This window comes from Scylla paramamosain, chromosome 47, assembly GCF_035594125.1.
Source record: "Scylla paramamosain isolate STU-SP2022 chromosome 47, ASM3559412v1, whole genome shotgun sequence".
Taxonomy (NCBI): domain Eukaryota; kingdom Metazoa; phylum Arthropoda; class Malacostraca; order Decapoda; family Portunidae; genus Scylla; species Scylla paramamosain.
Genome location: NC_087197.1, coordinates 8,705,289 through 8,777,377, shown reverse-complemented (window position 1 = coordinate 8,777,377; position 72,089 = coordinate 8,705,289).

Below are 72,089 nucleotides of genomic sequence, written 5' to 3'. Positions count from 1 at the left end.
ACACTGAAAAGACACGTTTTCAGTAATTTTGTTTTGGATTCCCATATTGAGTGACTTCCATGTTATTATCTTTCTGGTGCCTAACATACTGAAAAACACTCAAAAGTAAGGTTTCTCGTAAAGTCGTTTAATTTCCTCATGTAGGTGGCTTTGCATTCACTTAAGAGTTTGGTACATAACATTCCGAAAAAAAAAGCTAAAATTAACTTTTTTGATAATATTTTTTTATCACATAATTGACCAGAATTTTCCCAGAATTTTGGCCTATAAAGATGAATAACAAAAAAAAAATTGCCTTTTTTTATATATTTATTTATTTCTTCTTTATAAAGAGTGTTATTTGTGGGTTTTAGTTTTTTGGTTCTTAAGGAACTTAAAAACACTCATAATACACGTTTCTCGTAATGTCCTTTCGTTTCCCAAACATAGGATTCTTTGCATGTATTTTCGCGTTTTTATAGGTAGCATGATCAAAAACACTCAAAATACATGTTTTTGGTAATGTTATTCTAATTCTCCATAAAGGGTGTTTTGCATTCGTTTTAGCGTTTTGGTATGTAAGGAGCTCAAAAAAAAATTAAAGGCAAGTTCTTGGTAAAAGTTGGTTTCATTCTCATGTAATGTTATTGCCCTGCTTTTTAGTGCTTTATTGCCTAACACGCTCAAAAACACTCAAAGTCACTCCTCTGGTAATGTCATTTCTTGCCAACATAAAGCTAGTTTTACATGCAATTTGGGGTTTTGCTAAATAAGAATGTGAAAAACACTCAAAATACACGCATTTCGTAAGGTTATTATGTTTCTCATTTAAGAGTGTTATTCATGAGTACCAGCATTTTGGTAACTAAGAAACTTCTCCATATACACGAGTTTTTGCGTTTTTTGCCTTTTGGTTCTTCTGAAACTATAAAACACTCATTATTCACGTTTCTCGTAATGTCCTTTTGTTTCCCGATATAAAGTGCTTTGCATTCTTTTTCGCGTTTTTTGTAGGTAACAAGATTAAAAACACTCAAAATATTCGTTTTTGGGGATGTTTTTCTATTTCTTCGTATTGGTAGGTTTGCATCCGTTTTAGCGTTTTTCTACGTAAAACACTGAGAAGACATGTTTTCAGTAATTTTGTTTTGGATTCCAATATTGAGTTACTTCAATGGTACGATTTATCGTTTTGTTGCCTAATATGCTAAAAAAAACACTCAAAAGACAGGTTTCTAGTAAAGTCGTTTAATTTCCATATATAGGTGGCTTTGCATGCACTTTAGAGTTTGGTACATAAGTCCGATAAAAATCTAGAATTAACTTTTTTGATAATGTTCTTTTTTCCACATAATTTCCCTGAATTTTGCCAGAATTTTGGCATCTTGGTACCTATGAAGATGAATAACAAAAAAAAAAAATTGCTATTTTTTTATTTATTTTTTTTTCTCTATAAAGAGTGTTATTTGTGGGTTTTAGCTTTTTGGTACTTAAGGAACTTAAAAACACTCATAATGCACGTTTCTCATAATGTCCTTTCGTTTCCCAAATATAGGGTTCTTTGCATGTATTTAAGCGTTTTTATAGGTAACATGATCAAAAACACTCAAAATACATGTTTTTTTTGTAATGTTTTTCTGTTTCTCCATAAAGGGTGTTTTGCATGCGTTTTAGCGTTTCAATATGTAAGGAGCTCAAAAACACTTAAAAAGCAAGTTCTTGGTAAAATTTGGTTTTATTTCCATGTAATGTGATTGCCCTGCTTTATAGTGCTTTATTGCCTAACACGCTCAAAAACACTCAAAAGACACTCTTCTGGTAATGTCATTTTTTTTTTCACATAAAGCTAGTTTCGCATGCAATTTCGGGTTTTGGTAACTAAGAATGTGAAAAACACTCAAAATACACGCATTTGGTAAGGTTGTTCTGTATCTCAATTAAGAGTGTTATTCATGAGTTTCAGCGTTTTGGTACCTAAGAATCTCAAAAACACTCATAATGCATGTTTCTCGTAATGTCGCTCGTTTTCTTCATATAGGGTGCTATGTATGCATTTTGGCATTTTTTTCACGTAATAGCAAAAAAACACTGAAAATACACGCTTTTGGTAATAAGAACATAAGAACATAAGAAATAAGTAAATCTGCAAGAAGAATCTGCTATTATTGACTCCATTATTTTACATTCAACAGAAGTTAAGCTGACAGGTTAGACGTTAAAGTTTTATCTCCTTTCTTAAAGGTAGGTACTATATTCGCCTGCCTTCAAATTACCGATACCTCACATGACTAAAGTGATTTCCTAAGGACAGAAACTAACAGATTACTTATAACCTTTTTCCTTTCCTTAAATACTGTGGAATATATTTCATCTGGTCCTGGTGACTTGAACTTTTCAACTTATCTATTTCCTGTTCCACTATCTCTTTTAGTTATGGTAATATCTGTCAGCTTCTCATCCTCTTCTACTCTAAATATCTTCTCACTATTCGGCAAATCCTGCATGTTTTCCTGGGCAAAGACAATTAAAAAATACTCGCTCACAGTTTTACTAATCTCTTCCCAACAACTAAGCAGGTCCCATTCTGCTGTCTTTAAGGAACTATTGTTTCTCTATTCTTCGTCTTATATGCCTGATAAAATCCCTTGGGGTCCATCATCGCTTGGCTGGCTACCTTTAATTCATAACTATTTTTAGCTTTCCTTGTTAAACTCCTGACTTTTCTAATTCATTATATTGTGGCCTTAAAACCACTTCCCCTGTCTTTAATCTCATATATACTTCTCTTTCGCCCTATGTAATATTTTAACCTCAGTCATCCATTTAGGATCATTCTTTTGCGATCTTATTCTTCTGTAAGGGATGTTCCCTAACTGTCCTGAATGTAATTTATCAACGAAATATTTATTTTGCTTCTCCATAAAGGGTGTTTTGCTTGGGTTTTAGCGTTTCTGTACAGAAGAACCTATAAAACACGTTTTTAGTAATGTTGTTTTGTATTCCTTTATAGAGTGCTTTCCATGCTTTTTTTTTTAGCGTTCTGGTGTCTAACACGTTGAAAAACACTCAAAAGACACGTTGATGATAATGTCGTTTCGTTTCCCGATAAAGGGGGCTTCCAATGCATTTTGTCTTTTGGTACTTAACAATATGAAAAAGAGTTTAAGTAAAAGTTTTCGGTAGAGTTGTTTTTCCATATAAAGTGCTAATCATGTGTTTTTGAGTCTTGGTACCTAAAAAGCTCAAAATCTCTCATAATACACTTTTCTCGTAATGTCCTTTGTTTTCTCCATGTAGGATGCTTTGCGTGTAATTTGGCATTTTTGTACTTAACAAGCACAAAAACAATCATAATACATGTTTTTGGTAATGTTATTCTGTTTCTCCATAAAGGTTGTTTTGCATGCGTTTCAGCGATTTTGGACGTAAGAAGGTCAAAAACACTCTAAAGATACTTTCTTGGTAATGTTATTTTATATTGCCAAATAGGGTGCTTTCAATGCTTTTTAGCATTTTGATTCCTAACACTCAAGTAAACACTCAAAAGACACGTTTCCTGTAATATAGTTTTGCTTCTTCATATAGGGATCTGCATGCATTATGATGTTTTGCTACATAATATGAGAAACGCTCAAAATAAAGGTTTCAGGTAATGTTGTTCTTTTTCTCTATATGGGGTGCTATTTATGCGTTTTAGCGTTTTGGTACTTAGGAAGCTCAAAAACACTAACGTTTTTGGTAAGGTTTTTCTATTTGGTAGGGTTATTCGTGTTTGTTGCACGTGGTTTAGCGTTTTGAAACGTAAAAAGTTTAAAACACTTAAAAGACATGCTTTTAGTAATGTTATTTTGCATTTCTATATAAAGTGCTTTCTATGCTATTTAGCGTTTTCGTGCATAACACGCTGAAAAACACATAAAAAACATTTTTTACATTGTTGTTTAATTTTCTCGTATAGCGAGCAAACATTATGGTGTTTTGCTACCTGACAATGTGAAAAAAAACATTCAAATTACACGATTTTGGTAATATTTTTCTCTTTCTCCATACAGTGTGCTTCTCATTTATTTTAGCGTTTTGGTACCTGAGAAGCTGAAAAAAAAACTCATAATACACGTTTTTTGTCATGTCCTTTCATTTCCTCATATAGGCTCTTTTTGGTGCTTTGGTACCTAACAGGGTGTTTGCATGTATTTTGACATTTTATTTCGTACGAACCTAAAAAAACACTCTAAAGAGACGTTTTAGTAGTTTTGTATTCCCCTATAGGGTGATTTCGTTGCTTCTTACTGATTTGGTGCCTAACACGCTCAAAAAATAACAAAAGACAAGTTTCTAGTGATTTCGTTTCATTTCTTCATATAGGTTGCTTTATATGCATGTTGGCAATTTGGTAATTATCAATGTAAAAAAATACACGTTTTTGGTAAGGTTGTTCTTTTTCTTCAGAGCACTATTGAAGCTTTTTACTGATTTGGTACTTAAGAGAGTAAAAAAAAAAAAACAAACAACAAACGTTTCTCGTAATGTCCTTTCATTTCCATATGCAGGGTGTTTTGTTTGATGATAGGCAATTTTGTACATAATAAGCTCAAAGACACTCAAAATACACGTTTTTGGTAAATGTATTCTGTTTCTCCATATAGGGTATTTTCATGCGTTTTTGATGTTTCATATATCTATATATGGGTCTTTGCATGCATTTTGGCTTTTTGGTAACTAACAATGTCATAACACTCAAAATACTCGTTTTTTTTTTTTTGGCAATATTGTTCTTTTTCTCCATATAGAACGTTATTCATGCGTTTTACCCTTTTGATACTAAGAAGGTCAAAAACACTCATAATACACGTTTCTCGTAATGTCTTTTGATTTTTCCCATATAGGGTATTTTCGATTCATTTAGGCATTTTTTTATGTAACAATCTTATAAAACATAAAAAAAAAATACTTGTTTTTGGTAATGTTATTCTGTTTCTCCATAAAGGATGTTTTCTATGTTTTTTTATCGTTTTGGTACGTAGGACACTCAAAAGAAACGTTTTCTTATTGTTGTTTTATATTCCCATATCAGGTGATTTGTATGCTTTTTAGCATTTTTGTGCCTAACACGCTGAAGAACATATTTTAAACACGTTTCTGAAATCTCGTTTCCTTTCCCCAAATAGGGGGCTTTACATGCATTATGGCGTTTTCATTCATAACAATGTGAAAACACTGAAAATATACGTTTTTGGTAATGTTATGTATATGTAATGTATGTATATTCATGCATTTTAGCGACTTCGTACCTAATAAGTTAAAAAAAAAAAAAAACAATAGTACACATTTTAGTAACGTCTTTTCATTTTCCCAGTTAAGATACTATATATGCATTTTGGCGTTTTTCTACTTAACTAACTCAAAAACATTCGAAATATTTGTTTCTGATAATATTATTTCTCTGTGTTTTTTTTTTTTTTTTTTTCATGCGATTTAGCGTTTCGGTAGGTAAGAAACTCAAAAACACTGAAAACAGACGTTTTTGGTTAAGTTGTTTTGTTTTCCTTTATAGGGTGCTTTCCATACTTTTTAGCGTTTTGGTGCCTAGCATGCCAATAAACATTCAAAAGGCACTTTTCTGGAAATCGCGTTTCCTTTCCTCATTTAGGGTACAAAAACATGTATTAGTAGTGTTTTCGAAAACGCCGAAGTGCATGCAAAGTAAGCTATACTGGAGAAACAAACAAAAACGTGTCTTTTGAGTGTTTTCAGCTTTTTACGTACCAAAACACTATAATGCATAGAAAAGAAACTTCATGGAGAAACAGAATAATATTGCCAAAAACGTGTATTTTGAATGTTTTTCAGCTTATTACGTACCAATACGCAAAAATTCATCCATTTCACCCTCTATAGGGTAAAGAGACGACATTCCCAGAAAAAATGTTATTTCGGGGCTTTTCAGCGTTAGGCACCAAAACTCTAAAGAGCATGGAAGACACTCTTTATAAAAATCAAAACAACATTATCAAAATGGTGTCTTTTGAGTGTTTTTGAGCTTCTTACGTTCCAAAATGCTAAAACGCGTGCACAATAGCCTTTATCGGGAGACATTACCAAAAACGTATGATTTAAGCGTTTTCCAGCTTTTTAGAAACCAAAACGCCTAAATGGATGTGCTAATCACGTGTTTCAGTATTTTATTACCTAAGAAGCTCAAAAACACTTATAATATACGTTTTTGGTAATGTTCTGTTTTTTATATATGGTATTCTGTATAGATTGTCGTACCTAACATGAGGAAAAAACCCATTTGTTTGGTTAATGCTTTTTTCTCCATATAGAGTGATATTCACGTGTTTTAGTGTTTTCGTACATAAGATGTTGAAAAACACTCATAATAATATTTTTTCTTAATAACTTTTCGTTTCTCAATGTCCGTTAATTTGTGTGCATTTTGGCGTTTTCGTACCGAACAAGGTCAAAAACACTCAAAACACACCTTTTTGGTAAGTTCTATTTCACCATAAAGGATGTTTTGCACGCTTTTTAGAAATTCGGTACGTAAGAAGCTCAAAAACATTCAAAAGACACGTTTTCGATGTTATATTTTTTTTTGCTCTATAGAGTGTTTTCCATGTTCTTTTTTTGTTTTGTTTTTTTGTGGGGTTGGTTTCTAATATGGTCAAAACACTCAAATGACACGTTTCCGGTAATATAATTTCTTTACATCAAATAGTGTGCTGTCTGCATTTTGGCGTTTTGGTAGCTAATGATCGGGAAAACTCTCAAAACACGCGTTTATAGTAATGTTGTCCTCTTTCTCCATAAAGGGTGTTTTTCATGCGTTTTAGAGTTTTAGTACGTAAGAAACTGAAAAACACTCAAAAGACAAGTTTTTGTTAATATTGATTGCTTTTCCTATACAGGTTGTCTTGCATGCACTTTGGTGTTTTTGTATCTAACAAGCTCAAAAACACTCAGCAAACAAGTTTTTCGTAATGTTGGTCTGTTTTTTTTTTTTTTTTTTTTTTAATGTATGGTGTTCACTATGCTTTTAGGCGTTTTGGTACCTATCATGGAAAAAAAAAAAACTCATAAAGTACGCTTTTGGTAATGTTTTGTTTCTGCAAATATAGTATTATTCACGTGTTTTAGACTTTTGGTATATATGAAGCTGAAAAAGACATAATACACCTTTATGTTAATATCGTTTCTTTTACCTATATAGGGTAATTTGCATACATTTTGGAGTTTTGTTACCTAACAAGCTAAAAAAATTCTCAGAACATACGTTTTTGCTAATATTGTTTTGGACGCCTTTCATCGTTTTGGTACGTAAAAAGCTCAAAAACACTAGATTTTGTTAATGTTATCTTGTTTTCCCATATAGGGTGTTTTCCTTGCATTTTTTTTTGGCGTTTTGCTGCCTAATACGCTCAAAACACCTAAATGACAAGTTTCTGGTGGTTTTGCTACTGGTTTTGTGAATGTTTTTTTTTTTTTCTCTCTCTCTCTCTCATATAGAGTAATATTCACGTGTTTTAGCGTTTTGGTACATAAAAAAATAAAAATAAAAACACTCATAATACACGTTCCTGTTAATATCGTTTCGTTTCCTTAAATAGGGTTCTTTGCATGCAATATCGGGTCTAGTACCTAACAAGTTAAAAGACACTGAAATAAGAATTTTTTGCTAAAGTTTCCCATAAATGTTTCTTTGCTCACATTTTAGCGTTTTGTACGCTCAAAAACACTAAAAAGAAACGTTTTCGACAATGTTGTTTTATTTTCTCATATAGAGCTATTTCCATGCTTCTTAGCTTTGAGTGTTTTTGAGCTTCATAAGTACCAAAATGCCAAAATACATGCAAAGAACCCTCGTTGCAGTAACGGAACGATATTACCAGAAAATTGTCATATGGGTTGTTTTAGGGTATATTAAGCACCATATCGCTGAAATTTTTTTTTTTTTTTTAGTTTCTTGCGTACCAAAAAACTCAAACACGTGGAAAATAACTTTTTAAGGAGAAACAACATTTGTGTTGAATGTTTTTCAGCTTTTTTAGATCGCAAAACACCAAACTGCATGCACATTACCCGATATTAGGAAAGAAACGATATTAACAGAGAAGTGCATTATGAGATTTTGTCCAAAACTCAAAAATATATGAATAACACTCTATATAAAGAAACAGAAAAATATTACGAAAAACGTGTATTACAAGTTTTTTTTTTCGCAATGTTAGATAATAAAACTCCAAAATGCATACAAATCACCCTATCGAAGAAACAGAACATTACTAAACACGTGTATTATGAGTGTTTTTCCCTGTGTTAGGTACTAAAACGCCAAAATGCATACAAAGTAGCCAATATGAAGAAACAGAACAAATTTATTAGAAAAAAAATATATAATGAGTGTTTTTGTGCTTGTTAGGTACCAAAACGCTTAAGTGCATGCAAAGCACGTATGGGAAAAATAAAGAACATTCTTTTGATTGTTTTTTTTTTCTGCTTACGTACTAAAACGTTAAAATGCATGCAAAACGCCATTCATGGGCAAGTAGAACAACATTACGAACTTGTGTGTTTTAAGCGTTTTCCATCTTGTTAGGTACAAAGACGACAAAATGCATGCAAAATATCCTATTTGGGGTAATAAAACGATTTTACCAGAAACGTGTCATTTGGGTGTTTTTTTTTTTTTACATCAAAACGCTGATAAGAATGGAAAACACTATACATGGGAAAATAAAACATTATCAAAAACGTGTTTTTGCGTGTATTTGAGCTTATTACGTACCAAATCGCTAAAACACTCCAAAACAATCTTTATGGAGGAATAGAACATTACCCGAAACGGGTGTTTTGAGTGTTTTTGAACTTGAAAAGTACCAAAACGCAAAAATGCATGCAAATTACCCGATATTTTGAAATAAAACGATATTAACAGAAAAGTCTATTAAGAGTGTTTTTTTTTAGCTTGTTATGTACCAAAACGATAATGTGCATGCAAAGCACCCTATTTGAGAAAAGCAAACAACATTGCAAAAAAAAAACTTGTCTTGTAACAACGCGTGCAAAACACCTCTTATTGAGAAACCTATCAACATTACTGAAAACGTGTGTGTTTAATATTTTCCAGCTGGTTAGATATTAGTACGACATTAACAGAAAACGTGCCATTTGGATGTTTTTGAGCATATTAAGCACCAAAACTCTAAAACACATGAAAAATACTTTACATGGGAAGGCAAAATAACATTATCATCGTGTGTATTTTGAGGGTTTATCTTCTTATGTACCAAAACGCTAAAACGCGCGAATATTTGTATACCAAAAAGATATATTTTTGGTTGTCTTGTTCTTTCATATAGGTAGCTTTCCATGCTTTTTATAACTTTGGTACCTACCACGTTCATCAACACTTAAAAGACATGTTTCTGGAAATGTCGTTTCATTTTCCCATAGATGGTGCTCTGGAGGCATTTTGACGTTTTGGTACATAAAATTGTGAAAAACACTCAAAAGAAACGTTTTTGGTAATGTTCTGTATGTACCAAAACGCTAAAATGCGTGCAAAACAACCATCATAAAGTAACGTGTATTTCATAAATAAAAAAAAAAATAAAATAAAAAAACGACTATTTCTAGTGTTTTTTCAGCTTCTTACGTACAAAAAGACCAAAATGCATCCAAAGCACCCTATATGATGAAGCAAAACGACATTACAAAAACACGTATTATGAGTGTTTTTGAGTTTCTTAGGTACCAAAACGCTACTAAGCGTGAACAGCACTCTTAATGGAGAAAAAGAATATTTTATTTTTTATTTTCATTTATTTATTTTTTTTTTTTGTGTGTGTGTGTGTATGTGTGTGTCTGTGTGTGTATTTTTAACCATCTCAGGTACCGAAACGACAAAATGCATGCAAAAGCATCCTATATGGGGAAACGAAAAGATATTACGAGAAACGTGTATTATGAGTGATTTTGCGCTTCTTAGGCTCGAAAACGCTAAAACGCATGAGTAGCACACTGTTTGGAGAAACAGTACATAATTACGAAAAAAAAAAAACGTGTAATCTGAGTGTTTTTCACATTGTTAGGTTATAAAATGCCAAAGTGCTTGCAAATTCCTCCACAGGGGTAAATGAAACGACATGACAAGAAAAATGTCTTTTGTATTTTTTCAACACATCCTAATTAGCATGGAAAGTATCCTATATGAGAATACAACATAACCACCAAAAACGTGTCTTTTAAGTGTTTGCTTCTTACATTCCAAAATGCTAAAACACATCCAAAACACCTTTTATGGAGGAACAGAATAACATCACCAAAAACGTGTATTTTGAGTGTTTTGAGCTTGTTACATACAAAAACACCAAAAAACATGCAAAGGGGAAACAAAAAGGAAAGGAAATTACGAAATTACGAAATTACGAAAGGAAATTACGAGAAACGTGTATTATGAGTGTCTGAGTTTCTTAAAGTACAAAACATTAAATCAACTGAATAGCACTCTTAATGGAGAAACATAATAACATTACCAAAAACGTGTTTTTTGAGTGTTTTCACCATGTTATGTAACGAAACACTAAAAATGCATGCATAGCATCCTATATGGCGAAACCAAAGGATATTACGAAAAATGTGTATTATAAGTGTTTTAGAGCTTCTTAGGTACCAAAACGCTAATACGCATAAATAGCGTTCTATGGAGAAAAATTACATTACCAAAAACGTGTAATTAAAATATTCTTTACAGTGTTAGGTACCAAAACGCCAAAATGGATGCAAAATTCCCTATATAGGGAAATGAAACTATAATTCCAGAAACGTCTTTTGCGTGATTTTCAACAAAACGCTAAATAGCATTCAAAACACCGGATATGGGAATACAAAACAACATCACCAAAAACGTGTCTTTTGAATATTTTCAAAATCCTTAAAACGCATGTAAAACACCCTTTATAGAGAAAAGAATAACATCACAAAAAAAAAAAAAAAATTTTTTCTTTTCCTTACAAAAACGCCAGAATGCATGAAAAGCACTCTATATGGAGAAACAAAAGGACATTACGAGACACATGTATTATTATAGGACCAAAGGCTCCTATGTGCGGAAACGAAAGGACATTACGAGAAAGGATGTGTTTTGAATGTTTTTGAGAGTGGTAGGCACCAAACCGCCAGATAGCAGGGGAATAACCCTATATGGGAATAAAAACATTACTCTTTTGAGTGTTTTTGAGCTTCTTACGTACCAAAACGTTAAAACCCATACAAAATTTGTGCAGAAACACAATAACGTGAATTTTGAGTCTTTTTAGCTTGTTATCTAAAAAAAACGCTAAAATGATTGCAAAGCACCATATATGGAAAAAAAAAAAAGTATATTTTGAGAAATGTGCATTGTTTTTTTTGTTTTTGTTTTTTTAATTTCTTAGGTACCAAAACGCTAATGCTTGTGAATAGCACTCTTCATGGAGAAACAGAACAACATTATCAAAAACATGTTTTTAAGCGTTTTTAACATTGTTAAAGGAACGTATCTTTTCAGTGTTTATGAACGTGTTGAGCACCAAAAGACTAAAAGAATGCAAAGCACCAAATATGGAAAAAACAAAACGACTTAACCAAAAACGTGTATTTTGAGTGTTTTTTGAGCTAGTTATGTATCAAAACGCTAAAACACATGTAAAATACCCTTTATGGGGAACAGAACAACCTTATCAATAAACGTGTGTTTAGAGTTTTTGAGCTTGTTACATAGAAAAACGTCAAAATGGATGCAAAGTATCCTATATAATGAACCGAAAAGATATTACGAGAAACGAGTAATTTGAGTGTTTTAGAGCTTCTTAGGTACCTAAATACGAATAGCACTCTATATGAATAAAAAGATCAAAATTACCAAAAAAGTGTATTTTGAGTTTTTTTTTTTTTCCACAATGTTATGTACTAAAACGCTAAAATGTATGTGAAGCACCATGTACTGGGCAACGAAACGACATTTCCAGTAACATGTCTTTTGAATGTTTATAGCCATGGCACGAAAACGCGAAAAACCATCGAAAGCTCACTGTATAGGAAATGAAACCATGTAACTTTTGAGTGTTTTTGAGCTACTTACCTACTAAGACCCTAAAACACATGCAAAACACGCTTGACAGAGAAACAGAAAAAAAAATTGTATTTTAAATGTTTTTGAGCCTGTTACGTAGAAAAAAAATAAAAATGCATGGAAAGCACTATTAGGAAACGAAAAAAAAAAACATTACAAGAACCATGTATTATGAGAGTTTTAGAGCTTTTTAGATACCAAAACGCTAAAAAGGATGAGAGATGATAAAATTAACAAAAATGTGCTCTTTGAGTGTTTTTTTTTTCACATTATGTACCAAAACACTAAAATGTTTGAAAATCACCCCATATGGAGAAAAGAAAGGAATTTATGAGAAACGTATATTATGTATGTTTTGAGTTTCTTTGGTACCAAAACGCTAAAACGTGTGAATACCTGCTATGTGGAAAAACCGAACACCATTTCCAAAAACATGTTTGTTTTCGCGTGCTTTCTGCGCATTTTAGTTTTTTGGTGCATAATATGTTCAAAACACCCAGATGACATGTTCCTTGTTATATCGTTTCATTACCGTTAAATAGAGTGCTTTGCATGCATTTTTTGCGTTTTAGTACCTAACAATCTTAAAAAAAATTCAAAACACATGTTTTTGACAATGCTGTTCTATTTCTCCATGAAGGGCGTTTTGCATGCGTTTTAACGTTTTAATATGTAATATGCTGAAAAAAAAACAAAGAAAAGATACCTTTTTTTAGTATTGAGTTTTCTTTTCCTATAAAGGGAATTTTTGCATACACCGGTGATTATGTACCAAACAAGCTTAAAAAAAAGAAAAAAAAAAAAAAAACTGAAAAGACACGTTTTTGGTAACGTTGTTTTCTTTTACCATTAAATGTGTCGTGCATGGAATTTGGCCTTTAAATACATTCAATATACACGTTTTTTTTTTCTTTTATGTTGTTTTGCTTATCCATATAGAATGCCATAAACTTGTCTTAGCCTTTTCTCATCTAAAAATCCGAAAAAAAATAATCCTAATACACGTTTCTGTTAATATCGTTTCGTTTCCCCATATCGGTTCCTTTGCTTGCATTTTTTTGCGTTTTGTTAACTAACAAGCTAAAAAAAAAAGAAAAAAAACATTTTTCCAGGGTTTTTTTTCCCAATAAAAGGTGTTTTGGACGCGATTTAGCGTTTTGGTACGTAAGAAACTAAAAAAAAGAAAAAAAACACTCAAAAGACACGTTTTTCATAATATTCTGTTTTCAAATATAGATTGTTTTCCATGCTCTTTATCGTTTGTTGCCTAATATGCTCAAAAACACGCATGTAACATGTTTCTGGTGGTGTCGTTTCCTTAACCCAAATAAGTTGCTTTGCATGCATTTTGGAGTTTTGCTTACTAGCTGTAAAACACTTATAACACAGGTTTGGTAATCTTGTTCTGTTTCTCCATAAAGGATGTTTTGCATGCATTTTAGCGTTTGGATACGTAAGAAGAAAAACACTCAAACGACACGTTTTTTAAAATGTTGTTTGTTTTCCCCAAATAGGGTGATTTGCATCCATTTTAGCGTTTTGGTAAAAATAAGCTAGAAAATACTCAGGTTTCCTGTAATGTCATTTCGTTACCCCAAATAGAGTGCTTTACGTGCATTTTGGCGTTTTAGTACCTAAAAAGCTGGATAACGCTCAAAATACACATTTTTGGTAATGTTCTATTTCTCCATAAAAAAAAAAAAAAAAAAAGCGCTTTGCATGCGTTATAGCGATTTGGTACGCAAGAAGTCGTAAAACACTCAATAGACAAGTTTTAGTAATGTTCTTTTCTTTTCCCATAAAGGATGTTTTGCATGCACATTGGCGCTTTTGTACCTAACAAGCTCAAAAATCTTTTAATACACGTTTTTGGTTAATGTTGTTAATTTTTTCTTCATGTATGTATTTTGGCGTTTTCGTACCTAACATGAGGAAAAACACTCATAGTACACGTACATTACATAGTACATTACATCATAGGTAATGTTGGTTCTTTAAATGCATTTTCGAGTTTTAGTATCTAATATGTAAAAAAAACCCTCATAATACAAGTTTTTTATAATGTTACTCCGTTTCTCCATATAGAGTGTTATTCATGTATTTTAGAATTTTATTGCATAAGAAGTTGAAAAGACATAACATTTCTGTTAAAATCGTTACTTTTCCCAATATCTGGTAATTTGCATGCATTTTGGTGTTTTGGTACCTAACAAGCTCAAAAACACTCGAAATATTTTTTGCTGATGTTTTTGTTTCTCCATAAATGGTGTTTTGGATGCGTTTTAGCAGTTTGGTGCGTAGGAAGCACTCAAATGACACGTTTTTAATCAAGCATTTTTATTTTTCCATATAGAGTGTTTTCTACGATTTTTTTTTTTTTAGCATTTGATGCCTTATATGATAATAATAATAATAATAAAAAAGCACGTTTCTGGTAATGTTATTTCCTTACCCCAAATAAAGTGATTTGCATGCATTTTCGGGTTTTGCTTCTTAACTTTGTAGGAAAAATAAAAAAAAACTCATGATTTTGTTAATGTTGTTCTGTTTTTCCATAAGTGGTGTTTTCCACGCGTTGTAACGTTTTGGTACATAAGAAGCAGAAAACACACAAAAGAAGTTTTTTTATAATGTTGTTTGATTGTCCCAAATACGGTTCTTTGCATGCACTTTAGTGTTTTGTTAAGTAACAAGCACAAAAATAATAATATCTTTTCATTTCCCAATATCATTTAATTTGCATGCATTTTGGCGTTTTAGTACCTAACAAGTTCAAAAACACTCAAAATACTAGTTTTTGGTAATGATATTCTGTTTTCCCATTGAGTTTTTGAGCGTTTTAGCGATTTGGTACGTAATAAGTTTGAAACACTCAAAAGACACTTTTTTGATAATGTTGGTTTCTTTTCTTTTCCGGTAATATAAGTTTTATATTCCTTTTACCCTTTTGGTGTCTAATATGCAAAAAAAAAAAAAAAAGAAAAACTCAAATGGGGCGTTTCAGGTAATGTCATTTCATTACACAAAGTAGGGTGTTTTGCATGTATTTTGTCGTTTTGGTACCTAAAAAGCTGAAAAACACTCAAGACACACGTTATTTGTCAATAAAGACGTTTTGCATTCGTTTTAGAGTTTTCGTACGTAAGAAAATTAGTAAAAAAAAACATTCATAAGAATTTTCGGTAAAGATCTTTTCTTTTTCAATACAGATTCTTTTGCATGCAGTTTGGCGTTTTGATATCTGACAACCTTAAAAAGAATACATGTTTTTTGGTAATATTTTTTTTGTTTTTTGGTAATATTCTTCTGTTTCTTCATATAAGGTACTTTGTATGTATTTTGGAGTTTTAATATTTAACATCGGGAAAAAAAAAATCTCATAATAAACGTTTTTGGTAATGTTGTGTTTCTCGATATTGACTGCTGTTCATGTATTTTAGGATTTTGGTAAAAAAGAAGATTGGCAATGTTGTTCTGTTTCTCAATGCAGACTGGTATTCACAAGTTTTAGCCTTTTGGCACATAAGAAGCTGAAAAAACCTCATAATACTTGTTTTCGTTAATATCGTTTAATTTCTAAATATCATGTGATTTGCATGCATTTTTGCATGCATACTCAAAACACCCGTTATTGGTTATGCTATTCTGTTTCTCCATAAAGGGTATTTTGCAAACGTTTTATGGTTTTGGTGCATTAGAAGCTCAAAAAAAAAAAAAATCGACATATTTTGATAATGTTTTGTTTTCCCATGTATAGTGTTTTCTATGCTTTTTTTTTTAGCGTTTTTATGCCTAATATGGTCAAAAACACCCATATGACACGTTTTTGGTAATATCGTCTCGTTGTCCAAATTAGCGTGCTTTGCAAGCATTTTAGCGTTTTGATCCTAACATGCTGGGAAACACTCGAAGCATACGTAAGGTAAGGCTGTTCTGTTTCTCCATGATGGATGTTTTACATACGTTTTTGTACCTAAGAAGCTGAAAGCATTAAAAACACACGTTTTAGGTAATGTTTTATTTCTTTTCCCATATAGGATGCTTTGCATGCACTTTGACGTTTTGGTACCTAAGAAATTCGAAAACACTTATAATATATGTTTTTGGTAAGGTTGTTGTAATTCTTTTTATAGGGTGCATTGTTTGCATTTTGGCGTTTTGGAATAACTGGAAAAACTCTCATAATACACGTTTTATGTAATGCATTCTCTTTATGGAGAAAAAGAACATTACCAAAAACATGCATTTTTAGAGTTTCTAAGCTCCTTAGGTAACAAAACACCAATAAGCATGCAAAACACCCTCAATCGGGTAACGGAATGACTTTAACAGAAACGTGTCATTTGGGAGTTTTGAGCATATTAAATTAAATCCTTGGAGAACACTCCATTTGGGAAAAGAAAAGAACATTATTAAAAATGTGTCTTTTGAAACTTTTTTGAGTTTCTTACGTACCAAACGTGCTAAAACGCATGGATAACACCATTTATGAAGAAACAGAACAGCATTACCAAAAACGGGTGTATTGAAAGTTTTGAGCTTGTTAGGTACGAGAACGCCAGAATAAATGCAATACATACTGAGAAACGAAACGATATTACATAAATATGTATTATAAGTGTTTTTGAACTTCATAGGTAAGAAAATGCTAAAACACGTGAATAGCACAATAAATGGAAAAACAGAACAATATCACCAATAACGTGTATTATGAATATTTTTGAGTTTGTAAGGTACCAAAACGGTAAAGTTCATGCAAAGCACCCTATATGAAGAAATAAAACAACATTACCAAAAATGTGTATTAACAATAATTTTGAGCTTGTTAGGTATCAAAATGCTAAAGTGCCTGCAGAGCATCCTGTATGGGAAAAGCAAACAATACCAAAAATTTGTGTTTTGAGTATCTCTCAGCTTCTTACTTACCAAAACATTGAAACGCATACAAAACACTCTTCATGGAGAAACAGAAAAACATTAGCAAAAAAGTGTACTTTGAGATTTTTTAGAGCATGTTAGGTAACAAAACACCAAAATGCATGAAAATCACCGGACATTGGGAAACAAAACGATATTAACAGAAACTTCCATTATGAGCGTTTTTCAGCTTTTTATGTACCAACACGCTTAAACACGTGAATAGCACTCTATATAGAGAAATAGAACATTACCAAAACTTTTATTATGAGAGTTTTTCCTCATATTAGGTACCAAAATGCAAAAATGCATACAAAGCACCCTATATGAAGAAACAAAGCAACATTACCAAAAATGTGTATTGAGTATTTTTGAGGTTGTTAGGTACCAAAACGCTAAAGGGCATTATTATAAAAGTGTCTTTTAAGTGTCTTTTGAGGTATTTTGCACGCGTTTTAACTTTTTGGTACGTAAGAGGCTTTTTGAGCCTCTTACGTACCAAAGAGTTAAAACGCGTGCAAAATACCCTGTATGAGGAAAAAGAATTACATTACTAAAAACGGAAGTTTTGAAAGTTTTGAGCTTGTTAGGTGACACAACGCCAAAATGCATGCAAATTAACTGATATTGGGAAGCGAAACGATATTAACACAAAAGTGTTTTATGATTGTTTTACAGCTTATGTAGCAAAACGCTAGAACGCTAGAAGCTTTATTCAGCTTATTATGTGCCAAAAGGCTAAAACTTGTGAATATCAGTCTATATGGGGAAACCGAATAACAATACCAAAAACGTTTATTATGAGTTTTCCCACATATTGCTTACCAAAACGACGAAATACATGCAAAGAACTCTATGAAAAAAAAAAAAAAAATTACCAAATACGTGTATCATGAATGTTTTTGATCTTGTTAGGTACCACAAATTCCAAAGTGCATGCAAAGCACCCGATATGGGAAAAGAAGAGAACATTGCCAAAAACGTATCTTATCAGTGTTTTTTTTTTTTTTCCTTTTTAGCTTCTTACGTACCAAAACGCTAAAACGCATGGAAAACACCCTTTATGGAGAATCAGAACAACATAACCAAAAACATGTGTTTCGAGTTTTTTCTTGCTTGGTATTTACCAAAGTTCCAAAATGCTTCCAAAACACCCTATTTGGGGTAACGAAAGGACTTTACCAGAAACGTGTCATTTGGGTGTTTTTGAGCGTATTAGGCAACAAAACGCAGAATAGTATATAAAACACTGTTTGGGAAAAAGAAAACATTAAAATAAACGTGACTTTTGAGTATTTTTCAGCTTCTTACGAGTACGTACCAAAACAATAAAACGCGGGCAAAATATCCTTTATGGGGAAACTTTACCCATAACATAAGTGTTTTCCAGCTTAATAGTTACCAAAACGCAAAAATGCATGCAAATGTCCCGATATGGGGAAACGAAACGATATTAACAGAATTTTGTTTTATGAGTATTTTCCACCTTCTTAGGTAACAAACCGATAAAACATATGAATAGTAATCTATAGGGAGAAACAGAAAAACACTACGAAAAACGTGTTATTTTCTTAGGTACGAAAAAGCAACTGTTCATGCATGGCATTTTATATGTTAAAAGAGAACAGTATTACTAAAAAGGTGTCTTTTCAGTATATAGGATACTTTGCATCCATTTTGACGTTTTTCTATGTAACAAGCTCAAAAACTCTAAACACACGTTTATTGATAAGGTTGTTCTGTTCCCCATAAAGGGTATTTTACATGTGTTTTAGCGTTTTGATACATAACTAGCTCAAAAAACACTCAAAATACACGTTTTTGGTTAAGTCGTTTTGTTTTTTCCATATTTGGTGCTTTGCATTCTTTTAGTCTTTTGGTGCTCAACACGTTCATAAACACTGAAAAGATACGTTCCTTTAACAATGTTAAAAACGCTTAAAAACATGTTTTTGATAATGTTGTTCTGTTTCTCCATGAAGAGTGCTATTCACAAGCATTAGCGTTTTGGTACCTAAGAAATTAAAAAAACAAAAACAAAAAAAACAAACAATGCACATTTCTCAAAATATACTTTTTTTTTTCCATATATGGTGCTTTGCAATCATTTTAGCGCTTTTTTTAGATAACAAGCTAAAAAGACTCAAAATTCACGTTATTGTGTTTCTGCACAAATTTTGTATGGGTTTTAACGTTTTGGTACGTAAGAAGCTCAAAAACACTCAAAAGAGTAATGTTTTTATTCCCATATAGGGTTATTCCCCTGCTATCTGGCGGTTTGGTGCCTACCACTCTCAAAAACATTCAAAACACATCCTTTCTCGTAATGTCCTTTCGTTTCCGCACATAGGAGCCTTTGGTCCTATAATAATACATGTGTCTCGTAATGTCCTTTTGTTTCTCCATATAGAGTGCTTTTCATGCATTCTGGCGTTTTTGTAAGGAAAAGAAATTTTTTTTTTTTTTGTGATGTTATTCTTTTCTCTATAAAGGGTGTTTTACATGCGTTTTAAGGATTTTGAAAATATTCAAAAGACACGTTTTTGGTGATGTTCTTTTGTATTCCCATATCCGGTGTTTTGAATGCTATTTAGCGTTTTGTTGAAAATCACGCAAAAGACGTTTCTGGAATTATAGTTTCATTTCCCTATATAGGGAATTTTGCATCCATTTTGGCGTTTTGGTACCTAACACTGTAAAGAATATTTTAATTACACGTTTTTGGTAATGTAATTTTTCTCCATAGAACGCTATTTATGCGTATTAGCGTTTTGGTACCTAAGAAGCTCTAAAACACTTATAATACACATTTTTCGTAATATCCTTTGGTTTCGCCATATAGGATGCTATGCATGCATTTTTAGTGTTTCGTTACATAACATGGTGAAAACACTCAAAAAACACGTTTTTGGTAATGTTATTATGTTTCTCCATTAAGAGTGCTATTCAGTTGATTTAATGTTTTGTACTTTAAGAAACTCAGACACTCATAATACACGTTTCTCGTAATTTCCTTTCGTAATTTCGTAATTTCGTAATTTCCTTTCCTTTTTGTTTCCCCTTTGCATGTTTTTTGGTGTTTTTGTATGTAACAAGCTCAAAACACTCAAAATACACGTTTTTGGTGATGTTATTCTGTTCCTCCATAAAAGGTGTTTTGGATGTGTTTTAGCATTTTGGAATGTAAGAAGCAAACACTTAAAAGACACGTTTTTGGTGGTTATGTTGTATTCTCATATAGGATACTTTCCATGCTAATTAGGATGTGTTGAAAAAATACAAAAGACATTTTTCTTGTCATGTCGTTTCATTTACCCCTGTGGAGGAATTTGCAAGCACTTTGGCATTTTATAACCTAACAATGTGAAAAACACTCAGATTACACGTTTTTTTTTTTCGTAATTATGTACTGTTTCTCCAAACAGTGTGCTACTCATGCGTTTTAGCGTTTTCGAGCCTAAGAAGCGCAAAATCACTCATAATACACGTTTCTCGTAATATCTTTTCGTTTCCCCATATAGGATGCTTTTGCATGCATTTTGTCGTTTCGGTACCTGAGATGGTTAAAAATACACACACAGACACACACATACACACACACAAAAAAAATAAATAAATAAATGAAAATAAAAAATAAAATATTCTTTTTCTCCATTAAGAGTGCTGTTCACGCTTAGTAGCGTTTTGGTACCTAAGAAACTCAAAAACACTCATAATACGTGTTTTTGTAATGTCGTTTTGCTTCATCATATAGGGTGCTTTGGATGCATTTTGGTCTTTTTGTACGTAAGAAGCTGAAAAAACACTAGAAATAGTCGTTTTTTTATTTTATTTTTTTTTATTTATGAAATACACGTTACTTTATGATGGTTGTTTTGCACGCATTTTAGCGTTTTGGTACATACAGAACATTACCAAAAACGTTTCTTTTGAGTGTTTTTCACAATTTTATGTACCAAAACGTCAAAATGCCTCCAGAGCACCATCTATGGGAAAATGAAACGACATTTCCAGAAACATGTCTTTTGAGTGTTGATGAACGTGGTAGGTACCAAAGTTATAAAAAGCATGGAAAGCTACCTATATGAAAGAACAAGACAACCAAAAATATATCTTTTTGGTATACAAATATTCGCGCGTTTTAGCGTTTTGGTACATAAGAAGATAAACCCTCAAAATACACACGATGATAATGTTATTTTGCCTTCCCATGTAAAGTATTTTTCATGTGTTTTAGAGTTTTGGTGCTTAATATGCTCAAAAACATCCAAATGGCACGTTTTCTGTTAATGTCGTACTAATATCTAACCAGCTGGAAAATATTAAACACACACGTTTTCAGTAATGTTGATAGGTTTCTCAATAAGAGGTGTTTTGCACGCGTTGTTAAAAGACAAGTTTTTTTTTTTGCAATGTTGTTTGCTTTTCTCAAATAGAGTGCTTTGCATGCACATTATCGTTTTGGTACATAACAAGCTCAAAAAAAACACTCTTAATAGACTTTTCTGTTAATATCGTTTTATTTCAAAATATCGGGTAATTTGCATGCATTTTTGCGTTTTGGTACTTTTCAAGTTCAAAAACACTCAAAACACCCGTTTCGGGTAATGTTCTGTTCCTCCATAAAGATTGTTTTGGAGTGTTTTAGCGATTTGGTACGTAATAAGCTCAAATACACGCAAAAAACACGTTTTTGATAATGTTTTATTTTCCCATGTATAGTGTTTTCCATTCTTTTCAGCGTTTTGATGTAAAAAAAAAAAAACACCCAAATGACACGTTTCTGGTAAAATCGTTTTATTACCCCAAATAGGATATTTTGCATGCATTTTGTCGTCTTTGTACCTAACAAGATGGAAAACGCTTAAAACACACAAGTTCGTAATGTTGTTCTACTTGCCCATGAATGGCGTTTTGCATGCATTTTAACGTTTTAGTACGTAAGCAGAAAAAAAAAACAATCAAAAGAATGTTCTTTATTTTTCCCATACAACGTGCTTTGCATGCACTTAAGCGTTTTGGTACCTAACAAGCACAAAAACACTCATTATATATTTTTTTTCTAATAAATTTGTTCTGTTTCTTCATATTGGCTACTTTGTATGCATTTTGGCGTTTTAGTACCTAACACAGGGAAAAACACTCATAATACACGTGTTTAGTAATGTTCTGTTTCTTCGATAGGGTGATTTGTATGCATTTTGGAGTTTTATTATCTAACATTGCGAAAAAAAAAACTTGTAATACACGTTTTTCGTAATATTTTTCTGTTTCTTTATATAGAGTGTTATTCATATATTTTTGAGTTTTGGACAAAATCTCATAATGCACTTCTCTGTTAATATCGTTTCTTTCCTAATATCGGGTAATATGCATGCATTTTGGTGTTTTGCGATCTAAAAAAGCTGAAAAACATTCAACACAAATGTTGTTTCTCCTTAAAAAGTTATTTTCCACGTGTTTGAGTTTTTTGGTACGCAAGAAACTAAAAAAAAAAAAAAAATTTCAGCGATATGGTGCTTAATATACCCTAAAACAACCCATATGACAATTTTCTGGTAATATCGTTCCGTTACTGCAACGAGGGTTCTTTGCATGTATTTTGGCATTTTGGTACTTATGAAGCTCAAAAACACTCAAAATACACGTTTCTGGCAATGTTGTCCTGTTTCTCCATTACACGTTATTTGGTATGTGTTTTAACGTGTTTGTACATTACAAAGAGAAAAAAAAATGTTTTATTTTTTTTTTTCCCATATAGGGTGCTTTGCTTGCACTTTCTCGTTTTAGTACCTAACAAGCTCCAAAATTTTCATAACACAAGATACTGGTAATGTTGTTCTGTTTCTTCATTTAGGGTTCTTTGTATGCATTTTCTCGTTTTGGTACCTGACATGGGGAATATTGTTAATATCGTTTCGTTTCCCTGTATAAGGTATTTTGCATGAATTTTGGCGTTTTATTACCTAATAAGCTCAAGAAAAAAATCAAAACACACCTTTTTGCTAACGTTCTTCTGTTTCTTTAATAATGGGTGGTTTCGACGCATTTTAGAGTTTCGGTACGTAATAAGCTCAAAACACAAATTTTTTTTTTCATGAAGTTTTGTTTTCCTATATAGAGTATTTTCCATACCTTTTTTTTTTTCTAGCGTTAGATGCCTACTATGCTTAAAAGTAAAAAAACAACATGTTTCCGGGAATGTCGTTTCGTTACCCGAAATAGGGTCCTTTACATATATTTTGAAAATTTTAAATATAACAAGCTGGAAAACACTCAAAGCACACGTTTTTGGTAATGTTTTTCTGTTTCTCAATAAAGGGCGTTTTGTATGCGTTTTAGCGTTTTGGTATGTGAGGAGCTTTAAAACACTTAAAGGTAAGTTCTCGGTAAAAGTTGGTTTTATTCCCATGTAATGTGATTGCCCAGCTTTTTAGTGCTTTATTACCTATCACGATCAAAAACACTGAAAAGACACTTTTCTGGTAATGTCATTTTTTTTCCACATAAAGCTAGTTTCGCATGCAATTTGGGGTTTTGATAACTAAGAATATGAAAAGCACTCAAAATACACGCATTTGGTAAGGTTGTTCTGTTTCTCAATCAAGAGTGTTATTCATGAGTTTCAGCATTTTGGTATCTAAGAAACTTCTCGATATACACGAGTTTTTGCGTGTTTTGCCTTGTGGTTCTTGTGAAAATATAAAACACTCATTATACTCGTTTCTCGTAATGTCCTTTTGTTTCCCAATATAGAGTGCTTTCGCGTTTTTGTAGGTAACAAGCTCAAAAACACTCAAAATATACCTTTTTGGTAATGTTATTCTATTTCTTCATATTGGTTGGTTTGCATCCGTTTTAGCGTTCTTATACGTAAAACACTGAAAAAAACATGTTTTCAGTAATTTTGTTTTGGATTCCCATATAGAGACACTTCCATATTATTTATCGTTTCGGTGCCTAACATGCTGAAAAACACTCAAAAGACAGGTTTCTGGTAAAGTCGTTTAATTTCCCCATATAGGTGGCTTTGAATGCACTTTAGGGTTTGGTACATAGCAGTCCGAAAAAAAGCTAAAATTAATTTTTTTCATGATGTTCTTTTTTCACATAATTTCCCTGAATTTTGTTAGAATTTTGGCACCTTTGTACCTATGAAAATTAATAAAAAAAAATGCTATTTTTTATTTATTTATTTTTCCTCTATAAAGAGTGTTATTTTTGGGTTTTAACTTTTTGGTACTTAAAGAACTTAAAAACACTCATAATACACGTTTCTCGTAATGTCCTTTCCTTTCCTAAACATAGGGTTCTTTGCATGTATTTAAGCGTTTTTATAAGTAACATGATCAAAAACACTCAAAATACATATTTTTGGTAATGTTATTTTATTTCTTCATATTGGTTGGTTTGCATCCGTTTTAGCGTTTTTCTACGTAAAACACTGAAAAGACACGTTTTCAGTAATTTTGTTTTGTATTCCCATATTGATTTATTTCCATATTATTTATCGTTTTGTTGCTTAACATACTGAAAAACACTCAAAAGACAGGTTTCTGGTAAAGTCGTTTAATTTTCCCATGTAGGTGGCTTTGCATGCACTTTAGGGTTTGGTGCATAACAGTACGAAAAAAAAAAGCTAAAATTAACTTTTTGGATAATGTTCTTTTATCATATAATTGCCCTGAATTTTGCCAGAATTTTGGCATCTCGGTACCTATGAAGATGAATGACAAAAAAAAAAAAAAAATTTTTTTATTTATTTATTTATTTATTTTTCTAAATAAAGAGTGTTATTTGTGGTTTACGTTACTAAAATGTGTACTATTGTTTTTTTTTTTTTTTAACTTATTAGGTACGAAGTCGCTAAAATGCATGAATATACATACATTACATATACATAACATTACCAAAAACGTATATTTTCAGTGTTTTCACATTGTTATGAATGAAAACGCCATAATGCATGTAAAGCCCCCTATTTGGGGAAAGGAAACGAGATTTCAGAAACGTGTTTAAAATATGTTCTTCAGCGTGTTAGGCACAAAAATGCTAAAAAGCATACAAATCACCTGATATGGGAATATAAAACAACAATAAGAAAACGTTTCTTTTGAGTGTCCTACGTACCAAAACGATAAAAAAACATAGAAAACATCCTTTATGGAGAAACAGAATAACATTACCAAAAACAAGTATTTTTTTTTTATGTTTTATAAGATTGTTACATAAAAAAATGCCTAAATGAATCGAAAATACCCTATATGGGAAAAATCAAAAGACATTACGAGAAACGTGTATTATGAGTGTTTTTGACCTTCTTAGTATCAAAAGGGTAAAACGCATGAATAACGTTCTATATGGAGAAAAAGAACAATATTGCCAAAAAAAAAAAAACGAGTATTTTGAGTGTTATGACATTGTTAGTTACCAAAAAGCCAAAATGCATGCAAAGACCCATATATAGATATATGAAACATCAAAAACGCATGAAAATACCCTATATGGAGAAACAGAATACATTTACCAAAAACGTGTATTTTGAGTGTCTTTGAGCTTATTATGTACAAAATTGCCTATCATCAAACAAAACACCCTGCATATGGAAATGAAAGGACATTACGAGAAACGTTTGTTGTTTGTTTTTTTTTTTTTACTCTCTTAAGTACCAAATCAGTAAAAAGCTTCAATAGTGCTCTGAAGAAAAAGAACAACCTTACCAAAAACGTGTATTTTTTTACATTGATAATTACCAAATTGCCAACATGCATATAAAGCAACCTATATGAAGAAATGAAACGAAATCACTAGAAACTTGTCTTTTGTTATTTTTTGAGCGTGTTAGGCACCAAATCAGTAAGAAGCAACGAAATCACCCTATAGGGGAATACAAAACTACTAAAACGTCTCTTTAGAGTGTTTTTTTAGGTTCGTACGAAATAAAATGTCAAAATACATGCAAACACCCTGTTAGGTACCAAAGCACCAAAAAGAGCCTATATGAGGAAATGAAAGGACATGACAAAAAACGTGTATTATGAGTTTTTTTTTCAGCTTCTCAGGTACCAAAACGCTAAAATAAATGAGAAGCACACTGTATGGAGAAAGAGAAAAATATTACCAAAATCGTGTAATTTGAATGTTTTTTTTCACATTGTCAGGTAGCAAAACACCATAATGTTTGCTCGCTATACGAGAAAATTAAACAACAATGTAAAAAATGTTTTTTATGTGTTTTTCAGCGTGTTATGCACGAAAACGCTAAATAGCATAGAAAGCACTTTATATAGAAATGCAAAATAACATTACTAAAAGCATGTCTTTTAAGTGTTTTAAACTTTTTACGTTTCAAAACGCTAAACCACGTGCAACAAACACGAATAACCCTACCAAATAGAAAAACCTTACCAAAAACGTTAGTGTTTTTGAGCTTCCTAAGTACCAAAACGCTAAAACGCATAAATAGCACCCCATATAGAGAAAAAGAACAACATTACCTGAAACCTTTATTTTGAGCGTTTCTCATATTATGTAGCAAAACATCATAATGCATGCAGATCCCTATATGAAGAAGCAAAACTATATTACAGGAAACGTGTCTTTTGAGTGTTTACTTGAGTGTTAGGAATCAAAATGCTAAAAAGCATTGAAAGCACCCTATTTGGCAATATAAAATAACATTACCAAGAAAGTATCTTTAGAGTGTTTTTGACCTTCTTACGTCCAAAATCGCTGAAACGCATGCAAAACAACCTTTATGGAGAAACAGAATAACATTACCAAAAACATGTATTATGATTGTTTTTGTGCTTGTTAAGTACAAAAATGCCAAATTACACGCAAAGCATCCTACATGGAGAAAACAAAGGACATTACGAGAAAAGTGTATTATGAGAGATTTTGAGCTTTTTAGGTACCAAGACTCAAAAACACATGATTAGCACTTTATATGGAAAAACAACTCTACCGAAAACTTTTACTTAAACTCTTTTTCATATTGTTAAGTACCAAAAGACAAAATGCATTGGAAGCCCCCTTTATCGGGAAACGAAACGACATTATCATCAACGTGTCTTTTGAGTGTTTTTCAACGTGTTAGACACCAGAACGCTAAAAAAAAAAGCATGGAAAGCACTCTATAAAGGAATACAAAACAACATTACTAAAAACGTGTTTTATAGGTTCTTCTGTACAGAAACGCTAAAACCCAAGCAAAACACCCTTTATGGAGAAGCAAAATAAATATTTCGTTGATAAATTACATTCAGGACAGTTAGGGAACATCCCTTACAGAAGAATAAGATCGCAAAAGAATGATCCTAAATGGATGACTGAGGTTAAAATATTACATAGGGCGAAAGAGAAGTATATATGAGATTAAAGACAGGGGAAGTGGTTTTAAGGCCACAATATAATGAATTAGAAAAGTCAGGAGTTTAACAAGGAAAGCTAAAAATAGTTATGAATTAAAGGTAGCCAGCCAAGCGATGATGGACCCCAAGGGATTTTATCAGGCATATAAGACGAAGAATAGAGAAACAATAGTTCCTTAAAGACAGCAGAATGGGACCTGCTTAGTTGTTGGGAAGAGATTAGTAAAACTGTGAGCGAGTATTTTTTAATTGTCTTTGCCCAGGAAAACATGCAGGATTTGCCGAATAGTGAGAAGATATTTAGAGTAGAAGAGGATGAGAAGCTGACAGATATTACCATAACTAAAAGAGATAGTGGAACAGGAAATAGATAAGTTGAAAAGTTCAAGTCACCAGGACCAGATGAAATATATTCCACAGTATTTAAGGAAAGGAAAAAGGTTATAAGTAATCTGTTAGTTTCTGTCCTTAGGAAATCACTTTAGTCATGTGAGGTATCGGTAATTTGAAGGCAGGCGAATATAGTACCTACCTTTAAGAAAGGAGATAAAACTTTAACGTCTAACCTGTCAGCTTAACTTCTGTTGAATGTAAAATAATGGAGTCAATAATAGCAGATTCTTCTTGCAGATTTACTTATTTCTTATGTTCTTATGTTCTTATTACCAAAAGCGTGTATTTTCAGTGTTTTTTTGCTATTACGTGAAAAAAATGCCAAAATGCATGCATAGCACCCTATATGAAGAAAACGAGCGACATTACGAGAAACATGCATTATGAGTGTTTTTGAGATTCTTAGGTACCAAAACGCTGAAACTCATGAATAACACTCTTAATTGAGATACAGAACAACCTTACCAAATGCGTGTATTTTGAGTGTTTTTCACATTCTTAGTTACCAAAACCCGAAATTGCATGCGAAACTAGCTTTATGTGAAAAAAAAAATGACATTACCAGAAGAGTGTCTTTTGAGTGTTTTTGAGCGTGTTAGGCAATAAAGCACTATAAAGCAGGGCAATCACATTACATGGAAATAAAACCAAATTTTACCAAGAACTTGCTTTTTAAGTGTTTTTGAGCTCCTTACATATTGAAACGCTAAAACGCATGCAAAACACCCTTTATGGAGAAACAGAAAAACATTACAAAAAAACATGTATTTTGAGTGTTTTTGATCATGTTACCTATAAAAACGCTTAAATACATGCAAAGAACCCTATATTTGGGAAACGAAAGGACATTATGAGAAACGTGCATTATGAGTGTTTTTAAGTTCCTTAAGTACCAAAAAGCTAAAACCCACAAATAACACTCTTTATAGAGAAAAAAAAATAAATAAAAAAATAGCAATTTTTTTTTTTTGTTATTCATCTTCATAGGTACCAAGATGCCAAAATTCTGGCAAAATTCAGGGAAATTATGTGGAAAAAAGAACATTATCAAAAAAGTTAATTCTAGATTTTTATCGGACTTATGTACCAAACTCTAAAGTGCATGCAAAGCCACCTATATATGGAAATTAAACGACTTTACTAGAAACCTGTCTTTTGAGTGTTTTTTTTAGCATATTAGGCAACAAAACGATAAATACCATTGAAGTAACTCAATATTGGAATCCAAAACAAAATTACTGAAAACATGTCTTCTCAGTGTTTTACGTAGAAAAACGCTAAAACGGATGCAAACCTACCAATACGAAGAAATAGAAAAACATCCCCAAAAACGAATATTTTGAGTGTTTTTAATCTTGTTACCTACAAAAAACGCGAAAAAGAATGCAAAGCACTTTATATCGGGAAACAAAAGGACATTACGAGAAACGTGAATAATGAGTGTTTTATAGTTTCAGAAGAACCAAAAGGCAAAAAACGCAAAAACTCGTGTATATGGAGAAGTTTCTTAGTTACCAAAATGCTGGTACTCATGAATAACACTCTTAAATGAGAAACATAATAACCTTACGAAATGCGTGTATTTTGAGTGTTTTTCACATTCTTATTTAGCAAAACCCCAAATTGCATGTAAAACTAGCTTTATGTTGGCAAGAAATGACATTACCAGAGGAGTGACTTTGAGTGTTTTTGAGCGTGTTAGGCAATAAAGCACTAAAAAGCAGGGCAATAACATTACATGAGAATGAAACCAACTTTTACCAAGAACTTGCCTTTAATTTTTTTTTGAGCTCCTTACATACCAAAACGCTAAAACGAATGCAAAACACCCTTTATGGAGAATTAGAATAACATTACCAAAAACATGTATTTTGAGTGTTTTTGATCATGCTACCTATAAAAACGCGAAAATACATGCAAAGAATCCTATGTTTGGGAAACGAAAGGACATTACGAGAAACGTGTATTATGAGTGTTTTTAAGTTCCTTAAGAACCAAAAAACTAAAACCCACAAATAACACTCTTTATAAAGAAGAAATAAATAAATATATAAAAAAAGGCAATTTTTTTTTTGTTATTCATCTTTATAGGCCAAAATTCTGGGAAAATTCTGGTCAATTATGTGATAAAAAAATATTATCAAAAAAGTTAATTTTAGCTTTTTTTTTCGGAATGTTATGTACCAAACTCTTAAGTGAATGCAAAGCCACCTACATGAGGAAATTAAACGACTTTACGAGAAACCTTACTTTTGAGTGTTTTTCAGTATGTTAGGCACCAGAAAGATAATAACATGGAAGTCACTCAATATGGGAATCCAAAACAAAATTACTGAAAACGTGTCTTTTCAGTGTTTTTTCGTAGAAAAACGCTAAAAAGGATGCAAACCAACCAATATGAAGAAATAGAATAACATTACCAAAAATGTATATTTTGAATGTTTTTCAGCTTGTTACCTAAAAAAAAATGCAAAAATGGATGCAAAGTATTGCAAAACAAAAGGACATTCTGAGAAACGTGTATAATGAGTGTTTTATAGTTCCACAAGAACCAAAAGGCAAAAAACGCAAAAACTCGTGTACCTAGAGAAGTTTCTTAGATACCAAAATGATGAAACTCATGAATAACACTTTTAATTGAGAAACAGAATTACCTTACAAAATGTGTGTATTTTGAGTGTTTTTCACGTTCTTAGTTACGAAAATCTCAAATTACATGCGAAACTAGCTAGTTTCCTAGATACAAAAATGCCGAAATTCATGAATAACACTCTTAATTGAGAAACAGAAAAACCTTACTAAATGCGTGTATTTTGAGTGCTTTTCACATTCTTAGTTACCCAAAAACCCAAATTGATTGCGAAACCAGCTTTATGTGGTAAAAAAAAAAAAAAACGAAGCGTGATAGGCAGTAAAGCACTAAAAAGAAGGGCAATCACATTACATGGAAATAAAACCAATGTTTACCAAGAACTTGCCTTTAAGTGTTTTTGAGCTCCTTATATACCAAAACGCTAAAACGCATGCAAAACACACTTTATGGAGAAACAGAATAACATTACTAAAAACATGTATTTTGAATGTTTTTGATGATGTTACCAATAAAACGCTTCAATACATGCTAAGAACCCTATTTGTGGGAAACGAAAGGACATTACAAGAAACTTATATTATGAGTGTTTTTAAATTCATTAAGTACCAAAAAGCTAAAAGCCACAAATAACTCTCTATTGAGAAAAAATAAATCAATAAATAAAAAAATACGATATTTTTTTTTCTTTCTTATTCATCTTCACAGGTACCGAGGTGCCAAAATTCAAGCAAAATTCATGAAATTTTCTGAAATAAGAACATTATCAAAAAAGTTAATTTTAGCTTTTTTTTTCTCAACTGTTATGTAGCAAACCCTAAAGTGCATGCAAAACCACCTATATGGGGAAATCAAACGTCTTTGCCAGAAAACTGTCTTATGAGTGTTTTTCAGCATGTTAGGCACCAAAACGATAAATAACATGGAAGTCACTCTATATGGGAATCCAAAACAAAATTACTGAAAACGTGTCTTTTCGGTGTTTTACGTAGAAAAACGCTAAAACAGATGCAAACCAACCAATATGAAAAAAAAATAGAATAACATTACAAAAAAACTATATTTTGAGTGTTTTTAAGCTTGTTACCTACAAAAAAAGTGAAAATGGATGCAAAGCACTCCCTATTGGAAAACAAAAGGACATTACGAGAAACGTGTATAATGAGTGTCTTATTATTTTCGAAAGGATATTACGAAAAACGTGTATTATGACTGTTTTGAAGTTCCTTAAGTACCAAAACGTTAAAACCCACAAATAACACTCTTTAAAGAGAAAAAAAATAAAAAAAATAATAAAAAATTCTGCCAAAAGTCAGGGAATTTATGTGGAAAAAAGAACATTATCAAAAAAGTTAATTATTGCTTTTTTTCGGATTGTTATTTACCAAACCCTAAAGTGCATGCAAAGCCACCTATATGAGGAAATTAAACGACTTTACCAGAAACCTGTCTTTTCAGTGTTTTTCAGCATGTTAGGCACCAAACCGATAAATAATATGGAAGTCAGTCAATATGTTAATGCAAAACAAAATTACTGAAAACGTGTCTTTTCAGCATTTTACGTAGAAAAAACGCTAAAACGGATGCAAAGCAACGAATATGAAGAAATAGAATAACATTACCAAAACGTGTTTTTGAACTTTTTACCTATAAAAAAACGCGAAAATGGATGTAAAAGCACTCTATATTGGGAAGAAAAAAGGACATTTAGAGAAAGGTGTATAATGATTGTTTTATAGTTTCACAAGAACCAGAAGACAAAAACCGCAAAAACTCGTGTATATAGAGAAGTTTCTTACATACCAAAATGCTAAAACTCATTAATAACACTTTTAATTGAGATACAGAACTACCTTACCAAATGTGTGTATTTTGAGTGTTTTTCACATTCTTAGTTACGAAAATCCCAAATTACATTTATAGATTATTTTGTTACATTATTTTGAGTGTTTTTGATCATGTTACCTATAAAAAAGCTTAAATACATGCAAAGAACCCTATGTCTGTGAAACGAAAGGACATTACGAAAATCGTGTATTATGATAGTTTTTAAGTTCCTTAAGTACCAAAAAACTAAAACCCACAAATAGAGAAAAAATAAATAACTAAAAAAATTGAATTTTTTTTTTTTGTTATTCATCTACATAGATATGAAGATTGCAAAATTCAGGCAAAATTCAGGGAAATTATGTAAAAAACACATTATCAAAAAATTTTTTTAGCTTTTTTCCGGAATTATGTACCAAACCCAGAAGTGCATGCAAAGCCACCTATATGGGGAAATTACACGAATTTTTGTCTTTTGAGTTTTTTTTCAGGAATTTCAACAATATTACTGAAAACGTGTCTTTTCAGTGATTTACGAAAAAAAACGCTAAAACGGATGCAAGCCAACCAATATGAAGAAATAGAATAACATTACCAAAAAGATATATTTTGAGTGTTTTTCAGCTTGTTACCTACAAAAAATGCGAAAATGGATGGAAAGCACTCTATATTGGGAAACAAAAGAACATTACGAAAAACGTGTATAATGAGTGTTTTATAGTTTCACACGAACCACAATGCAAAAAACGCAAAAAATCGTGTATATAGAGAAGTCTCTTACATACCAAAATGCTGAAATGCATGAATAACACTTTTAATTGAGAAACAGAACTACCTTACCAAATGTGTGTATTTTGAGTGTTTCTTACATTCTTAGTTACGAAAATTCCAAATTACATGCGAAACTACCTTCATGTGGGGAAAAAAATGACATTACCAAAAAAGTGTCTTTTTAGTGTTTTTGAGCGTGATATGCAACAAAGCTGTAAAAAGCAGAACAATCACATTACATGGGAATAAAACCAACTTTTACGAAGAACTTGCCTTTAAGTGTTTTTAACTCTTTACATACCAAATCGCTAAAAAGCATGCAAAACACCCTTTATGGAGAAAGAGAATAACATTACCAAAAGCATGTATTTTGAGTTTTTTTGATCATGTAACCTATAAAAAAGCTTAAATACATGTAAAGGACCCTATGTTTGTATAACAAAAGGACATTATGAAAATCTTGTATTATGAGTGTTTTTAAGATCCTTAAGTACCAAAAAGTTAAAACCCACAAATAACACTTTATAGAGAAAAAAAAAAAAATTTTGTTATTCATCTTCATAGGTACTGAGATGCTAAAATTCTGGCAAAATTCATGGAAATTTTGTAAAAAAATCTTTATAAAAAGAATAATTTTAGCTTTTTTTCCGGAGTTATGTACAAACCCTGAAGTGCATGCAAATCCACCTATATAGGGAAATTACACGACTTTACCAGAAACCTGTCTTTTGAGTGTTTTTCAGCAATTTCAACAATATTACTGAAAACGTGTCTTTTCAGTGATTTGCTTAAAAAAACGCTAAAACGGATGTAAACCAACCAATAAGAAAAAATAGAATAACATTACCAAAAAGATATATTTTGATGTGTTTTTGAGCTTGTTACCTACAAAAAATGCAAAAAATGGATGGAAAGCACTTTATACTGGCAAAGGAAAGGACATTACGAGAAACGTGTATGAGTGTTTTATAGTTTGACAAGAACCACAAGGTAATAAACTCAAAAACTCGTGTACATAAAGAAGTTTCTTACATACCAAAAAGATGAAACTCATGAATAACACTTTTAATTTTGAAACAGAAATACCTTACCAAATGTGTGTATTAGAAAAGTTTCTTACCTACCAAAATGCTGAAACTCGTGAATAACACTTTTAATTAAGAAATAGAAAAATCTTATTAATGCCTGTGTTTTGAGTTTTTTCACATTCTTAGTTACCAAATTCCCAAATTCCATGCAAAACTAGCTTTATGTGGCAAATAAATTATATTATCAGAAAAGTGTCTTTTGAGTGTTTTGAGCGTGTTAGGTAATAAAGCAATAAAAAGCAGGGCAATCACATAACATGGGAATAAAAACAACTTTTACCAAGAACTTGCCTTTAAGTGTTTTTGAGCTCATTACATACCAAAACGCTAAAACGCATGCAAAAAACCTTTTATGGAGAAACAGAATAAAATTACCAAAAACATATATTTTGAGTGTTTTTGATCATGTTATCTATAAAAACACTTAAATATATGCAAAGAACTTTATGTTCGCGAAACGAGAGGACATTACGAGAAATGTTTATTATAAGTGTTTTTAAGTTCCTTAAATACCAAAAAGCTAAAACCCACAAATAACACTCTTTATTTAGAAAAAAAAAATTAAGATAATAAAAAAAATAGGATTTTTTTTATTTTGTTTTTCATCTTCATAGGTACCGAGATGCCAAAATTCTTGGAAAATTCAGGGCTATTATATGATCAAAGAAAATTATCAAAAAAGTTAATTTTAGCTTTTTTTTTCGGACTCTTATGTACCAAAACCTAAAGTGCATCCAAAGACTCCTATATGAGGAAATTGAGCGACCTTATAAAAAAAAAGTTTTTTGAGTTGTTTCAGTATGTTTTGCACCAAAACGATAAATAATAAGGAACTCACTCTATATGAGAATCCAAAACAAAATTGCTGAAAACGTGTTTTTTTTGTTTTACGTAGAAAAACGCTAAAACGGATGCAAACCAACCAATATCAAGAAATAGAAAAACATTACCAAAAAGGTATATTTTGAGTGTTTTTGAGCTTGTTGCCTACAAAAAAAAAAACGCGAAAATTGATGCAAAGCACTCTATATTAGAAAACAAAAGAGCTTTGTAAGAAAAGTGTATAATGAGCTTTTTATAGTTCAAAAGAACCAAAAGGCAAAAAAACACAAAATCTCGTGTATATGGAGAAGGTTCTTAGATACCAAAATGCTGAAACTCATGAATAACACTCTTAATTGACAAACAGAACAACCTTACTAAATGCGTGTATTTTGAGTGCTTTTCACATTCTTAGTTACCAAAACCCCAAATTTCATGCGAAAATAGATTTGTGGGAAAAAAAAAATACTTTACCAGAAAAGTGTCTTTTGAGTGTTTTTGAGCGTGATAGGCAATAAAGCACTAAAAAGCAGGGCAATCATATTACATTGCAATAACACCAATTTATACCAAAAACTTCCCTTTAAGTGTTTTTGAGCTCCTTATATACCAAACCGCTAAAACGCATGCAAAACAAACTTTATGGAGAAACAGAATAATTACGAAAAACATGTATTTTGAGTGTTTTTGATCATGTTATCTATAAAAACGCTTAAATACATGCAAAGAACATTATGTTTGGGAAACAAAAGGACATTGTGAGAAACGTGTATTATGAGTGTTTTTTTAAGTTCCTTAAGTATCAAAAAGCTAAAACCCATAAATAACACTTTTTATTTAGAAAAAAAAAAAAAAAGGATTTTTTTTTTTTTTGTTATTCATCTTCATAGGTACCGAGATGCAAAAATTCTGGGAAAATTCAGGGCAATCATATGATAAAAGAATATTATCAAAAAAGTTGATTTCAGCTTTTTTTTTCGGACTGTTATGTACCAAACCCTAAAGTGCATGAAAAGCCTCCTATATGAGGAAATTAAATGACCTTACCAGAAATCTTTGTTTTGAGTGTTTTTTTTTTTAGCATGTTAGGCACCAAAACGATAAATAATAAGGAACTCAATCTATATGGGAATCCAAAATAAAATTACTGAAAACATGTCTTCTCAGTGTTTTACGTAGAAAAACGGTAAAACGGATGCAAAGCAACCAATATCAAGAAATAGGAAAACGTTACTAAAAAGATATATTTTGAGTGTTTTTGAGCTTGTTACCTACAAAAAACGCGGAAATTAATGCAAAGCACTCAAAATTGAGAAAAAAAAGAACATTGCAAGAAAAGTGTATAATGAGTGTTTTATAGTTGAAAAGAACCACAAAGCAAAAAACGCAAAATCTCGTGTATATGGAGAGGTTTCCTAGATAGAAAAATGCTAAAATTCATATATAACACTCCTAATTGAGAAACAGAACAACCTTAATAAATGCGTGTATTTTGAGTGCTTTTCACATTCTTAGTTACCAAAACCCCAAATTGCATGCGAAAATAGATTTATGGGAAAAAAAAAGACTTTACCAGAAAAGTGTCTTTTGAGTGTTTTTGAGCGTGATACGCAATAAAGCACTAAAAAGGAGGGCAATCACATTACATTGGAGGAAAACGAATTTTTACCAAGAACTTGCCTTTAAGTGTTTTTGAGCTCCTTATATACCAAAACACTAAAACGCATGCAAAACACTCTTTATGGGGAAACAGAATAACTTTACCAAAAACATGTATTTCGAGTGTTTTTGATCATGTTACCAATAAAAACGCTTAAATATATACAAAGAACAGTATTTTTGGGCAACGAAAGGAGATTACGAGAAACGTGTATTATGAGTGTTTTTAAGTTCATTAATTACCAAAAAGCTAAAAGCCACAAATAACACTCTTTATTCAGAAACAATAAATAAATAAAAAAAATACAATATTTATTTTTTCATTCTTATTCATCTTCACAGGTACCGAGATGCCAATATTCGGACAAAATTCAAGAAATTATGTGAAATAAGAACATTATCAAAACAGTTAAATTTAGCTTTTTTTTTTTTCGGACTGTTATGTAGCAAACCCCTAAAGTGCATGCAAAGCGACCTATATGGGAAAATTAAACGTCTTTGCCAGAAAATGGTCTTATGAGTGTTTTTCAGTATGTTAGGAACCAACACGATAAATAACATAAAAATCAATCTATATGGGAATCCAAAACAAAATTACTAAAAACGTGTTTTCGGTGTTTTACGTAGAATAACACTAAAACGGATGCAAATCAACCAATATGAAGAAATAAAATAACATTACCAAAAATGTATATTTTGAGTGTTATTGAAATTGTTACCTACAAAAAACGCGAAAAATGGATGGAAAGCACTCTATATTGGGAAGGAAAAGGACATTACGAGAAACGTTTATAATGAGTTATTATTCACAAGAACTAAAAGGCAAAAAACGCAAAAACTCGTGTATATAGAGAAGTTTTTTACATTCCAAAATGCTGAAACTCTGGAACAAACGTCTTAATTGAGAAACAAAACAATCTTACTAAATGCGTGTATTTTGAGTGCTTTTCACATCCATAGTTACCAAAACCCTAAATTGCATGCCAAACCAGCTTTATGTGGGAAAAAAATGACATTACCAGAAAAATATCTTTTGAGTGTTTTTGAGCGTGTTAGGCAAGAAAGCACTAAAAAGCATGGCAATCACATTACATTGGAATAAAACCAATTTTTAACAAGAACTTGCCTTTAAGTGTATTTGAGCTCCTTATATACCAAAACACTAAAATGCATGCAAAATACACTTTATGATGAAACATAATAACATTACCAAAAACATGTATTTTGAGTGTTACCAATAAAAACGCTTAAATACATGCAAAAAACCCTATTATTGGGAAACGAAAGGACATTACGAGAAACGTGTATTATAAGTACCAAAAAAGCTAAAACCCATAAATAACACTTTATAGAGAGAAAAAAAAAGTATAATTTTTTTTAATTTTTATTATTCATCTTCATAGGTACTAAGATGCCAAAATTCTTGCAATATTCTTTGGGAATCGAAAACAAAATTACTGAAAACTTGTCTTTTCGGTGTTTTACGTAGAAAAACGCTAAAACAGATGAAAACCAACCAATATGAAGAAATAGAATAACATTACCAAAGAGGTATATTTTGAGTGTTTTTGAGCTAGTTACCTACAAAAAACGGGAAAATGCATGCACTCCCTATTGGGAAAGAAAAGGACATTACGAGAAACAAGTATAATGAGTGTCTTATTATTTTCGGGCAAAAGAACTTGTGGTTCACAAGAACTACAAGGCAAAAAACGCAAAAACTCGTGTATATAAAGAAGTTTCTTAGATTCCAAAATGCTGAAACTCATGAATAACAATCTTAATTGAGAAACAGAACATTACCAAATGCGTGTATTTTGAGTGTTTTTTCACATTCTTCGCAAAACCCTAAATAGCATGCGAAACTAGTTTTATGTGGAAAAAAAATGACATTACCAGAAAAGTGTCTTTGAGTGTTTTTGAGCGTCTTAGGCAATAAAGCACTAAAAAGCAGGGCAATCATATTACATGGGAATGAAACCAACTTTTTCGAAGAACTTGCCTTCTAGTGTTTTTGACACGCATTTAGTAAGGTTGCTCTATTTCTCAATTAAGAGTGTTATTCATGAGTTTCAGCATTTTGGTATATAGGAAACTTCTCCATATACACGAGTTTTTGCGTTTTTTGCCTTGTGGTTTTTTTTGAACTATAAAACATTCATTATATACTTTTCTCGCAATGTCCCTTTGTTTCCCAATATAGAGTGGTTTGTATCCATTTTCGCGTTTTTTTTTTTTTTTGTAGGTAACAAGGTCAAAACACACAAAATATACATTTTTGGTTATGTTTTTCTGCTTCTTGATATTGGTTGGTTTGTATCAGTTTTAGCGTGTTTCAGCATGTTAGGCACCAAAACGATAAATAATATGGAAGTCAGTCAATATGTGAATCCAAAACAAAATTACTGAAAACGTGTCTTTTCAGTGTTTTTCGTAGAAAAACGCTAAAGCGGATACAAACCATCCTATATGAAGAAATAGAATAGCATTTCCAAAAACATATATTTTGAGTGTTTTTGAGCTTGTTACCTACAAAAAAACGCAAAAATGGATGTAAAGCACTCTATATTAGTAAACAAAAGGACATTACGAGAAACGTGTATAATGAGTGTTTTATAGTTTTAAAAGAACCACAAGGCAATAAATGCAAAAACTCGTGTATATAGAGAAATGTCTTACATACCAAAATGAATAAATGCATGAATAACACTTTTAATCGATAAACAGAACTACCTTACTAAATTGTGTATTTTGAGTGTTTTTCACATTCTTAGTTACGAAAATGCCAAATTACATGCGAAACTACCATCATTTGGGAAAAAAAATGACATTACCAGAAAAGTGTCTTTTGAGTGTTTTTCAGCGTGATATCCAACAATGCCCTAAAAAGCAGAACTATCACATTACGTAGGAATAAAACCAACTTTTACGAAGAATTTGCCTTTAAGTGTTTTTTAACCCCTTATATACCAAATCTTTAAAACGTATGGAAAACAAAAATTATAAAGAAACTGAATAACATTAACAAAAACATGTATTTTGAGTGTTTTTGATCATGTTATCTATAAAAACGCTCAAGTATATGCAAAGAATATTATGTTTAAGAAACAAAAGGACATTACGAGAAACTTGTATTATGAGTGTTTTTTTTAAGTTCCTTAAGTACCAAAAAGCTAAAACCCACAAATAACACTCTTCATTTAGAAAATAAAAAAAATAAAAAATGAAATAAATAGGATTTCTTTTTTTTTGTTATTCATCTTCATAGGTACCGAGATGGCAAAATTCTGGGAAAATTCAGGGCAATTATGTGATAAAAGAATATTATCAAAAAAGTTACTTTCAGCCCTTTTTTCGGACTGTTATGTACCAAATCCTAAAGTGCATGCAAAGCCTCCAATATGAGGAAATGAAACGACCTTACCAGAAATCTGTGTTTTGAGTGTTTTTAGCATGTTAGGCACCAAAACGATAAATAATAAGGAAATCACTCTATATGGGAATCCAAAACAAAGTTACTGAAAATGTGTCTTCTCAGTGTTTTACGTAGAAAAACGCTAAAACGGATGCAAAGCAACGAATATCAAGAAATAGAAAGACGTTACTAAAAAGGTATATTTTGAATGTTTTTGAGCTTGCTACCTATAAAAAAAACACGAAAATTGATGCAAAACACTCTATATTGGGAAACAAAAGGACATTGCAAGAAAATGTGTATAATGAGTGTTTTATAGTTCAAAAGAACCACAAGGCAAAAAACGCAAAATCTTGTGTATATAGAGAGGTTTCCTAGAAACAAAAATGCTAAAACTCAAGTATAACACTATTAATTGAGAAACAGAACAACCTTAATAAATGCGTGTATTTTGAGTGCTATTAACATTCTTAGTTACCAAAACCCCAAATTGCATGCGAAAATAGATTTGGGAAAAAATTACTTTACCAGAAAAGTGTCTTTTGAGTGTTTTTGAGCGTGATAGGCAATAAAGCACTAAAAAGGAGGACAATCACATTACATTGGAGTAAAACGAATATTTACCAAGGACTTGCCTTTAAGTGTTTTTGAGCTCCTTATATACCAAAACACTAACACGCATGCAAAATACACTTAATGGTGAAAGAGAAGAACATTACCAAAAACATGTATTTTGAGTGTTTTTGATCATGTTACCAATTAAACCGCATAAATACATACAAAGAACCCTATTTTTGGGAAGAGAAAGGACATTACGAAAAACGTGTATTATGAGTGTTTTTAAGTTCCTTAAGTACCAAAAAAGCTAAAACCCATAAATACCACTTTATACAGAAAAAAAAAATTTTTGTTTGTTTTTTTATTCATCTTCAAAGGTACTAAGATGCCAAAATACTGGGAATATTCTTTGGAAATCGAAAACAAAATTACTGAAAAAGTGTCTTTTCGGTGTTTTACGTAGAAAAACGCTAAAACAGATGAAAACCAACCAATATGAAGAAATAGAATAACATTACCAAAGAGGTATATTTTGAGTGTTTTTGAGCTTGTTACCTACAAAAAACGCGAAAATGGATGCAAAGCACTCCCTATTGGGAAAGAAAAGGACATTACTAGAAACATGTATAATTAGTGTCTTATTATTTTCGGGCAAAAGAACTTGTGGTTCACAGGAACCACAAGGCAAAAAACGCAAAAACTCGCGTATATAAAGAAGTTTCTTAGATACCAATATGCTGAAACTCATGAAAAACAATCTTAATTGAAAAACAGAACAACATTACCAAATGCGTGTATTTTGATTGTTTTTTTCACATTCTTCGCAAAACCCTAAAAAGCATGCGAAACTAGTTTTATGTGGGAAAAAAATGGCATTACCTGAAGTATCTTTTCAGTGTTTTTGAGCGTGTTAGGCAATAAAGCACTAAAAAGCAGGGCAATCATATTACATTGTAATAAAACCAACTTTTACGAAGAACTTGCCTTGAAGTGTTTTTCAGCTTCTTACATAACAAATCGCTAAAACGCATGTAAAACACTCCTTTATGGAGAAGCAGAATAACATTACCAAAAACAAGTGTTTTGAGTGTTTTTTATCATGTTACCTATAAAAACGCTTAAATACATGCAAAGATCCCCATATTTGGGAAACGAAAGAACATTACGAGAAATGTGTATTATGAATGTTTTTAAGTTCCTTAAATACCAAAACGATAAAACCTACATATAACACTCTTAATAGAGAAAAAAAAAATAAAAAAATAGCATTTTTATTTTTTTTGTTATTGATGTTCATAGGTACCTAGATGCCAAAATTCTGCCAAAATTCAAGGAAATTATGTGGAAAAAACATCATCAAAAAAGTTAATTTTACCTTCTTTTTCGGAGTTATGTTCAAAACCATAAAGTGTATGCAAAAGCCACCTATCTGATAAAATTTAACGACTTTACAAGAAACCTGTCTTTTGAGTGTTTTTTCTGCATGTTAGGCACCAAAACGATAAATAATATGAAAGTCACTCTATATGGAAATACAAAACAAAATTACTGAAAACGTGTCTTTTAAAAGATTTTCGTAGAAAAACGCTAACACGGATGCAAACCAACCAATATGAAGAAATAGAATAACATTACCAAAAAAGTCTATTTTGTGTGTTTTTGAGCTTGTTACATAAAAAAAAAAAAACGCGAAAATGGATGCAAAGCACTCTATATAAGGAGAAAAAAAAGGACATAACGAGAAACGTGTATAATGAGTGTTTTGTAGTTTCACCAGAATCACAAGGCAAAAAACGCAAAAACTCGACTCTGGAGAAGTTTCTAAGATACCAAAATACTGAAACTCATGAATAACACTCTTAATCAAGAAACCGAAGAACCTTACTAAATGCGTGTATTCTGAGTGCTTTTTTACATTCTTAGTTACCAAAACCCCAAATTCCATGCGAAACTAGCTTTATGTGGGAAAAAAATTACCCTGAGGCATTTGGGAAGAGTAAGAGAAAATTACAAATTTATGGATGGGGATGATAGGTGGAAATAGGTAGGCATATTTCATACAAGTACTGCCACTTGTAGGCCTGATGCCTTCTTGCAGATTTATTTATTTCTTATGTTCTTATGTTCTTATTACCAAAAGCGTGTATTTTCAGTGTTTTTCAGCTATTACGTGAAAAAAAAAAATGCCAAAATGCATGCAAAGCACCCTATATGAAGAAAAGAGCGATATTACGAGAAACGTGCATTATGAGTGTTTTTGAGATTCTTAGGTACCAAAACGCTGAAACTCATGAATAACACTCTTAATTGAGATGCAGAACAACCTTACCAAATGCGTGTATTTTGAGTGTTTTTCACATTCTTAGTTACCAAAACCCCAAATTGCATGCGAAACTAGCTTTATGTGAAAAAAAAAAAAAAAATGACATTACCAGAAGAGTGTCTTTTGAGTGTTTTTGAGCGTGTTAGGCGATAAAGCACTAAAAAGCAGGGCAATCACATTACATGGGAATAAAACCAAATTTTACCAAGAACCTTTAAGTGTTTTTGAGTTCCTTACATATTGAAACGCTATAATGCATGCAAAGCACCCTTTATGGAGAAACAGAAAAACATTACCAAAAAACATGTATTTTTAGTATTTTTGATCATGTTACCTATAAAAACGCTTAAATACATGCAAAGAACCCTATATTAGGGAAACGAAAGGACATTATGAGAAACGTGTATTATGAGTGTTTTTAAGTTCCTTAAGTACCAAAAACCTAAAACCCACAAATATCACTCTTTATAGAGAAAAAAGTAAATAAATAAAAGAATAGCAATTTTTTGTTTTGTTTTTCATCTTCATAGGTACCAAGATGCCAAAATTCTGGCAAAATTCAGGGAAATTATGTGGAAAAAAGAACATTATGAAAAAAGTTAATTTTAGATTTTTTTCGGACATTTATGTACCAAACCGTAAAGTGCATGCAAAGCCACCTACATATGGAAATTAAACGACTTTACAAGAAACCTGTCTTTTCAGTGTTTTTTTTAGCATGTTAGGCACCAAAACGATAAATACCATTGAAGTCACTCAATATGGGAATCCAAAACAAAATTACTGGAAAACATGTCTTCTCAGTGTTTTACGTAGAAAAACGCTAAAACGGATACAAACCAACCAATACGAACAAATAGAAAAACATCACCAAAAACGTATATTTTGAGTGTTTTTGAACTTGTTACCTACAAAAAACACGAAAATGCATGCAAAGCACTCTATATTGGGAAACAAAAGGACATTACGAGAAACGTGTATAATGAGTGTTTTACAGTTTCACAAGATCCAAAAGGCAAAAAACACAAAAAACTCGTATATATGGAGAAGTTTCTTAGATACCAAAATGCTGAAACTCATGAATAAAACTCTTAATTAAAAAACACAACAACCTTACTAAATGCGTGTATTTTGAGTGTTATTTTACATTCTTAGTTAAAAAAAAAAACGAAATTCCATGCGAATATAGCTTTATGTGGGAAAAAAATGACATTACCAGAAAAGTGTCTTTTGAGTGTTTTTGAGAGTGTTAGGCAATAAAGCACTAAAAAGCAGGGGAATCACATTACATGGAATAAAACCAACTTTTACCAATAACTTGCCTTTAAGTGTTTTTCAGCTCCTTATATGAGCTAAAACGAATGCAAAACACACTTTATATAGAAAGAAAATAACATAACCAACAACAGGTATTTTAAGTGTTTTTAATCATGTTATCTATAAAAAACGCTTAAATACATGCAAAGAACCTTATGTTTGGGAAAGGAAAGGATATTACGAGAAACGTGTATTATGAGTGCTTTCAAGTTCCTTAAGAACCAAAAAGCTAAAACCCACAAGTAACACTCTTTATTTAGAAAAAAAAATAGATAAATCAATAGAAAAACAGGAATTTTTTTATTTTTTTTATTTCATCTTCATAGGTACCGAGATACCAAAATTCTGGCAAAAATCAGGGCAATTATGTGATAAAAGATCATTATCAAAAAATTTAATTTTAGCTTTTTTTTCGGACTGTTATTTACCAAACTCTAAAGTGCATGCAAAGCCACATATATGAGGAAATTAAACGGCTTTACCAGAAACCTGTCTTTTGAGTGATTTTCATCTTGTTAGGCATCAAAACGATAAATAATATGGAAGTCACTCTATATGAGAATCCAAAACAAAGTACTGAAAACGTGTCTTTTCTGTGTTTTTGGTAGAAAAACGATAAAACGGATGCAAACCAACAAATATGAAGAAATAGAATTTTACCAAAATGGTATATTTTGAGTGTTTTTAATCTTGTTACCTACAAAAAAAGCGAAAAAGGATGCAAAGCACTCTATATTGGGAAAGAAAAGGACATTACGAGAAAGGTGAATAATGAGTGGTTTATAGTTTCACCAGAACCACAAGGCAAAAAACGCAAAAACTCGTGTATATGGAGAAGTTTCTTAGTTACCAAATCGCTGGTACTCATGAATAACACTCTTAAATGAGAAACATAGCAACCTTACGAAATGCGTGTATTTTGAGTGTTTTTCACATTCTTATTTACCAAAAACCCAAATTGCAAGCAAAACTAGCCTTATGTTGGTAAGAAATGACATTACCAGAAAAGTGACTTTGGGTGTTTTTTAGCGTGTTAGGCACTAAAAAGCAAGGCAATAACATTACATGGGAATGAAAGTAACTTTTACCAAGAACTTGCCTTTAAGTTTTTTTGAGCACCTTACATACCAAAACGATAAAACTAATGCAAAACACCCTTTATGGAGAATTAGAATAACATTACAAAAAACATGTATTTTGAGTGTTTTTGATCATGCTACCTATGTAAACGCAAAAATACATGCAAAGAACCCTATGTTTGGGAAACGAAAGGACATTACGAGAAACGTGTATTATAAGTGTTTTTAAGTTCTTTAAGAACCAAAACACTAAAACCCACAAATAACACTCTTTATAAAGAAAAAAGAAGAAAAAAAAAAAAAAAAAAAAAAAAAAAAAAAATATATATATATATATATATATATATATATATATATATATATATATATATATATATATATATATATATATATATATATATATATATATATATATATATATATATATATATATATATATATATATATATATATATATATATATATATATATATATATATATATATATATATATATATATATATATATATATATATATATATATATATATATATATATATATATATATATATATATATATATATATATATATATATATATATATATATATATATATATATATATATATATATATATATATATATATATATATATATATATATATATATATATATATATATATATATATATATATATATATATATATATATATATATATATATATATATATATATATATATATATATATATATATATATATATATAAACGGCAATTTTTTTTTGTTATTCATCTTCATAGGTACCGAGATGCCAAAATTCTGGGAAAATTCTGGGCAATTATGAGAAAAAAAAAAAAAATCAAAAAAGTTAATTTTAGCTTTTTTTTTTTCCGGAATGTTATGTACCAAACTCTTAAGTGAATGCAAAGCCACCTACATGAGAAAATTAAACGACTTTACGAAAAATCTTACTTTTGAGTGTTTTTCAGTATGTTAGGTACCAAAACGATAATAACATGGAAGTCACTCAATATGGGAATCCAAAACAAAATTACTGAAAACGTGTCTTTTCAGTGTTTTACGTAGAAAAACGCTAAAAAGGATGCAAACCAACCAATATGAAGAAACAGAATAACATTACCAAATATGTATATTTTGAATGTTTTTGAGCTTGTTACCTAAAAAAAATGCAAAAATGGATGCAAAGTATTGCAAAACAAAAGGACATTCTGAGAAACGTGTATAATGAGTGTTTTATAGTTCCACAAGAACCAAAAGGCAAAAAACGCAAAAACTCGTGTACCTAGAGAAGTTTTTAGATACTAAAATGATGAAACTCATGAATAAAACTCTTAATTGAGAAACAGAACAACCTTGCTAAATGCGTGTATTTTGAGTGCCTTTCACATTCTTAGTTACCCAAAACCCAAATTGATTGCGAATTTAGCTTTATGTGGTAAAAAAAAAAAAAACGACATTTTCATAAAAGTGTCTATTGAGTGTTTTTGAGCGTGATAGGCAGTAAAGCACTAAAAAGAAGGGCAATCACATTACATGGAAATAAAATCAATGTTTACCAAAATCTTGCCTTTAAGTGTTTTTGAGCTCTTTATATACCAAAACGCTAAAACGCATGCAAAACATGTTTTTGATCATGTTACCAATAAAACGCTTAAATACATGCTAAGAACCCTATTTGTGGGAAGCGAAAGGACATTACGAGAAACGTGTATTATGAGTGTTTTTAAATTCATTAAGTACCAAAAAGCTCAAAGCTATTAAGAAAAAATAAATAAATAAATAAAAAAATACAATATTTTTTTTTCCTTCTTATTCATCTTCACTGGTACCGAGATGCCAAAATTCAAGCAAAATTCATGAAATTTTCTGAAATAAGAACATTATCAATAAAGTTAATTTTAGCTTTTTTTTTCTTAACTGTTATGTAGCAAACCCTAAAGTGCATGCAAAACCACCTATATAGGGAAATCAAACGTCTTTGCCAGAAAACTGTCTTATGAGTGTTTTTCAGCATGTTAGGCACCAAAACGATAAATAACATAGAAGTCACTCTATATGGGAATCCAAAACAAAATTACTGAAAACGTGTTTTTTCGGTGTTTTACGTAGAAAAACGTAAAACGGATGCAAACCAACCTATATGAAAAAAAAAATAGAATAACATTACAAAAAAGCTATATTTTGAGTGTTTTTGAGCTTGTTACCTATAAGAAGGTCAAATTTGATGCAAAGCACTCCCTACTGGGAAACAAAAGGACATTACGAGAAACGTGTATAATGAGTGTCTTATAATTCTCGAGCAAAAGAACTTGTATTTCACAAGAACCAAAAGGCAAAAAGCGCAAAAACTCGTGTATATAAAGAGGTTTCTTAGATACCAAAATACTGAAACTCTTGAATAACAATCTTAATTGAGAAACAGAACAATCTTACAAAAAGCGTGTATTTTCAGTGTTTTTCACATTCTTAGTTAGCAAAATCCCAAATAGCATGCGAAACTAGCTTTATGTGGAAAAAAAAATGACATTACTAGAAGTATCTTTTGAGTGTTTTTGAGCGTGTTAGGCAATAAAGCACTATAAAGCATGGGAATCACATTACATGGGAATAAAACCAACTTTGACCAAAAACTTCCCATTATGTGTTTTTGAGCTCCTTACATACCAAAACTCTAAAACACATGCAAAACACTCCTTTATGAAGAAGCAGAAAAACATTACAAAAAACATGTGTTTTAAGTGTTTTTGATCATGTTACCTATAAACACGCTTAAATACATGCAAAGAACCCTATCTATGGGAAACGAAAGGACATTACGAGAAACGTGTATTATGACTGTTTTTAAGTTCCTTCAGTACCAAATTGTTAAAACCCACAAATAACATTCTTTAAAGAGAAAAAAAAAATAATAAAAAAATTCTGCCAAATTTCAGGGAATTTATGTGGAAAAAAGAACATTATCGAAAAAGTTAATTATAGTTTTTTTTTCGGATTGTTATTTACCAAACCCTAAAGTACATGCAAAGCCATCTATATGAGGAAATTAAACGAATTTACCAGAAACCTGTCTTTTCAGTGTTTTTCAGCATGTTAGGCACTAAACCGATAAATAATATGGAAGTCAGTCAATATGTGAATCCAAAACAAAATTACTGAAAACGTGTCTTTTCAGTGTTTCACGTAGAAAAAAACGCTAAAAGGGATGCAAAGCAACAAATATGAAGAAATAGAATAACATTAACAAAAAGTGTTTTTGAGCTTTTTACCTACGAAAAACGCGAAAATGGATGTAAAAGCACTCTATATTGGGAAGCAAAAGGTCATTGAGAGAAACGTGTATAATGAGTGTTTTATAGTTTCACAAGAACCACAAGACAAAAAAACGCAAAAACTCGTGTATATAGAGAAGTTTCTTACATACCAAAATGCTAAAACTCATGAATAACACTTTTAATTGAGAAACAGAACTATCTTACCAAATGTGTGTATTTTGAGTGTTTTTCACATTCATAGTTACGAAAATGAAAATTACATGCGAAACTAGCTTTATGTGGGAAAAAAATGACATTATCAGAAAAGTGTCTTTTTAGTGTTTTTGAAAGTGATATGCAACAAAACACTAAAAAACAGAGTAATCACATTATATAGGAATAAAGCTAACATTTACGAAGAAATTGCCTTAAAGTGTGTTTAACTCCTTACATACCAAAACGCTCAAACGCATGCAAAACACCATTTATGGAGAAAAAGAATATTACCAAAAACATGTATTTTGAATGTTTTTGATCATGTTACCTATAAAAACGATTAAATACAAGCAAAGAAACCTATGTCTGTGAAACGAAAGGACATATAAAAAAAAAAAAAAATTAGCTTTTTTCTGGAGTTATGTACCAAACCCAGAAGTGCATGCAAAGACTTTACCAGAAATCTGTCTTTTGAGTGTTTTTCAGCAATTTCAACAATATTACTAAAAACGTGTCTTTTCAGTCATTTACGAAGAAAAACGCTAAAACGGATGCAAACCAACCAATATGAAGAAATTGAATAACATTACCAAAAATATATATTTTGAGTGTTTTTCAGCTTGTTACCTAGAAAAAATGCGAAAATGGATGGAAAGCAGTCTATATTAGGAAACAAAAGAACATTACGAAAAACGTGTATAATGAGTGTTTTATAGTTTCACACGAACCACAAGGCAAAAAAGCAAAAACTCGTGTATGTAGAGTAGTTTCTTACATACCAAAATGCAGAAATGCATGAAAAACACTTTTAATTGAGAAACAGAACTACCTTACCAAATGTGTGTATTTTGAGTGTTTTTCATATTCTTTGTTACGAAAATCCCAAATTACATGCGAAACTGGCTTTATGTGGGAAAAAAAAAATATTACCAGAAAAGTGTCTTTTAAGTGTTTTTGAGCGTGATATGCAACAAAGCACTAAAAAGCACAACAATCACATTACATGGGAATAAAACCAACTTTTACGAAGAACTTGTCTTTAAGTGTTTTTTTTTTAACTCCTTACATACCAAAACGTTAAAACGCATGCAAAAACACCCTTTTATGGAGAAACAGAGTAACATTACCAAAAACATGTATTTTGACTGTTTTTGATCATGTTATTTATAAAAACGCTTAAATTCATGTAAAGAATCTTTTGTTTGGGAATCGAAAGGACATTACGAGAAACGTGTATTATGAGTGTTTTTAAGTTCCTTAAGTACCAGAAAAGCTAAAAGCCACAAATGAAACTCTTTTTAGAGAAAAAAAAAATGATTTTTGTTTTTTGTTATTCTTCATAGGTACTAAAATTCTGGCAATATTCTTCGGGAATCGAAAACAAATTTACTGAAAACGTTTTTTTTCGGTGTTTTACGTAGAAAAAGCTAAATCGGACGGAAACCAACCAATATGAAGAAATAGAATAACATTACCAAAAAAGGATATTTTGAGTGTTTTTGAGCTTGTTACCTAGAAAAAACGTGAAAATGAATGCAAAGCACTTCTTATTGGAAAAGAAAAGGCCATTACGAGAAACATCTATAATGAGTGTCTTATTATTTTCGGGCAAAAGAACTTGTGGTTCACAAGAACCACAAGGCAAAAAACGCAAAAATTCGTGTATATAAAGAAGTTTCTTAGATACCAAAATGCTGAAACTTATGAATAACAATATTAATTGAGAAACAGAACAACATTACCAAATGCGTGTATTTTGAGTGTTTTTTTCACATTCTTAGCAAAACCTCAAATAGCATGCGAAACTAGCTTTATGTGGGAAAAAAATGACTTTACCAGAAGTGTCTTTTGAGTGTTTTTGAGCGTGTTAGGCAATAAAGCACTAAAAAGTAGGGCAATCATATTACATTGGAATAAAACCAACTTTTACCAAGAACTTGCCTTGAAGTATTTTTTTTAGCTCCTTATATACCAAATCACTAAAAAACGCATGCAAAACACTCCTTTATGGAGAAACAGAATAATATTACCAAAAACAAGTGTTTTTGAGTGTTTTTTATCATGTTACCTTTAAAAACGCTTAAATACATGCAAAGATCCCTATATTTGGGAAACGAAAGGACATTACGAGAAATGTGTATTATGAACGTTTTTAAGATGCTTAAGTACCAAAACGTTAAAACCTACAAATAACACTGTTTATAGAGAAAAAAATTAAATAAATAAAAAAATAGCATTTTTATTTTTTTGTTATTCATGTTTATAGGTACCAAGATACCAAAATTCTGCCAAAATTCAGGAAAATTATGTGGAAAAATGAACATTATCAAAAAAAGTTAACTTTACCTTTTTTTTCAGTTATGTACCAATCCATAAAGTGTATGCAAAGCCACCTATTTGGGAAAATTTAACGACTTTACAGGAAACCTGTCTTTTGAGTGTTTTTACGCATGTTAGGCAGCAAAACGATAGATAATATTAAAGTCACTCTATATGGAAATCCAAAACAAAATTACTGAAAACGTGTCTTTTAAAAGATTTACGTAGAAAAACGCTAAAACGGATGCAAACCAACAAATATGAAAAAATAGAATAATATTACCAGAAACGTATATTTTGTGTGTTTTTGAGCTTGTTACATAAAAAAAAACGCAAAAATGGATGCAAAGCACTGTATATTAGGAAAAAAAAAGGACATAAAGAGAAACGTGTATAATGAGTGTTTTATAGTTTCACCAGAATCACAAGGCAAACAACGCAAAAACTTGTCTGTGTGGAGAAATTTCTAAGATACCAAAATGCTGAAACTCATGAATAACACTCTTAATCAACAAACAGAACAACCTTACTAAATGCGTGTATTTTGAATGTTTTTTTTACATTCTTAGTTACCAAAACCCCAAATTCCATGCGAAACTAACTTTATGTTAGAAAAAAATGACATTACCAGAAAAGTGTCTTTGAGTGTTTTGAGCGTGTTAGGCAATAAAGCACTAAAAAGCAGGGCAATCACATTACATGGGAATAAAACCAACTTTTACGAAAAACTTGCCTTTTAGTGTTTTTGACACGCATTTAGTAAGGTTGTTCTGATTCTCAATGAAGAGTGTTATTCATAAGTTTCAGCATTTTAGTATCTAGGAAGCTTCTCCATATACACGAGTTTCTGCGTTTTTTGGCTTGTGGTTTTTTTGAACTATAAAACATTCATTATACACTTTTCTCGCAATGTCCCTTTCTTTCCCAATATAGAGTGCTTTGTATCAATTTTTGCGTTTTTTTTTTTGTATGAAACAAGCTCAAAAACACTCAAAATATGTATTTTTGGTAATGTTTTTCTGCTTCTTGATATTGGTTGGTTTGCATCAGTTTTAGCGTTTTTCTACGTAAAACACTGAGAAAACACGTTTTCAGTAATTTTCTTTTGCATTCCCACATAGAGTGAGTTCCTTTTTATTTATCGTTTTGGTGCCTAACATGCTGAAAAACACTCAAAAGACAGATTTCTGGTAAAGTCTCTAATTTCCTCATATGCGAGGCCTTGCATGTCTTTTGAGTGTTTTTGAGCGAGTTACGCAATAAAACACTAAAAGGAAGTGTAATCACATTACATGGGAATAAAACCAAATTTTACCAAGTACTTGCCTTTAAGTGTTTTTGAGCTCCTTACATACCAAAACGGTAAAACTCATGCAAAATACATTTTATGGAGAAACAGAATGATATTACTAAATACATGTATTTTGAGTGTTTTGATCATATTATTTATAAAAACGCTTAAATACATGCAAAGAACCCTATGTTTGGGAAACGAAAGGACATTACGAGAAACGTGTATTATGGATGTTTTTTAAGTTCCTTCATTACCTAAAAGCTAAAACCCACATATAACACTTTATTTAGAAAAAAAAAAAATTATTATTCATCCTTATAGGTACCGAGATGCCAAAATTGTGCCAAAATTCAGGGAATTTATGTGGAAAAAAGAACATTACCAAAAAAGTTAATTATAGTTTTTTTCTCGGATTGTTATGTACCAAACCCTAAAGTGCATGCAAAGACACCTATATAGGGAAGTTAAACGATTTTAACAGAAACCTGTCTTTTCAGTGTTTTTCAGCACGTTAGGAACCAAAACAATAAATAATATGGAAGTCAGTCAATATGTGAATGCAAAACAAAATTACTGAAAACGTGTCTTTTCTGTGTTTTACGTAGAAAAACGCTAAAGCGGATGCAAGCCAACCTATATGATGAAATAGAATAACATTACCAAAAAAATATATTTTGATTGTTTTTGAGCTTGTTACCAACAAAAAATGCAAAAATAGATGTAAAGTACTCTATATTAGAAAACAAAAGGACATTACGAGAAACGTGTATAATGAGTGTTTTATAGTTTTAAAAGAACCACAAGGCAATAAATGCAAAAACTCGTGTATATAGAAAAATTTCTTACATACCGAAATGATGAAATGCATGAATAACACTTTTAATCGATAAACAGAACTACCTTACCAAATTGTGTATTTTGAGTGTTTTTCACATTCTTAGTTACGAAAATGCGAAATTATATGCGAAACTACCTTCATGTGGGGAAAAAAAATGACATTAACAAAAAAGTTTTTTAACTCCTTACATACCAAATCGCTAAAACGCAGGCAAAATACCCTTTATGGAGAAACAGAATAACATTACCAAAAACATGTATTTTGAGTGTTTTTGATCATCTAACCTATAAAAACGCTTAAATACATGTAAAGAACCCTCTGTTTGTATAACAAAAGGACATTACGAAAATCGTGTATTATGAGTGTTTTTAAGTTACTCAAGTACCAAAAAGCTAAAACCCACAAATAACACTCTTTATAGAGAGAATTTTTTTTTATTCATCTTCATAGGTACCGAGATGCCAAAATTCTGGCAAAATTCATGGAAATTTTGTAAAAAAAAACATTATAAAAAAAAATTATCTTTTTTCCGGAGTTATGTAGAAACCGTGAAGTGTATGCAAATCCACCTATATGAGGAAATTACACGACTTTACCAGAAACCTGTCTTTTGAGTGTTTTTCGGCAATTTCAACAATATTAATGAAAACGTGTCTTTTCAGTGATTTACGTAGAAAAACGCTAAAACGGATGTAAACCAACCAATATGAAGAAATAGAATAACATTACCAAAAAGATATATTTTTATGTGTTTTTGAGCTTGTTACCTACAAAAAATGCAAAAATGGATGGAAAGCACTTTATATTGGCATAGAAAAGGACATTACGAGAAACGTGTATGAGTGTTTTATAGTTTGACAATAACCACAAGGTAAAAAGCTCAAAAACTCGTGTACATAAAGAAGTTTCTTACATACCAAAAAGCTGAAACTCATAAATAACACTTGTAATTTTGAAACAGAAATACCTTACCAAATGTGTGTATTAGAAAAGTTCCTAACATACCAAAATGCTAGAAATCATGAATAACACTAAAAGTATTATTCATGATTTCCAGCATTTTGGTATGTTAGGAAATAGAACAACCTTACTAAATGCCTGTGTTTTGAGTTTTTTTTCACATTCTTAGTTACCAAAACCCCAAATTCCATGCAAAATTGGCTTTATGTGGGAAGAAAAATGATATTATCAGAAAAGTGTCTTTTAAGTGTTTTTGAGCGTGTTAGGCAATAAAACACTAAAAACCAGGGTAATCACATTACATGGGAATAAAAACAACTTTTACCAATAACTTGATTTTAAGTGTTTTTGAGCTCATTACATACCAAAACGCTAAAACGCATGCAAAATTCCCAAAAACATATATTTTGATGGTTTTGATCATGTAATCTATAAAAACGCTTAAATACATACAAAGAACCTTATGTTTGCGAAACGAAAGGTCATTACCAGAAATGTGTATTATAAGTATTTTTAAGTTCCTGAAGTACCAAAAAGCTAAAACCCACAAATAACACTCTTTTTTTAGAAAAAAAATAAAAATAAAAAAATAGGATTTTTTTAAATTTTTTTATTCATCTTCATAGTACCAAGATGCCAAAATCTGGGAAAATTCAGGGCAATCGTATGATAAAAGAATATTATCAAAAAAGTTAATTTAAGCTTTTTTTTTGCGAACTGTTATGTACCAAACCCTAAAGTGCATGCAAAGTCTCCTACATTAGGGAATTAAACGACCTTACCAGAAATCTGTGTTTTGAGTGTTTATTTACCATGTTGGGCACCAAAATGATAAATAATAAGGAACTCACTCTATATGGGAATCCAAAACAAAGTTACTGAAAACGTGTCTTCTCAGTGTTTTAGGTAGAAAAAACGCTAAAACGGATGCAAAGCAACTAATATCAAGAAATAGAAAACCGTTACTAAAAAGGTATATTTTGAGTGTTTTTGAGCTTGTTACCTACAAAAACGCGAAAATTGATGCAAAGCACTCTATATTAGGAAACAAAAGGACATTGCAAAAAAAGTGTATAATAAATGTTTTATAGTTCAAAAGAACCACAAGGCAAAAAACGCAAAATCTCGTGTATATTGAGAGGTTTCCTAGATACATAAATGCTAAAACTCGTGTATAACACTCCTAATTGAGAAACAGAACAACCTTAATAAATGCATGTATTTTGAATGCTTTTCACATTCTTAGTTACCAAAACCACAAACTGCATGCGAAAATAGATTTGTGGGAATAAAAAATGAGTTTACCAGAAAACTGTCTTTTGAGTGTTTTTGAGCGTGATAGGCAATAAAGCACTAAAAAGGAGGGCAATCACATTATATTGGAAAAAAAACAATTTTTAACAATAACTTGCTTTTAAGTGTATTTGAGCTCCTTATACGTATCGTATACCAAAACACTAAAATGCATGCAAAACACTCTTTATGGTGAAACAGAATAACATTACCAAAACATGTATTTTGAGTGTTTTTGATCATGTTACCAATAAAAACGTTTAAATACATGCAAAGAAACCTATTTTTGGGAAACGAAAGGACATTACGAGAAACGTGTATTATGAGTGTTTTTAAGTTCATTAAGTACGAAAAAGCTAAAAGCCACAAATTACACTGTTTATTGAGAAAAAAAATAAACAAAAAAATACCAAATCTCTAAAACGTATGGAAAACACCCTTTATGGAGAAACAGAACAACATTACCAATAACATGTATTTGAGTGTTTTTGATCATGTAACCTATAAAAACGCTTAAATACATGTAAAGGACCCTATGTTTGTATAACAAAAGGACATTAGGAAAATCGTGTATTATGAGTGTTTTTAAGTTACTTAAGTACCAAAAAGCTAAAACCCATAAATAACACTCATTATAGAGAGAAAAATTTTTTTTTTTTTTGTTATTCATCTTCGTAGTTACCGAGATGCCAAAATTCTGGCAAAATTTATGGAAATTTTGTAAAAAAAAAACAAAAAAAATGTTTAGTTTTTTTCCGGAGTTATGTACAAACCCTGAAGTGTATGCAAATCCACCTATATGAGGAAATTACAGAACTTTACCAGAAACCTGTCTTTTGAGTGTTTTTCAGCAATATCAACAATATTACTTAAAACGTGTCTTTTCAGTGATTTACGTAGAAAAACGTTAAAACGGATGTAAACCAACCAATATGAAGAAATAGAATAACATTACCAAAAAGATATATTTTTATGTGTTTTTGAACTTGTTACCTACAAAAAATGAAAAAATTGGATGGAAAGCACTTTATATTGGCAAAAAAAATGACATCACGAGAAACGTGTATGAGTGTTTTATAGTTTGACAAGAACCAGAAGGAAAAAAACTAAAAAACTCGTGTAAAATAAAGAAGTTTCTTACATACCAAAAAGCTGAAACTCATGAATAACACTTTTAATTTTGAAACAGAAATACCTTACCAAATGTGTGTATTAGAAAAGTTTCTTACATACCAAAATGCTGGAACTCATGAATAATATTTTTAATTAAGAAATAGAACAATCTTACTAAATGCCTGTGTTTTGAGTTTTTTTCACATTCTTAGTTACCAAAATCCCAAATTCCATGCAAAACTAGCTTTATGTGAGAAAAAAAATATTAAAAGAAAAGTGTTTTTTGAGTGTTTTTGAGCGTGTTAGACAATAAAGCACTAAAAAGCAGGGTAATAACATTACATGGGAATAAAAACAACTTTTACCAAAAACTTGCCTTTAAGTGTTTTTGAGCTCATTACATACCAAAACGCTAAAATGTATGCAAAACACCTTTTTATGGAGAAACAGAATAAAATTACCAAAAATATATATTTTGAGGGGTTTAGATCATGTTATCTATAAAAATGCTAAAATACATACAAAGAACCTTATGTTTGCGAAACGAAAGGACATTACGAGAAATGTGTATTATAAGTGTTTTTAAGTTCCTTAAGTACCAAAAAGTTAAAACCCACAAATAACACTCTTTATTTAAAAAAAAAAGTAAAAAAATAAAAAAATAGGATTTTTTTTTGTTATTCATCTTCATAGGTACCGAGATTCCAAAATTCTGGGAAAATTCAGGGCTATTATATGATAAAAGAAAATTATCAAAAAAGTTAATTTTAGCTTTTTTTCGGACTGTTATATACCAAACCCTAAAGTGCATCCGAAGACTCCTATATGAAGAAATTAAACGACCTTACCAGAAATCTGTTTTTTGAGTGTTTTTCAGCATGCTAGGCACCAAAACGATAAATAATAAGGAACTCACTCTATATGAGAATCCAAAACAAAATTGCTGAAAACGTGTCTTTTCATTGTTTTACGTAGAAAAACGCTGAAACGGATGCAAACCAACCAATATCAAGAAATAGAAAAACATTACCAAAAAGGTATATTTTTAATGTTTTTGAGCTTTTTACCTACAAAAAAACAAGAAAATTGATGCAAAGCACTCTATATAAGAAAACAAAAGGACTTTGCAAGAAAAGTGTATAATGAGTTTTTTATAGTTCAAACGAACCAAAAGGCAAAAAACGCAAAAACTCGTGTATATGGAGAATGTTTCTAGATACCAAAAAAATAAATGCTGAAACTCATGAATAACACTCTTAATTGAAAAACAGAACAACCTTAATAAATGCGTGTATTTTGCAAGCTTTTCACATTCTTAGTTATCAAAACCCCAAATTGCATGCGAAACCACCTTAATGTGAGGAAAAAAATTACATTACCAGAAAAGTGTCTTTTAAGTGTTTTTGAGCGTGATAGGCAATAAAGCACTAAAAAGCTCGGCAATCATATTACATTGGAATAACACCAATTTATACCAAAAAACTTGCCTTTCAGTGTTTTTGAGCTCCTTATATAACAAACCACTAAAACGCATACAAAACAATTTTTATGGAGAAACAGAATAACATTACCAAAAACATATATTTTGAGCGTTTTTTGATCATGTTATCTATAAAAACGTTTAAATACATGCAAAGAACATTATGTTTGGGAAACAAAAGGACATTACGAGAAACGTGTAAAATGAGTGTTTTTTTAAGTTGCTTCAGTACCAAAAAGCTAAAACCCACAAATAACTTTCTTTATTTAGAAAATAAAAAAAAAATACAAAAAAATTAAATTTTTATTTTGTTTTTCATCTTCATAGTACCAAGATGCCAAAATTCTGGGAAAATTCAGGGCAATCGTATGAAAAAAGAATATTATCAAAAAAGTTAATTTCAGCTTTTTTTTTCGAACTGTTATGTACCAAACCCTAAAGTGCATGCAAAGCCTCCTATATGAAGAAATTTAACGACCTTACCTGAAATCTGTGTTTTGAGTGTTTTTTAGCATGTTAAGCACCAAAACGATAAATAATAAGGAACTCACTCTATATGGGAATCCAAAACAAAGTTACTGAAAACGTGTCTTCTCAGTGTTTTACGTAGAAAAACACTAAAACGGATGCAAAGCAACCAATATCAAGGAATAGAAAAACGTTACTAAAAAGGTATATTTTGAGTGTTTTTGAGCTTGTTACCTACAAAAAACGCGAAAATTGATGCAAAGCACTCTATATTGGTAAGCAAAAGGACATTGCAAGAAAAGTGTATAATGATTGTTTTATAGTTCAATAGAACCACAAGTCAAAAAACGCAAAATCTCGTGTATATGGAGAGGTTTCCTAGATACAAAAATACTAAAACTCATGTATAATACTCCTAATTGAGAAACAGAACAACCTTAATAAATGCGTGTATTTTGAGTGCTTTTCACATTCTAAGTTACCAAAACCCCAAATTGGATGGGAAAATAGATTTGTGGAAAAAAAAAAACTTTACCAGAAAAGTGTTTTTAATTGTTTTTGAGCGTGATAGGCAATAAAGCACTAAAAAGGAGGGCAATCACATTACATTGGAGGAAAACGAATTTTTACCAAGAACTTGCCTTTAAGTGTTTTTGAGCTCCTTATATACCAAAACACTAAAACGCCTGCAAAACACTCTTTATGGTGAAACAAAATGATATTACCAAAAACATATATTTTAAATGATTTTGTTCAAGTTACCAATGAAAACGTTTAAATACATGCAAAGAACACTATTTTTGGGAAACGAAAGGAGATTACGAGAAACGTGTATTATGTGTTTTTAAGTTCATTAATTACGAAAAAGCTAAAAGCGACAAATAACACTCTTTATTGACAAAAACAATAAAGAAATAAAAAAAACGATATTTTTTTTCTTTCTTATTCATCTTCACATGTACCGAGATGCCAAAATTCGGGCAAAATTCAGGAAATTATGTGAAATAAGAACATTATCAAAAAAGTTAAATTTAGCTTCTTTTTTTTTTGGACTATTATGTACCAAACCCCTAAAGTGCATGCAAAGCCACCTATATGGGGAAATTAAACGTTTTTGCCAGAAAACGGTCTTATGAGTGTTTTTCAGCATCTTAGGAACCAACACGATAAATAACATGGAAGTCAATCTATATGGAAATCCAAAACAATATTACTAAAAACGTGTCTTTTCGGTGTTTTACGTTGAAAAACGCTAAAACGGATGTAAACCAACCAATAAGAAGAAATAAAATAACATTACCAAAAAGGTATATTTTGAGTGTTTTTGAGCTTGTTACCTACAAAAAGCGAAAATGGATGGAAAGCACTCCCTATTGGGAAACAAAAAGGACATTACGAGAAACGTGTATAATGAGTGTCTTATTATTTTTGAGGAAAATAACTTGTGGTTCACCAGAACCACAAGTCAAAAAACGCAAAAACTAGTGTACATAAAGAAGTTTCTTAGATACCAAAATGCTGAAACTCTTGAATAACAATATTAATTGAGAAACAGAACAATCTTACCAAATGCGTGTATTTTGAGTGTTTTTCACATTCATAGTTAGCAAAACCCCAAATAGCACGCGAAACTATGTTGGAAAAAAAAAGACATTACAAGAAGTGTCTTTTGAGTGTTTTTGAGCGTGTTAGACAATAAATCACAAAAAAACAGGGCAATCACATTACATGGGAATAAAACCAACTTTTTACCAAGAACTTGCCTTAACGTGTTTTTGACCTCCTTACAAACCAAAACGCTAAAACGCATGGAAACAAATCCTTTTATGGAGAAGCAGAAAAAACATTACTAAAAACATTTGTTTAAAGTGTTTTTGATCATGTTACCTATAAAAAACGCTTAAATACATGCAAAGAACCCTATGTTTGGGAAACGAAAGGACATTACGAGAAACGTATATTAAGGACCGTTTTTAAGTTCCTTAAGTACCAAAACGTTAAAACCCACAAATAACACTCTGTATAGAGAAAAAAAATAAATAAATAAAAATAGCTTTTTTTCTTATATTGATTTTCATAGGTACCTAGACGCCAAAATTCTGCCAAAATTCAGGGAATTTTTGTGGAAAAAAGAATATTATCAAAAAAGTTAATTATAGCTCTTTTTCGGATTTTTATGTACCAAACTCTAAAGTGCATGCCACCTATATAAGGAAGTTAAACGACTGTTTTTCAGCATGTTAGGCACCAAAACGATAAATAATATGGAAGTCAGTCTATATGTGAATCCAAAACAAAATTACTGAAAACGTGTCTTTTCAGTGTTTTACGTAGAAAAACGCTAAAACGGATGCAATCCAACAAATATAAAGAAATAGAATAACATTACCAAAAAGTGTTTTTGAGCTTTTTACCTACAAAAAACGCGCAAATGGATGGAAAGCACTCTATATTCGGGAAGCAAAAGGATATTAAGAGAAACGTGTATAATGATTGTTTTATAGTTTCGCAAGAACCACAAGACAAAACACGCAAAAACTCATGTATATAGAGAAGTTTCTTACATACCAAAATGCTAAAACTCATGAATATCACTTTTAATTGAGAAACAGAACTACCTTACAAAATGTGTGCATTTTGAGTGTTTTTCACATTCTTAGTTACGAAAATCCCAAATTACATGCAAAACTAGCTTTATGTTGGAAAAAAATGACATTATCTTTTGAGTGTTTTTGAGCTTGATATGCAACAAAGAACTAAAAAGCAGAAGAATCACATTATATAGGAATAAAACCAACTTTTACGAAGAAGTTGCCTTTAAGTGTTTTTAACTCCTTACATACCAAAACGCTAAAAAAAAAAAAGCATACAAAAACCCTACATGGAGAAACATCATAACATTACCAAAAACATGTATTTTGAGTGATTTTGATCATGTTACCGCTCAAAAACACTCAAAAGACACTTCTGGTAATGTCGTTTTTTTCCCACATTAAGCTAGTTTCGTATGCTATTTGGGATTTTGCTAACTAAGAATGTTAAAAACACTGAAAATACACGCTTTTGGGAAGATTGTTCTGTTTCTCAATTAAGATTGTTATTAATGAGTTTCAGCATTTTGGTATCTAAGAAACTTCTTTATATACACGAGTTTTTGCGCTTTTTGCCTTGTGGTTCTTGTGAACCACAAGTTCTTTTGCTCGAAAATAATAAGACACTCATTATACACGTTTCTCGTAATGTCCTTTTATTTCTCAATAGGGAGTGCTTTGCATCCATTTTCACCTTTTTTGTAGGTAACAAGCTCAAAAACACTTAAAATATAGCTTTTTTTTAATGTTATTCTATTTTTTTTTTCATATTGGTTAGTTTGCATCCGTTTTACGTTTTTCTACGTAAAATACTGAAAAGACACGTTTTCAGTAATTTTGTTTTGGATTCCCATATAGAGTGACTTCCATGTTATTTATCGTTTTGGTGCCTAACATACTGAAAAAACACTCATAAGACAGTTTTCTGGCAAAGACGTTTGATTTCCCCATATAGGTGGTTTTGCATGCACTTTAGGGGAAAAACACTGAAAAGACAGATTTCTGGTAAAGTCGTGTAATTTCTCCATATAGGTGGCTTTGCATGCACTTCTGGGTTTGGTACATAATTCCGGAAAAAAGCTAAATTTTTTTTTTTATAATGTTTTTTACATAATTTCGCTGAATTTTGCCTGAATTTTGGCATCTTCATACCTATGTAGATGAATAACAAAAAAAAAAATAAATTTTTTTCGTTGTTTATTTTTTCTCTATTTGTGGGTTTTAGTTTTTTGGTACTTAAGGAACTTAAAAACAATCATAATACACGATTTTTGTAATGTCCTTTCGTTTCACAGACATAGGGTTCTTTGCATGTATTTAAGCGTTTTTATAGGTGTGTTAGGCAATAAAGCACTAGAAAGCAGGGCAATCACATTACATGGGAATAAAACCATCTTTGACCAAAAACTTGCCATTATGTGTTTTTGAGCTCCTTACATAGGAAAACGCTAAAATGCATGCAAAACACTCCTTTATGGAGAAGCAGAAAAACATTACAAAAAACATGTGTTTTAAGTGTTTTTGATCATGTTACCTATAAAAACGCTTAAATACATGCAAAGAACCCTATGTTTGGGAAACGAAAGGACATTACGAGAAACGTGTATTATGACTGTTTTTTAGTTCCTTAAGTACCAAAACGTTAAAACCCACAAATAACACATAAAAAAAAACGCGAAAATGGTTATAAAAACACTATATTTGGAAGAAAAAGGACATTTAGAGAAACGTGTATAATGATTGTTTTATAGTTTCACAAGAACCACAAGACAAAAAACGCAAAAACTCGTGTATATAGAGAAGTTTTTTTTACATACAAAAATGCTAAAACTCATGAATAACAGTTTTAATTGAGAAACAGAACTACCTTACCAAATGTGTGTATTTTGAGTGTTTTTCATATTCTTAGTTACGAAAATCCCAAATTACATGCGAAACTAGCTTTATGTGGGAAAAAAATGACATTATCAGAAAAGTTTTTTTTTGAGTGTTTTAGAGTGTGATATGCAACAAAGCACTTAAAAGCAGAATAATCACATTTTATAGGAAGAAAACCAACTTTTACGAAGAACTTGCATTTAAGTGTTTTTAACTCCTTACATACCAAAACGCTAAAACGCATGCAAAACACTATTTATGGAGAAACTGAATAATATTACCAAAAACATGTATTTTGAGTGTTTTTGATCGTATTACCTATAAAAACGCTTAAATACATGCAAAGAACCCTATGTCTGTGAAACGAAAGGACATTACGAAAATCGTGTATTATGATTGTTTTTAAGTTCCTTAAGTACCAAAAAACTAAAACCCACAAATAGAGAAAAAATAAATAACTTCTTTTATATTATTCATCTACATAAGAATGAAGATGCCAAAATTCAGGCAAAATTCAGGGAAATTATGTAAAAAAAACACTGAAAAAAAAAATTAGCTTTTTTTCGGAATTATGTACCAAACCCAGAAGTGCATGCAAAGCCACCTATATGGGGAAATTACACGAATTTACCAGAAATCTGTCTTTTGAGTGTTTTTCAGAAATTTCAACAATATTACTGAAAACGTGTCTTTTCATTGATTTACGAAGAAAAACGCTAAAATGGATGCAAACCAACCAATATGAAGAAATAGAATAACATTACCAAAAAGATATATTTTGGGTGTTTTTCAGCTTCTTACCTACAAAAAATGCGAAAATGGATGGAAAGCACTCTATATTGGAAAACAAAAAAACATTACGAAAAACGTGTATAATGAGTGTTTTATAGTTTCACACGAAACACAAGGCAAAAAACGCAAAAATTCGTGTATATAGAGAAGTTTCTTACATACCAAAATGCTGAAATGCATGAATAACACTTTTAATTGAGAAACAGAATTACCTTACCAAATGTGTGTATTTTGAGTGTTTTTCGCATTCTTAGTTACGAAAATCCAAAATTACATGCGAAACTAGCTTTATGTGGGAAAAAAAAAAAATATTACCAGGAAAGTGTCTTTTGAATGTTTTTGTGCGTGATATGCAACAAAGCCCTAAAAAGAAGAAAAATCACATTACATTGGAAAAAAACAACTTTTACGATGAACTTGCCTTTAATTTTTTTTTTTAACTCCTTACATACCAAAACGCTAAAACGCATGCAAAACACCCTTTATGTAGAAACAGAGTAATATTACCAAAAACATGTATTTTGAGTGTTTTTGATCATGTTATTCAAAAAAACGCTTAAATACATGCAAAGAACTTTATGTTTGAGAAACGAAAGGATATTACGAGAAACGTGTATTATGAGTGCTTTTAAGTTCCTTAAGTAACAAAAATCTAAAACCCACAAATAACACTCTTTTTAGACAGAAAAAAACATTATTTTTTTTGTTATTGATCTTTATAGGTAGCGAGATGCGAAAATTCTGGCAAAATTCATGGAAATTTTGTAAAAAAAATCATTATAAAAATAATAATTTTAGCTTTTTTCCAGAGTTATGTACAAACCGTGAAGTGCATGCAAATCCACCTATATGGGGAAATTACACGACTTTACCAGAAACCTGTCTTTTAAGAGTTTTTTTTCAGCAATTTCATCAATATTACTGAAAACGTGTCTTTTCAGTGATTTACTTAAAAAAACGCTAAAAGGGATGTAAACAAACCAATATGAAGAAATATAATATTACCAAAAAGATATATTTTGATGTGTTTTTGAGCTTGTTACCTACAAAAAATGCAAAAATGAATGGAAAGCACTTTATACTGGCAAAGAAAAGGACATTACGAGAAACGTGTATCAGTGTTTTATAATTTGACAAGAACCACAATGTAAAAAACTCAAAAACTCGTGTACATAAAGAAGTTTCTTACATACCAAAAAGATGAAACTCATGAATAACACTTTTAATTTTGAAAAAGAAATACCTTACCAAATGTGTGTATTAGAAAAGTTTCTTACATACCAAAATTCTGAAACTCATGAATCACACTTTTAATTAAGAAATAGATTATCCTTATTAATGCCTGCGTTTTGAGTTTTTATCACATTCTTAGTTACCAAAACACCAAAACCAAAACCAAAATTCCATGCAAAACTAGCTTTATGTGGGAAAAAAAAAAAAAAAAGATATTACCAGAAAAGTGTCTTTTGAGTGTTTTGAGCGTGTTAGGCAATAAAGCAATAAAAAGCAGGGCAACCATATTACATGGGAATAAAAAGAACTTTTACCAAGAACTTGCCTTTAAGTGTTTTTGAGTTCATTACATACCAAAACGCTAAAACGCATGCAAAACACGTTTTATAGAGGAACAGAATAAAATTACCAAAAACATATATTTTGAGTGTTTTTTTATCATGTTATCTATAAAAACGCTTAAATACATGCAAAGAACCTTATGTTCGCGAAAAGAAAGGACATTACGAGAAATGTTTATTATACTTGTTTTTAAGTTCCTTAAATACCAACAAAGCTAAAACCCACAAATAATACTCTTTATTTAATAAAAAAAGTAAGAAAATAAAACAATAGGATTTTTTTTTTGTTATTCATCTTCATAGGTACCGCGATGCCAAAATTCTGGAAAAATTCAGGGATATTACATAATCAAAGAAAATGATCAAAAAAGTTAATTTTAGCTTTTTTTTCGGACTCTTATGAACCAAACCCTAAAGTGCATTCAAAGACTCCTATATGAAGAAATTAAACAATATTCACCAGAAATCTGTTTTTTTTTTATTTTTTCAGCATGTTAGGCACCAAAACGATAAATAATAAGGAACTCACTCTATGTGAGAATCCAAAACAAAGTGGCTGAAAACGTGTTTTTTCTGTGTTTTACGTAGAAAAACGCTAAAACGGATGCAAACCAACCAATATCAAGAAATAGAAAAAACATTACGAAATAGGTATAATTTGAGTGTTTTTGAGCTTGTTACCTACAAAAAAACGCGAAAATTGATGCAAAGCACTCTATATTAGAAAGCGAAAGGGCTTTGTAAGAAAAGTTTATGAGTTTTTTTATAGTTGAAAAGAACCAAACGGCAAAAAACACAAAAACTCGTGTATATGGACAAGGTTCCTAGATACCAAAATGCTGAAACTCATGAATAACACTATTAATTGACAAACAGAACAACTTTACTAAATGCGTGTATTTTGAGTGCTTTTCACATTCTTAGTTACCAAAACCCCAAATTGCATTCGAAAATAGATTTGTGGGAAAAAAAAAATGACTACCAGAAATGTGTCTTTTGAGTGTTTTTGAGCGTGATAGGCAATAAAGCACTAAAAAGCTGGGAAATCATATTACATTGGAATAACACCAATTTTTACCAAAAACTTGCCTTTAAGTGTTTTTGAGCTCCTTATATACCAAACCGCTAAAACGCATGCAAAACAAACATTATGGAGAAACAGAATAATTACCAAAAACATTTATTTTGAGTGTTTTTGATCATGTTATCTATAAAAACGCTTAAATATATGCAAAGAACATTATGTTTTGTGAAACAAAAGGACATTATGAGAAACGTGTATTATGAGTTTTTTAAGTTCCCTAAGTACCAAAAAGCTACAACCCACAAATAACACTCTTTATTTAGAAAAAAAAAAAAAAAAAAAAAAAAAAAAAAAAAAAAAAAATATATATATATATATATATATATATATATATATATATATATATATATATATATATATATATATATATATATATATATATATATATATATATATATATATATATATATATATATATATATATATATATATATATATATATATATATATATATATAATTTCTTTTTTTTTTTTTGTTATTCATCTTCATAGGTACCGAGATGCAAAAATTCTGGGAAAATTCAGGGCAATCATATGATAAAATAATATGATCAAAAAAGTTAATTTCAGCTTTTTTTTGGGACTCTTATGTACCAAACCCTAAAGTGTATGCAAAGCCTCCTATATGAGGAAATTAAACGATCTTACTAGAAATCTGTCTTTTGAGTGTTTTTTTTTAGCTTGTTAGGCACCAAAACGATAAATAATAAGGAACTCACTCTATATGGGAATCCAAACAAAGTTACTGAAAACGTGTCTTCTCAGTGTTTTACGTAGAAAAACGGTAAAACGGATGCAAACCAACCAATATCAAGAAATAGAAAAACGTTACTAAAAAGATATTTTTTTAGTGTTTTTGAGCTTGTTACCTACAAAAAACGCGGAAATTGATGCAAAGCACTCTATATTGGGAAACAAAAGGACATTGCAAGAAAAGTGTATAATGAGGGTTTTATAATTCAAAAGAACCACAAGGTAAAAAACGCAAAATCTCGTGTATATGGAGAGGTTTCCTAGATACAAAAATTCTAAAACTCATGTATAACACTCCTAATTGAGAAAAAGAACAACCTTAATAAATGCGTGTATTTTGAGTGCTTTTCACATTCTTTGTTACCAAAACCCCAAATTGCATGCGAAAATAGATTTGTGGGAAAAAAATGATTTTACCAGAAAAAAGTCTTTTGAGTGTTTTTGAGCGTGATAGGCAGTAAAGCACTAAAAAGGAGGGCAATCACATTGCATTGGAGGAAACGAATTTTTACCAAGAACTTGCCTTTAAGTGTTTTTGAGCTCCTTATATATCAAAACACTAAAACGCATGAAAACACTCTTTATGGTGAAACAGAATAACTTAACCAAAAACATGTATTTTGGGAGTTTTTGATCATGTTACCAATAAGAACGCTTAAATACATGCAAAGAACAGTATTTTTGGGAAACGAAAGGAGATTACGAGAAACGTGTATTATGAGTGTTTTTAAGTTCATTAATTACCCAAAAGCTAAAAGCCACAAATAACACTCTTTATTCATAAACAATAAATAGATAAAAAAAATACGATATTTTTTTTCTTTTTTATTTATCTTCACAGGTACCGATATGCCAAAATTCGGGCAAAATTCAGGAAATTATGTGAAATAAGAACATTATCAAAAAAAATAAATTTAGCTTTTTTTTCGGACTGTTATGTACCAAACATCTAAACTGCATGCAAACCCACCTATAAGGGGAAATTAAACATCTTTGCCAGAAAACGGTCTTATGAGTGTTTTTCAGCATGTTAGGAACCAACACGATAAATAACATGAAAGTCAATCAATATGGGAATCCAAAACAAAATTACTATAAAGGTGTCTTTTCGGTGTTTTACGTAGAAAAAACGGTAAAACGGATGCAAACCAACCAATATGAAGAAATAAAATAACATTACCAATAAGGTATATTTTGAGTGTTATTGAAATTGTTACCTACAAAAAAACGCGAAAATGCATGGAAAGCACTCTATATTGGGAAGCAAAAGAACATTACGAGAAACGTGTATAATGGCTGTTTTATAGTTTCACAAGAACTACAAGGCAAAAAACGCAAAAATTCGTGTATATAGAAAAGCTTCTTACATTAAAAAATGCTCAAACTCTGGAACAACACTCTTGATTAAGAAACAGAACAATCTTACTAAATGCGTGTATTTTGATTGCTTTTCACATTCTTAGTTACCAAAACCCAAAATTGCATGCGAAAACAGCTTTATGTTGGAAAAAAATGACATTACCAGAAAAATGTCTTTTGAGTGTTTTTGAGCGTGTTAGGCAGTAAAGCAGGGCAAAGACTTTACATTGGAATAAAACCTATTTTTAACAAGAATTTGCCTATAAGTGTTTTTGAGCTCATTATATACTAAAACACTAAACGGCATGCAAAATACACTTTATGGTGAAACAAAAGAACATTACCAAAAACATGTATTTTGAGTGTTTTTGATCATGTTACCAATAAAACCGCTGAAATACATGCAAAGAACCTTATTTTTGGGAAACGAAAGGACATTACGAGAAACGTGTATTATGAGTGTTTTTAAGTTCATTAAGTACGAAAAGTTAAAAGCAACAAATTACACTCTTTATTCAGAAAAAAATAATAAATAAATGAAAAAATACTATACTTTTTTTCATTCTTATTCATATTCACAGGTAACGAGGTGCCAAAATTCAGGTAAAGTTCAGGAAATTATATGAAATAAGAATATTATCAAAAAAGTTAAATTTAGCTTTTTTTTCGGACTGTTATGTACTAAACCCCTAAAGTGCATGCAAAGCTACCTATATGAAGAAATTAAACCTCTTTGCCAGAAAACTGGCTTATGAGTGTTTTTCAGCATTTTAGGAACCAACACGATAAAACCCAAGGAAGTCAATCTATATGGGAATCCAAAACACAATTACTGAAAACGTGTCTTTTCGGTGTTTTCGGTTACTTACAAAAATGCTAAAACGGATGGAAACCAACCAAAATGAAGAAATAGAATAACATTACCAAAAAGGTATATTTTGGGTGTTTTTAAAATTGTTACCTACAAAAAACACGAAAATGGATGGAAAGCACTCTATATTGGGAAGGAAAAGGACATTAGGAGAAACGTGTATAATGAGTGTTTTATAGTTTCCCAAGAACCACAAGGCAAAAAATGCAAAAACTCGTGTATATAAAGAAGTTTCTTACATTCCAAAATGCTGAAACTCATGAATAAGACTTTTAAATGAGAAACAGAACTATCTTACTAAATGTGAGTATTTTGAGTGTTTTTCACATTTTTAGTTACGAAAATCCGAAATTATAAGCAAAACTAGTTTTATGTGGGAAAAAATGACATTACCAGAAAAGTGTCTTTTGAGTGTTTTAGAGCGTGATATGCAACAAAGCACTAAAAAGCAGAACAATCACATTACATGGGAATAAACCCAGCTTTTACTAAAAACATGCTTTTAAGTGTTTTTAACTCCTTACATAACAAAACGCTAAAACGCATACAAACACCCTTTATAGAGAAAGAAAATAACATTACCAAAAACATGAATTTTAAGTGTTTTTGATCATGTTACCTTTAAAAACGCTTAAATACATGCAAAGAACACTATGTTTGTAAAACAAAAGGACGTTACGAAAATTGTGTATTATGAGAGTTTTTAGGTTCCTTAAGTACCAAAAAGATAAAACACACAAATAACACTCTTTATAGAGAAGAAAAATAAAATAAATGAATAAAACATTTTTTTTTTGTTATTTATCTTCATAGGTACCAAGATGCTGAAATTTTTTTTTTTATTTGTGGGTTTTAACGTTTTGGTACTTAAGGAACTTAAAAACAGTCATAATACACGTTTCTCGTAATGTTCCTTCGTTTCCCAAAGATAGGGTTCTTTGCATGTATTTAAGCGTTTTTATAGGTAACATGATCAAAAACACTTAAAACACATGTTTTTTGTAATGTTTTTCTGCTTCTCCATAAAGGAGTGTTTTGCATGCGTTTTAGCGTTTTGCTATGTAAGGAGCTCAAAAACACATAATGGCAAGTTTTTGGTCAAAGATGGTTTTATTCCCATGTAATGTGATTGCCCTGCTTTCTAGTGCTTTATTGCCTAACACGCTCAAAAACACTCAAAAGACACTTCTGGTAATGTCATTTTTTTCCCACATTAAGCTAGTTTCGCATGCTATTTGGGATTTTGCTAAATAAGAATATTAAAAACACTGAAAATACACGCTTTTGGTAAGATTGTTCTGTTTCTCAATTAAGATTGTTATTCATGAGTTTCAGCATTTTGGTATCTAAGAAACTTCTTTATATACACGAGTTTTTGCGCTTTTTGCCTTGGTGTTCTTGTGAACCACAACGTCTTTTGCTCGAAAATAATAAGACACTCATTATACACGTTTCTCGTAATGTCCTTTTATTTCCCAATAGGGAGTGCTTTGCATCCATTTTCACCTTTTTTGTAGGTAACATGCTCAAAAACACTCAAAATATAGCTTTTTGGTAATGTTATTTTTTTTTTTTTCATATTGGTTGGTTTGCATCCGTTTTACGTTTTTCTACGTAAAACACCAAAAAGACACGTTTTCAGTAATTTTGTTTTGGATTCGCATATAGAGTGACTTCCATGTTTTGGTGCCTAACATGCTGAAAAACACTCATAAGACAGTTTTCTGGCAAAGACGTTTGATTTCCCCATATATGTGGCTAAAATTAACTTTTTCGATAATGTTCTTATTTCACAAAATTTCATGAATTTTGCCCGAATTTTGGCATCTCGGTACCTGTGAAGATGAATAAGAAAGAAAAAAAATATCGTATTTTATTATTTATTTATTTATTTTTTCTCAATAGAGAGTTATTTGTGGCTTTTAGCTTTTTGGTACTTAATGAATTCAAAAACACTCATAATACACGTTTCTCGTAATGTCTTTCGTTTCCCACAAATAGGGTTCTTAGCATGTATATAAGCGTTTTATTGGTAACATGATCAAAAACACTCAAAATACATTTTTTTTTTTTTTTAATGTTATTCTGTTTCTCCATAAAGTGTGTTTTGCATGCGTTTTAGCGTTTTGGTATATAAGGAGCTCAAAAACACTTAAAGCAAGTTCTTGGTAAACATTAGTTTTATTCCCAAGTAATGTGATTGCCCTACTTTTTAGTGTTTTACTGCTTATCACTTTCAAAAACACTCAATAGACACTTTTCTGAAAATGTCGTTTTTTTTATCACATGAAGCTGGTTTCGCAATCAATTTGGGTTTTGGGTAACTAAGAATGTGAAAAGCACTCAAAATACACGCATTTAGTAAGGTTGTTCTCTTTCTCAATTAAGAGTATTATTCTTGAGTTTCAGCATTTTAGTATCTAGTAAACTAGCTAGTTTCGCATGTAATTTAGGATTTTCGTAACTAAGAATGTGAAAAACACTCAAAATACACACATTTTGTAAGGTAATTCTGTTTCTCAATTGAAAGTGTTATTCATGAATTTCATCCTTTTGGTATCTAAGAAACTTCTCTAGGTACACTAGTTTTTCCGTTTTTTGCCTTATGGTTCTTGTGGAACTATAAAACACTCATTATACACGTTTCTCAGAATGTCCTTTTGTTTTGCAATACTTTGCATCCGTTTTTGCATTTTTTTTAGGTAACAAGCTCAAAAAAATTCAAAATAT